Source organism: Hirundo rustica, chromosome 3 (genome assembly GCF_015227805.2).
Source record: "Hirundo rustica isolate bHirRus1 chromosome 3, bHirRus1.pri.v3, whole genome shotgun sequence".
Lineage (NCBI taxonomy): Eukaryota > Metazoa > Chordata > Aves > Passeriformes > Hirundinidae > Hirundo > Hirundo rustica.
The window spans coordinates 59,369,043-59,440,080 of NC_053452.1; the positions used below are offsets into that span (position 1 = coordinate 59,369,043).

A 71,038-nucleotide genomic window follows, 5' to 3' on the forward strand; every position below is an offset into this window, starting at 1 on the left:
TGAGCTCTGGACTATGTCTATGATTTGAGTTTTTTAAAGCCAGAGAAAAATATATTGGTATAAATCATTACCTCCCAATGAGTAAGAACATAACAGGAAGAGTATGACTTAGTGAGAAACCACAGGACTCAGAATGAAAAAACTCTTGTTCTCAGTTGTCATGAATTTTCTATATGGCATCAGACTATATTATTTCCTTACTAAATATTATCCATCCAATGTATCTGTAGTTTATTCAGTTGCAAAATGACACAAATGGCATTGCCTAAACATTGTGTTTATGAAATATATCTTACATTTATAAAGAACAGCTTTGCAAAACTGACTGCTGAATTGTAATTCTTTTGCTGCATAACAGTAATAACAATTATCTTTATATTTAAAGTTCCTGAATGATGGATCATTTTACTTTCTTGAAGCAGCTCTTGGTTTTTTTTCATCCAGTTCTCATTGTTCAGTAACTGGAATTCTGGCAAAGTTTCCCCTTGCGTATGGGTATCAATGTGTCAACATTAACCATAAAGGCTACTCCTGCTTTTCTGGATTGGTACCTTTTTTTTTTTTTTTTTTTTTTTTTTTTTTTTTTTTTTTTTTTTTTTTTTTTTTTTTTTAATAAATAGTAAGGTATTCTTTTGGGGTTTTTTTCTCCTTTTTTTTCTTGTCTTTTCTCTCCATTTCACTTTCTTTCTTTCATCCTCCCAGCTTTTCTCCTGCTGTTCCAAGCCAGCTATCTCATGAACATGTTCTGCAAATGGCAAACTATTAGTTCTGAGAGCTAATTTCAACAGAGATGAAGGCAAAGTAACTTAAACTGATATGTCAAGAAAATGCTCTCCATAGTCTGCTGAAAAGCTTTGTTTCTACATTTTAAAATAAATTAATTGGGAGACTTCCACTATCTTGTTTTTAAGAATCATAAAATCTACAGAGAAATAAGATGACCTTTTTTACCCCAACTGATAAAAGTGGTCTATGAAAACTGATTCAGAAAACTCTTCAACTCTTAATTAATTTCTATTGGCTTATCCCCAACTTCCGTGTCTCTCCACAGTCCCAAATTTGAGTTATTAGATCACTAGAAATATAGATAACAACTGGAGATTTTAGAAGAAATCCCCACATGAGCCTCACAGATTTTCCAGACAGATTATTCAGCAGTTTAATGTGACTATCTTATCTTCTTTTTCCAGCCTAATCACAATTCTAGTACTAAAGTATTGGCCTGATTTTGAAAGCAAGGAACTGAGATGATACCAGAAATGGTGATTTCTTGCCAACTGCACGTGGATAAAACCAACAAGGGAATCTCATGAGAGTGTTGCACTCATACCCCTTTTCTGTCTCCTGACCCTCTCCTGCTTTGAGCTTTTAAATGTTTCCAACTCCTGTTTCCCACTCCTGAAGGGTATGAACTTCTGCTCAGCCTCCCACAGCACAGCTATGAAGCCAGGGCTCTTACTCTTCAGAGCATCATTAATCCGTTGCCCATCTCAGCATTTTGGATTTGTTGCCTTCTGGCAATATTTCTCCCAGCTCCTTGGTTCCAGCAGGAATCCCTTCCTGCATAGCCATGAGAGGGGCAGAGCAGGTGCAGTCCTGTCCCTGGCAGGCTCCTGCCTCTGATCCAAGGGACACCTTGCTCCTGGAACAGCGCCCTAGCCAAGCGATTGTTTTGAGCATTGTGCACAGGCAAGGCAGTAACAGGAAAACAATGGAGAACTGAAAAGCATCAAAGCACACTTCCTTTTCTTCCTCCTTATCCCAGTCATGTCTGTTGTACTGGAGCTTTCCTTGTTTGCTTGACTGTTTATTTCTGGTGAGAAGTTGAGGGGGTTGTGGGACCAGGGCCCTGTGGCCACCAGAAAGGATTTCAGTCGCTGCATTTGACTCTATCCCTCTACAGCTGGCTTAACTGCAGAACCAGCGCAGGCTGTTTGCTTTCTCTCTCCGTTTGCTTTCATTGGCTACAATCAGCTTTTTAACAGATCCTTCATTTTCTGGGCTCCCAGTTAGCACCAGTAAACACCAATAACATGAATGCCTCAGATTTTTGCCACAGTTGTGATAAGACATTCTCACACAGGATGAGCTGTGGCTTTTCATTATGACTCTGCAGCCCATCCCTAATAATGACACCATGCAAACAGCAGATCTCAGGCTAAAATATTTCACATTTCCACTTACTGAGAACATTTTTCCCCAAAGACCATATTACACTGATAGAGTTTTTTACAGGCATAGGGTATAACTGAGGGAGCAAGTCAAAGCCCAGGAACCTTCCTGGCTCTTCAGCAGCATCCACAGCTCAGCATGGCAAGGGTACACTGCCCTTTGGACAGCCCAGACACAAGTCCACAGAATAAGGACATCTTCCTTCATATTTTCTCTGGCCATTATGGTTTGTACTGTGTCTGCTGGCTGCTTTACCCTCCGTGCAAGCTGGGTACATACCTTCTGAGGTTACCCCAGGGGGCAAAGTTAAACAATTGCTGCGTGTCAGCTGCTATAAATACCATGAAATAAAGACAGAACTAGAAAGAAAAAATGGATAACTTGACAGGATTTCTTAGTAAACAAAGAGGTAAACATTTCAAATAATTCTAGGCTCTGAAATTTGAGGGGACTGAACTCTACATGTAAACAGAGTTAAAAGAAATCATACTGTTTGTCTAAAATTACCTTTTTTTTTCCCATTAAAAAATAAATTCACTATTGTATTCATTTAACATTCATTTCATAAAATCTGTTCATCCTAAGATTTGAGAACTCAGTGTAAAGCAGTCTTTTCATTACTTACTCCTGGGGGTACTATGCTTCTTGTTCAGGGTAAGGTGCAGTTCCTGACAAGTTTTTAAATCCTCCTAAAGTCTGTATGTGCCAGCAGCTGTGTATAATCAGCATATTTAGTTGGAGGATGGCATTTAGTTTAGGGGGGGTTTTGAACAGTTGTGTTACATCTCTTAACTCCTGTAAAAATCAGTAACATGCTGTGGCTGATGAGTGATTCAGCAGGAGGAGGGAACCCCAAAGCATCCTCTAGGGCCTCACGTTTGGGAGCAAAACTTTCCTTCTTGTCAGGTTGCCACAGGCACCTTTGCAGTTCTCTGGCATGTCCAAGACCATTACATGTAAAGGCTCTTGGGATGTGTAGGAACAGCTGTGTGCCTGTGGAGTCAGCTGAGTTTTCAGAGAGCTTGCCCTGAGCTGAGCTGTGGGTTATATGAGGTGTGTGTTGTTAGAGGAGGTCGATTACACACCACATTATCACAGAGGAACATTATCACAGCTGAATTTGATCTATGAAAACATTTCCTTTCCTTCCCCAGCCTAAACAGCCTCTTTTTCTTTTTCCCCAAAAAATACAGCCTTACTTTTTGCACATATCCCATGAAGAAACAACACCTCTCTGGATGTGTCAAGAAATTGTTAACAGCGCCAACAGAGTCCTGTACCGACTGACAGGTGGACAGTTTACAAGGAAAGTATGTAGCATGTGAGAGCAGAGTTAGGCTGACTCATTTAACTGTGTAAAAGGCACTGCCAAAACCCAGACTCCCCAATGGAAGCCATGCCCTGTGGCACCCCTGGCGGTCCAGTTTCTGAAGCTGACAGTGAGGCTGCTGTCAGATGGAGCAGTTACAATGTCTTTTTGTCACATTTTTCTTGCTAAGCAAACATCGATAAAGGGTTTATCATGCCTGCCCTACATAAGGAAAACGTGTTTAGGAATCCTCCTATTTGGAAATACTGCAAAAGCTACCAGGTTTCCATGTTTACCCTTCCCCACCTTGCTACCTGCAGGCGTTAGTGTATTATGACAAAAACAAACAAGCAAGCAATCAGAGAGCACAAACAAGAAACCTGCAGCACTACCAGGTTATACAACAGTGATTCCCACTGGAGATAGCTTGGACAACTTGCCTGATGGAGGCAGCAGGTCTGCTGCTTGGGGGCTTTCCCACCAGGACCGGGACAGAGCAGGGCAGGCAGCCTCTGTAGGCAGCTCACCTGCACCCGCTGCAAACTTTCGCTCCCGCTGCCATCCAGCCTCTGGCCACTGCTGCCACAGAAGCGAGTAAGGATGGAGGGACTCCCAGCAGCGATTTTACTCAATATAGCTGCTACAGTCTCAGTTTTTTCTACAAATAATAGTCATGGAAAAGAGGGTGGTTTGCCCTGCATTTGCTTGTAAAATACCGTGTGCTCTTTGCCGTGTAAAGTCCTGGTTGCTGTTATCACAGGCTGCAAAGGGCTGCCATGGTTGTTTTCTTCTCCACTACTTCTCGCCATAACTTGCTCATAAGTTACAAGAACGAGGCGATGCTGCGTGTGTGTGCTCAGTGCCCTAACTTTAGCTGACCGAGCAAACACTTCAAACCCTCCCTTTCAGTGTGCCTTCTCCGCTAAAAACCTGGACGTAAGAACGACAGGGAGAGGAGGAAAAGAGAGACAGGGAAAAAGAGAGAGGGACCCCGCAAGTGAATGGGTAAGGAATGCGCATGGAGCTGTGCATAGATGTCTGATGTCTCAACTATTTGTTAAAAGGCAAAAGCAATACTTCCGACAGACGGCCCTCCCCTCGCCTGCAATAGGCTCCCCAGAATAGCAACAGCCCGTGTCACAGCAAAGGGCAAAGCCTTCTGAAATAGCAACAAAGTTGTTCACAAACCACTTTGTGGTTTGCATTTGGTTTCAGCCAGCTTCGGGAGCTCGTTGCCATGAGGAAAACAACCTGCCCTTTCCTGGCCGGCCGGGGAAGGGCCGCGGCCGTGTGAAGGAAGAGCTGCCGCCCAAGGTGCGAAGGGGGCAGTGATGGTACCTGGGCAGAGCCCGGGGCGCCTCAGCCGGCGGAGCCAGGCGATGAGAGCAGGGGAGGATGAGGAGCGCGGCCGCTCCCGGCTCCCGGCGGCCGCAGGTAAGGAGGCAGGAGCTGAGTGCCAGCTGTTGGCCAGCAGCAGCTGCCCGCAGGGCTCGGCTCGGGGCCGGGGGAGAACAAAGCCAAGGGACTCTCGGGACGTGCCTTCTCCATTTCTAAAACTGCAAGGGGGAACGTGGGTGAGGAAGGGGAATGCCAGCTTGAATTTTGAATGAAGGTTTGTGTGATACTTTCCCTAAAAGGCCTCGGTCCTACTGCTCGTGTAGGTGCTGTCTGCTGTGTAAATCCTTTTCCTTTATGAATATCAGCCCTCTGAAAGATAGGAGAACCTGCTGCCCTCTAACAACGGTGATCTGGTCCTTGCACACTCAGGGGCGGTTCAGCCCTTTTCACCGGAGCGAGTGGAGGGAGTCCAGGCAAGCACTGCACCTGCCCGTGCAGGGGAACAGTACAGGGTGAGGGAACAGTCTCCCTCCTCTTTTTACTTCCCTGGCATTTCGGGAAGAAACGGGGTTTCTGTGCTGATGCCCTCAAAAATCAGCTGTAACATTTATTCTGCAATAAGTCTTGAAGTGCAAAAACTGAATATCATAGCTCTTCATCTTTGGTGTCCTACTCAGGCAGTTTTTCTCAGTTGCAGCATGGTTTTGCATTTTCAAACTCTTTCCCAGATGATGAGATGAAGGGGATAATGCCCCACAATCACAATATTTCTCAGCCACAAGGCAGCTGTACCCAAACAGGAGAGCATGGTCATAACCCACAAATGACAATGTCCCAAGCAGATTTTGTTCACTTAGAGCTGAATGAACTGATTAACCCAGGAATTTTCAAAATTCATAATTTCAGAATATTCAGAAAACCATAGGCGCAAATGCTTTGTTGGAGTGTAACAGTGATCTGTCAAGCAGTGTCTCCTGATAGTGGAATCAGAGGTTAGCCAAGAACAGAAAGTCTGTAGGTGTGCAGACACATTTAACATTGCCTTAGGGACTGAGGAGAGCAGTGCAGATAGGATAGCAATAAACAGATAGCAAAGTTTCTGCAGCACATGGGTTAAGGTTAGTAGAGTATGTGCAAATTACACATCTGTCCCTACCCTCAAAAATTAAAGCAGTAACCTGAGGAATATGTATTTATATAGTTAGAATTAAAAGAACTTGTTGATTCTTACTAGAAATGAACAAAACCCAAATGCCATTTCTTGTAATGAGGGGATAGGCTGCATGTTGACATGATGAAATTACATAGCAGAGCAGTAGGAGATGACATGGCCAGGGTGGGTCTGTCCAGGATCTGCATTCCCTGTCTTTCCATCATTGTCAGGGGGCTTTTGTTCATGAAATTTGAATATTGTTTATAAGGTACATTAATTTGGCTTATGCTATACAAAGTATTCAGTGCTTCCCACCGCTGGAGGAGTTTAGATGAGTGGTACATTAGTTTCCTTCCACCTTCTCTTTTTGTTAAATTTACTAAGTATTTGGTTTGGGTTTACCTTTCACACTTGGGTGGGAGAAGTCCCATTTGTCAAATGATTGTGATCCCACATGGCTCTGACATTATTTTTGGTTAAGTTAATATTTTCTGAGACTTTCCAGCTCTGTTTGCAATGTAGCTTTGTCCCAAAGCTGCCATTTGTTTCATCCAGTAGGATCTTGAAGGGTAACAGTTTTAGACCCCATGCCAGACTCCTAGAGGGACAGCTAGATCAGATGTATCGTAGCTAATAGGAGAAATGCACCTATTGAACAGTTACTGTATCAAAAGGAACCTCAGGTGTTGGAATAGAGCAACAGGGTAACATATATCTCTTTATACCAGACAACTGGATGAGATAGAGAAGGTGACTGGGGCAGTGCAACAAAGACCATGATAACATGAAAATGAGAGAATTGGCTTTTATGAGAAGCGTAACCATGATTTAATTATGCAGCAATTCCCAACACATGCCATCAAACATTTATCCTTAAAAAAAAAGTAATCTTCATGCTGTACACTTCAGCAAAACCTTCTTTCATGACAATTTGGGAAATTTAAATACTTTATCCCTGGAAGACACACTTTTTTTATGTCAGAGAGCACTCAGATGGAGAAGAAATATGTTATTAGAGGTAGCCTAAAATTTTCAAATGCAGATACTGTAGTTTTAAAATTTATTGTAGATAAAAGTAGACATCTTGTTCTATTGAACAAAAAAAGATATTCCATGCTATGGATGTATATCTAGACAATGCGTTCAACTCATTTTGGTTTTCTAACCCGAGCTTATTAACCAATGGTTGTCAGAATTTAAATCACTTTCCAAATGCCTAAATAGATCAAAAAAATTGCAAGGATTTAAAGAACTTTCCTGACAGGAAAATACTTTCTTTCCCTTCCAAATGGAGACATTTCTCATCTCAGATTAAATCAAAGTAAACAGAAGAAAGTTCCATAGTGGAAGAGATTCTCGAGTCCCCTCCTATCAAAACAGATATATTTGCACAGGTTACATAAAGTAATCTCCCTCCCCCCATCCCAGTAGTTTTCTGTGTGCACACTGAATGATCTCTTGGGAGAAAGCAAAGAAAAACTACATCACAGAAATCTCGGTGTCTGGACTAACGTGGAGCATGGTACTGCCAAACTGAGTTGGAAGGGGCTCCTTTCCCGTATCTCTCCCTCCCACCAGGTAGGTGAAGAGCGGTGTTTCCCAGATCAGCCTGCTTGCGGATCTTCCCCGGCACTGATCATTTATCCATAATGGCCATAAAATACATGCACAGACCAGATACTGTGCCTTTGGAAGGACTGTATTTTCCCAAATATGTGCTAGAAAATAAGAAAAGGGGCACACCCTTAGTACTTGGCCCCGTCCAGCCTCATCGTCAGTACACAGTGCTTCCGTACTACAACTGCTGTTGGTCTCCTTTACAGGAACCAAGCATAAACACTTCCAACGAATGTTCTTAAAGATAGGTTTGTTTGCCAAATTGGGCTGCTTTTGACTTGAACAACAGTTGTGAGAAACCACTTTGTTTACATTGGAAACTAGAGAATAGACTTTCCAATCACGTCTCACATACCAGCCACACACTCATTAGCCATGGTGTTAGTGGCAGACAGGAGAAAGTTCTCTGGAAGCTATCGTTAAAATATTTTATTCCCCTGGGGCTGTACACTGCCATATGTTTTGCTGGCATCTCATAAAAATAAGAGAATATATATATATATATATATAAAGAAGCTTTTTGTAAAAAAAAAAAAAAAAATGGAATGCCTAAGAACTGGCAGCAGCATCATTAAAAGTGACACTTAAAAGGATTGTGAGTGCAACTACTGCAACATGCTTTATCTGGAAATGTTAAAGCAAAACACATGCTGAAGTCAGAGGGATTTTTGCCTAGAGGAAGGCCATGAAGGGAAACTGAGCAGAGATTTCAAGGTTTAACTCAGCAGGCAGTTGTGAGCAGGCAAATTTTGGGTACACCAGTTAAAATAAGACCTCATGGTGATATAACAATGTTTTTTCAGTGGATAGTGCCTGTGAGGGACAAGAGACACCAAGTTAACTACTGACTTTGCTGCCGCTAATGCAGAAGGACAGTGTGTCTCCCTCTGCCTCACGTCAGGATCTGCTTTCATTCGGGGATGCTCTAGTTACAGCCCTCCATTTCTGTACTAATGTGGGTCACTGGACACATGAAGAACAATACCACCTGACCCAGTAAAAACAAACATGAGGACGTTGATCAAGTTGCTCTACTTGGAGAAACAAGGAATATATGGATTTGAATGCTTCCCTAGGAATATCCAAGTGTCCAAGCTCTACATCCAGCTTGTACAGACTCTCAGACTGAAAATAAATAACCATCTCAGTTTCTCTGATCTAAGGACCACAGGCTGATGTGAGCACAGTCTGGATGGTAAAGAACAGTGCTGTTGGTGGTCTCTGTCAGGATATTTGACTCGACACTGCCATTCAGAAACTGAAACCTTACAAAAATGACACTCCAACATTTTAAGAATTAAGAACTGTGCAGGACACAGACTTCAAAGTATCAATAGGGTACACTGTCCATGCTGCTGTGTTTCTGCTGGAGAGCCTTAAACTCAGTTTTTGCCCCTCTGTTACTTAATGTTTTCTCTCAGTTTCTTGGAAGAAAATAATAACAGATTATTTAACAGGGTGGTAAAGGTGATGGGTGATCAATAAATGGGATATGTCACTGGCTGAATGCAATTTAGATGCCTTGGCCAGCTGACTGCAAGTGAATATGCTGTCTGGGGTTCCTCTCTGCTAACTTTAGACATCTGCATCTGAGCAAGCTGCACAGTTTCCTTTTATAGGCAATGGAGGGAAGTAGGCATCTGACCTAATTCAGATGTCTAGAAGTGCCTATTTTTCTCAAGTGGTTACAAGAGAAATATAGAGATGATGTTGATGTCTCAATTTACTGAAGAAGCTGATGGTCTGGAAAATGTTCAGAGAACAGAGGTTTGAATACTTAAGGGATTGGTAAACTTGTAAAGCCTCATAGGGAAAGTAGCTAAAAAGGAGAGGTCTGTGAGATGACTCAATGACAGGCTTTAAGTTTGTACTTGGTGAACACAATTGAGTGTGGGGAAATGGAGAATGGGGTCTGATGCCTGCAAGTTGAAGTTGCAGAAATTAAGTCTAGAAATAATTTACAGATAACTTACAGTGAAAGCAGTTAACCATTGGGATGACTTAATTCTTAAAGTCATTGATTTACAATCACTAGACATTTTTAAATCGAAGCTGAATGTTTTAAATCACCCGGTTCAGATAAAACGTAATTGAAGCATGCCTGAAGGATTATGTTGTGCTGTTTGTGAGTGTCAGACTGGATGAACAGAATACTCTCTACTCCATAATATATAAATTGAGGTAAAATCCTATGTTAAATATATGTGGCTCAATGATATAAAATACAGAGATATTCAAGAAAGCACAAACATCAGCACTGAACAGTAGTTTGGGCAGAGCACTGCAATCAAATTATCAATTTAGCTTCTGATATGCTCATTCCTTCAGCACAAAACTGTGTTGTTATCAGTCCAGATTTCCAGCCAGGATTCATTGGAAGTGAGTATTCTCCACATATAATGATATACAACAACCAGGCAACTCAAAAGTATAGATGGGAAGGCGAAATTATATTTTGCAATGATAAAACAAATATTGCATGTAGCTTTAGAAATATTAACAGATATGGACAACAACAATATAAAAAAGATTGTTCCATCACTGGAGCATTTTGAAAATTTGTTTCTGATATTTTCTTCAAGATGTCCCATCTCCATCCCAATAAATCTACCACCCTTCCCCACCTCCTGAAAGACTTTTCACAATAGTCCCATTCCCCCTGTGTCCTTATGGTCCACCGAGACAAAACCATGTGCTTCTCCCCTATCTCTTATCTCTCTCTGGTTTGCCAGCCACACCACTTCAGCGGCTGGGTAATTTGAGGTGCATTTGGTGCACTCAGTATCTCAGGGCTGCTGCTGTTTGGCTTCTGCTGTTTGGTTCAAAGTTAGGAGAGCTAATAGATATTTATCTTAATAGACTTAATGGGCTTACACATCTTCCCTGACCCCCAAAGCATTGCTTATATTCACAGTTATATTGTGCTATCCTCCAAAATAAGCTGTCTGCCTATGGAGTGGCTGCAGGGTGGGATGGTGGAATTGTTTGCTTCTGGGAGTTGTTTGGAGAATACAAGGTGGCTTGGGGTGCAAACATGCCAGGGATCCTGCCAGCAATTTAGTAGGGTATGTGGCCACATGCCAGGGTCTGGGCCTGAGCTCTGGCACTGTTTGCTTTAGCAGTGCAGATGTACTCCAAGGGCTGCTCTCATCTCTATTCATGATTTGCTTTTGAAATGTAATATCCTCTGCATAATGGGACTGATCCTCACCAATGTGCTCAAAATTATTGGCAGGGAACTCTGAGCTGTCAGCATGACCAAAGAGCCTTAACACCTTAGAAAAATTAGCTAAAAATAAACAAACTCTGTCTATCATTTCCAATTAGACTGTATCCTACTCATTCCAGAAGAATTAACTAAATACGGACTCTGTTATGCTGCAAAAGCCTTCTCTCCTCCGACATGTCCCATCTCTCTAACTAACTGCAAAATCAGAAGTTGATTTACTCTTTTCCTAGTTGTGTGGCAGCCAACATCATGATGTGCGGAAAATCATGCTGGGAGAAAGAACACGACCAACAATAACAAACTGATATATTCATCAAGGTTTAGGGTGCAAAAGGCTTCACAGTTAGTAGAATATGATCAGTCAAATCTATCTTGTAACAATAAACAATGAATCACAATTGTATAAAATGAGTTTGTTTTAAGTGGACAATCAAAGGCATATAATCTACATTGTTTTCATAATCTGTTTCTTATTCCTGACATTATGGCAGTCAAAAGTGATGCAAAATATTTGATCAAGATATTCAAAAGAATCTGAGTTTAGATATGAAAGTTCATGAGTTTACCTCAAAGATCAGTTTCCCTTGAATATTCCAGATATCTGCATCAGCCTGGTGCTCACTGAATATGCCTCCAATTTGGCAAAATGAAAACAATGGTACCAGCAGCATTCATGTCATCCTCAGGTGAAACAAAGGAAGTAAGTGGTGAGGGGAAACTTGTTACTTATTTGAGTCAAGGTTGAAGCAGTTTGGCTGAGAAATTTATGCTTTCTTTGCTCATGGTACTCTAATTGGGTGGATGAGACTTTCTCAGTTTAGGAAAAAAACTGAAAAATCTCATGGCAAAAATTGCTTTCTCACCATTTCTTTTTGCAATAATATTCTGAGGCAGAAGGTTTTATTGTTTAGGACCTGATCAAAACCTTACTGACTTTCGAATACAAGGGGCACAAAAGCATTAAAGCTAAAGATTTTGTATGCATGCCTTTTTTTTTTTTTTTTCTTCTTTTTTTTCTTTTCAGAAATAGCTTTTTATGTAAATAGCTTTTATATCACCACTGTTGCTGGATGTGTATAGTACCTAACTGCTTTGCCTAGAAGTTACAGAGAGATTTTTTAAACTGGTATATCAAATAAAATTATTATTAATTTTCAGAATATTGCAGAAATCACTCTTTCAAGTTTTTTTGTTTTGTCCTCTTATTTCAGGTTGTGGGACCTTCACCTTTCTGTCTTCTGCCATTGCTGCTATAAGTGGACTTCTGATGGGCTATGAGTTGGGCCTTATCTCCGGAGCTCTTCTTCAGATGAGCAGCATTTTAACACTCTCTTGCAAAGAGCAGGAAGTCATTGTAAGTTCCCTGCTTTTTGGGGCCTTATTTGCATCCCTTACTGGTGGATTTCTTATAGACAGATTTGGAAGGCGACTTGCTATTATTATTGCATCTTCTTTACTTGTGATGGGGAGTCTGCCCATTTTGCTGCCCTATGAATCATACAAGATACTCATTGTGGGCCGGATCGCCATAGGTGTTTCCATATCATTATCATCAATTGCAACGTGCGTGTATATCGCTGAGATTGCCCCACAGCACAGAAGAGGCCTCCTTGTATCATTAAATGAACTCATGATTGTGATAGGCATTCTCTTTGCCTATATTTCAAATTATGCATTTGCCAGCATATCTCATGGCTGGAAGTACATGTTTGGCCTCGTGATTCCATTAGGGGCTTTGCAAGCTATTGCCATGTATTTCCTTCCGCCAAGCCCTCGGTTTCTTGTGATGAAAAACAACGATGAAGCAGCAAGAAAAGTACTGGAGAGGCTACGAGAAGCATCAGATGCTACTAAAGAGCTTACTGTGATTAAGTCTTCCCTGAAAGATGAACATCAGTATAGTTTCTTGGACCTGTTTCGTTCAAAAAACAACATGAGGGCCCGAATGCTGGTAGGACTCACTCTAGTGTTCTTTGTGCAAACAACTGGGCAACCCAACATCTTGTTTTATGCATCAACTGTTTTGAAGTCAGTTGGGTTCCAGAGCAATGAAGCTGCCAGCCTGGCTTCTACTGGAGTTGGAGTGGTTAAAGTGGTCAGCACAGTCCCAGCCACGTTTTTTGTGGATCAAGTTGGAAGTAAAACTTTTCTGTGTATTGGCACTTCTGTTATGGCAATATCGTTGGTCACTATGGGTTTAGTGAACCATAACATACATGTGAATTTCACCAAGGTCTGTAGAAGCCAGTCTCCAGAGGATTTGTCTCTCCAGAGACCAGGAAACTTCACTGTCACCAATGGGAGTCTCAAGGACCTCTTTGCTAGCATGACGTCAACAGAAAGATTGTCATTTGATGTACAAAGCCCAGATGTTGCCAGGACAGGAGAACTGAACAGGACTGCCCTGGCAGGAGGCAAAAGCACAACAGGGTCTCACATGGAAAGTGGGGAGGTTCCTGTTGTCCTGAAATGGCTCTCACTGGCCAGCCTGCTTGTCTATGTTGCTGCATTTTCCATAGGTCTTGGACCAAGTAAGTGTTTAATTTTTCTAACTGTTTGTAACTTACATTATTAAGTGCTGGGATGGCATGCCCAGCTTGGCATTAGGTGGTTCCTAAGTTGGGCAAAGCAATGCTGTCTGCCAGTATGCACTGGTATTGTCACAGACCATCCTGGTAAGCCTGGCATGTACTTTTTAGGAAGAGGTCTTGCCCCTTAAGGTCAATGACCTGATCTCCCTTTCTTTTATTGTAATTAGTTGGTCCTTCTTCAGACAAGAACTGCTGTTAGCTTTGTATAGCAAAATTATGGAGCCCCTGCCTATCTTTTCTCTTTCTACTCTATTGTGTCCTTACACTGGGAAGGTTAAGATGTGGACATTTGCTGCTGCTAGCTCCTAAACCCAAGATAATGATAAGCTCTAGACCTCTGTATGGTCTGACACCATCAAATCCACAAAATACCAACCTGAGTCCCACCGAGGATCTGTCCCTCTGACTGTGTGCTAGTCTTCAGAAAACACATTCAAGGTATCGTAATTCATGAGCAAGCTGTAGTACCATTGCCACTGCTTGGGCAGTGCAACCCAAGTGGGAGGACACAAAGGCGTGTCACTGTACTGCTGCATATGCCATCACGCTTGCACAGGTCCTTAGTCTCTCCTGAGGAGAGCATGTCTGTCATTCCAAGGGACTGGTAATTATGTCTCTCCATTTTGTTTTGTTTTGTTTTGTTTCAATAGCACTTGCATGATGTTGTACTTTGAAGGGGTTGACTTTTTAAGCCACTCTGCAGAACCCACATGCCCAGTCCGTTATTTATTAACAGACTTTATGTGCTTTTGCACTCTGGCTCAAACTTGCCTTGCAAACAAACTGTACTCTCCTGTACTATTAGGATAAAAAGCTTGCCACAAGGATACAACCCAACAATTGCACTAACAACAACTCCCCAGCAGTATTTATTTATTTTAAAGATTACTCGCCGGGAGAGCAGTGTGAGATAAGCATTCATTGCCAGGGCTGCAACCTTGTCTGTGTTATTACAGCATTACTCCTTCCCTTGAAGATTGTCTTGGGGCTGGATTCTGCTTTCTATGACATAGGTTCAAAACCAGGGATGAAACCCTGAAAAGAGAACGTTACTTGAACTTTTATTTGGGTGTTTTAAACATATATTCAATCACCCTTAGAGTGGGGTCACACATTCAGTCTTGGCCTCCTGCTGCAAGCTGCTCCCCTGGTGACCTCGCTGTAAACGTGTTCTTAGTCATTTGAGTTGGCCTAATATACAGTTAATGAGAACAATGTCTATTTTCTTGAGGGCTACAAAAACTGACATGTTTTCCAGGCTGATCTGAGAAGTCTCTGAGGCCAGTGCTTGCTTCCTGACCTCTTTCCTGACTTGAGAGCTCAAATGCTTTCAAACAGAAAATGGGCTCTCAGCTCCATCATGGAGAAATCATGTATAAAGCCACTGTGAGGCAATTTATACTGACAGATGGATTTGCCTAGCAAGTGAAGACCAGGTCTAGCAGAGATACAGGTACTTCAAATTGCAACTAAGTCCTTTCAAGGCATTTTCCTGCCTTTGAAAATACACTGTTCACTTAAAATTTACAATGTATAGAAAATGCAAGGGTTGGAGAACCAAGAGATTGTTGGAATCCACAAAGGATGCTTAATTTATCTGGATTGGGATGCAAGGTTATAATTTGTGTATCATATACAGCCTACAACATCTCCTATTTGGAGCCCTAATCCCAAATATATTTTCAAAGCCTAACTTTCTTACCCTTGTGTAAAGAAAAAAAAAAAAAAAAATGAGCCCCTCTGCTTATGTAAAGTAAATAGTTTTAGCATGTTTATGTTATTCATCTCTAAATCTGGTCTGTGGTCTGGACCTGTTCTCCATTGTCTACTCACCAGTGGGAAGGAGGCATCGAGGCTGCACTTGCCGGCTGCTGTGTCCAGGCAATGCCTGGGGCACCTGGGGACAAAAGCACTGTAACCCCTGCACCACTGTACTTTCCATGGGAAACTCTCATGCTCCATGCAATGCCTGGCTCTATGCAATGGCTGGCTAAGGTGAAGGTGGTGTTGAGGACACCTCTCTTTGTAGATCAAATCGACATCTTTTGGACAAAGAGCAGAGAAGATCTTGCTCTTTTCCTTCCACACCACAAGGCCATTTCTGGAATGAACTCACCCACTTAATTTTGAGTCTATTCTGCACTATGTTCTTTGGGGATAAAGGAGACTTTATGTAGAACTATTAGGAGATGACACCCTTCACAGGACAGATCACACAACCTGAGCTCTAGCATTTTCTTTTTAACTACTTTGTATTTTTTTTTAACTTCTTTTTTTTTTTTTTTTTCTTTTTTTTTTTCCCCTTAATTTCGGTCAAAGAGATAGTTACAATCCAGATTAGTGTAGCAGATGTTTACAAATGTATTTTCCATGATTCCTCTTTTGTTGGCAAATTACATGAAGGAGACTGATTTTTTATTTTTTTTAAATGAATTAAGCATATGCTAAATGTATTTATTGCCCTTTATCAAAGCACCTAGGCAGCACAGTGATGAGCACTCGAAAGTAGGCAGTGAGAGATAAAAGTAATTTTTGCATTACAAAAGAATTCACAGACTAGCAAACATCTGCTTAGTCATTTTTTTTATTCTGGGGTGCTCTGTATCTATATCATCAGCCCTTACACAAGATAAAAGGGGTGTTTCTGCTGCTGTGTTTTCGTTTAATTATGTTTGATGAACTTCAACTGCTTGTTCACACTCAATTTCACACAATTATGAGGACATTTTGTAGATGCAACAAATCAGAGTTGCACCACACCACAAAACATCACATGCCATTTCTCTTGGGGTGTTTGCAGACGCATTTCAAGGTGTTCAGTCACTAGCTAAGGGGGCTTGCTTGGCCCCCATGTGTGTCTTGGGCTACCCTTTGTCGGTGTGTCAGAAAGGACAAACAAGGATCAGCTGTTCTCACGAGGGAATGACGCCTGCAGAGCCCTAAAGAAACCACTCCTGGCTGCCATGTGAAGGGTGAGGAGTGCAAGAGGGGCTCCTTGTTGTTTGCAGCACCTGCTTGTGAAGAGAAGCACTGGGACCTGCAGTACGCACACAGGGGAGGCACAGCAGAAGTCTGAGGCTGGCTGAAGCACTGCTATGCCTTTCACAGGGATCAGCGAGTGCAGGCTGATGAGACAAATGTGGTGTGAGGTAGGTCACCATTTCATCACCCAAGCTAAAATGTGGTCACTCAGTGTGACCCTGGAAATTAATTTAACGCAAGGGACACACAGAAATAATCTAGTCAGGGCTATGACCATGCATGACCACTTAGTAAATGACACAATTAACTGAAATGGTTTCAGAGCATCTCATTTTCCAATTGCTCTGTTCAAACCACTTGAGGGGCAAAAACTAGAGTCCTTTATGAGAAAGAGGTGTCACTTCCTTCACTCACCACTGTGTGTGATACAATATGTTGGGATGCCAGAACAAGGGAAGTCATGCTCCTGGGATATCAGACTTATTTTCCGAAATAAGGCTGTAAGTATGGGATTCCTATGTTTGGATGGAACATGTGGAGGACAGTTCTCTTGGTCAGCAACTGTAGTGCAGCTCTAGCCTCTCTGAAACAGAGTGGGTGTCCAGAGCTCTGCTGCTCTCCCCACAGACCTGATGAACAAAATCCAGATGTTAGATTGCACTCATTGCTAAAGATCTGCTTTTCTGCCTGGACCATTTCTTTTTGCACCGTTTATGATCAAATACTAAATAGGAACAACTTCCCCTCATATTTCCCTCCCCTGAGGGAGATGGTCCCATCAGTACGTAGCTGGAAGAAAATAGGAGCACCACACACAGGTGGTGCAATGCAATGTGGATTGCATATAGGAATGCAACGTGGTCTAGAGGCAATGCTCTTCATCAAAAAGAAGTCAGAGTGGCTCCAACAAATCCTAGGCTGAGAAGCAAGAAATGCAGACCGAGTCTGGACCAAACAGAGTGTCTGTTATCCCAGTCTGAGTTTATTCTTGCAAATTAAAGGCAAATGAGCAAACCAGGACTTGAGCAGTACCTCTTTACACATGTTGTGAGAGTGAAGTTCAAGGGAATCCATGAATGTCTCAGTGATTTTTTGGTGTGGAATGAGGAACACCTTTAATGAGAAGGGGATGTCAAATGTATGCATTTGGACTCCATGCATGGCATTGGTGCCTTGCACAAGAGCTTTTCCTCTGCGAGTCCTTTAAACATATTTCCGTGTAACTGCAAAAGCATTTAGGCAGATGGCCAATGAACTTTGGGATAATCTGCTGGAGTAAATCACATCAGCTCTGCTGGCTTCATGGCATTTCATGCTGAGCATGCAGATAAAATACACAAAAACACCTGCAAGTGGGACTGAGGGGCAATTTCATGACATGAATCATCCTCAAAACCTCAAAACTTAGCTGTACAAAGTCCAAAGGTACTTACGTCTCTGCCAACCTGTGACAAAGATGTTCTATTACTTCATGTCCAAGAGCACCCGTCAGCTTTGTGTGTCTCTTCAAAGCCAAGGGATAAACTCTAGAGCTCTTTTCTTGGAGACAAACTCCTCTTTCAGCTGACACCTCAGAGCTGCATGGATGCCCTAGAATCAAGCACTAGAACCTTCTTCACACGCAGGTTGCTGTGGCCGCAACACACACAAGGCAAGTCAGTCTCTGCAGCTGGAGAAGTGTTTCCTAGGTTTCAGGGTTTGGCACAAAGAAATACCACATTTACCTATCTGTGTATCCATTTATGTAGATATAAACCTCAAAATATATTTTTAACATATTTATGGTCAACATATGAAGTATATAACCAGGTCTTGGAAGAGGGGTTGAGAGCTTACTGCAAACCCTGATTTTCCACATTGCTGTTGCAGTCCCATTGAAGCATAGCTCCCATGAGTGGGTGTTTGTAGGGTTGGCAGTACTTTGGTATTGCTAAAAACTGGTTAAAGAGAGAAATTAAATATCCACAGGAAGCCTTCTCAGAGTGGGAAATAGTGGATGGCCTCTGTGGCCATCTGCTAGCCTCAGCCATCAGGTGAATATTGCTGATTGGAAAACTGGGAAAAAGCTACGTGTTCATCACTCTTTCTTCTTAGATCTTGAAGTGAGCACATTAGCTACAAAGCAGGAGACCAGCTGGCTGCTGGGAGCAGCCACAGCAGTGTCCAGGGCTGTGAGGTCCAGACCCTCAGTGGATGCAAAGCATGTCTGCACACCATGTACAAGGGGAGGGCGAGTACAGAACAAAATGAGGACATTGTTCTGGGGACAGCACTTCCCCCCCAGGATGGCTTTCTGATGGACTCTCACCCACTCACTCACAGCCACTTCAGAATAAAGCTCCTCCTGCATTTGTGGATCCCTAACATCTCCCTTCTCTCCTTGTGTGGATGCAGATTCAAAGCAGATCTCCTTACAGCGTGCTGATTCAAAGCTGTTGCAGCAGGCACAAGAGAGGATAAACACAGGTGAACAAACTAGGGGCTTGTGGTCACTGCAGTCACTGCAGTCACTTCCTTTATCCTAATGCAGGGAAGGGTGGCAAGCCACCAAGCCTGCCTTCATGCTTTACTAGATTCACACTGGTTAAATTCCTCCCACATGAAAGACCCAGGATTGTGGCTTTGTTCCCCCCAGGTTGGGTTCCCCCAGGAAGATACAGGGGCTGTGGTCTCCAGCAAGCCCTATTGTGATGCACCATCTTGTTGCTGTGGGAGCTCTCTGTGTGGATCATCAGCCCTGGGAGGAACAAAACCAAGGCAGAGAAGCTGGTAAAGACAAGCCCAAGTGAGGGTACACCTTAAGAGCAAATTTTTACTGATGAAAGCATAGTTTAGGATGATAGATGTCCATTTCTAGTTTAAACCTAGGCAGATTTGTCATATTGAGTATATCTGAGTTAAATTTATATCAGCTTGAATGAATACTTTAAAACTGAGATAATTTGTACCTAAAATGGAACAGATGTTTCAATGTGTTTGGGAATCTAACTGATGCAGGAGCCAGATTCCTCAGATTATCAACAAAGGTTAATATTGTCTCCACCAACCAGTGGCTTTCAGACCCCTGCTCTCTAACTCAGGGCATGGTGTGAATAAAACCAAGGTTACGGGTTCAATGCCCATTCAATCCCTGTATGAGCCACCCACTTAAAAGTCAGATTCAATGATCCTTGTGGGTCCCTTCCAACTCAGAATATTTTGTGAAACCTGTGAAATCTGTGGCCTTTCCTTTGGCACAATGCTCCCTTTCTTACTGGCTGTTAAAGGAACTTCAGGATGACTGGGAAACCAAATTAGACAGCATTCCACACACAGTATGCCTTAACTTTTGGTGAGCCATGAAGTGGTCATGCAGTTGGACTAGATGATCATTGTACATCCCTTTGTATTGAATGATTCTATTCTGTTCTGCTCTGTTCTATTGCCATGTAAAAACCCACTTGTTTTCTCTACATCTGATTGTGAGCTGTTGGAGTAGTTTAAATGCAGCTTTAAACCCATGTTTGGGAAAGTGGGGAAAGTGGGGAAGGAGAAACAGGCAAGAAAGATCGAGGAGGTTGGAAGAAAGCTCGAGGATTCACAAGAAAAGTGAAATCCATAGAGGTGAAGAAGGAAGTAAATCCATCCTCAATCCATCACTGTCTTTCTTATACAAACTTGTGTGGTTTGTGGTGGTCTCTCTCTGTGTTTCATTGGATTAATCAAGGTAAGACCCAGAGCTGGAACACTGCCCTAAAGCCCAGAGAACTATACTGGAGGCAAATTTAGGCCCTTTGACTTTAGTCCTATGATTGTTAGATTAATTGGCTACCTGAGTTAAAGCATGATTCACAGTTAAAGGCTGAACCTTTTAAGTGTCTTTCACCTCAGTCACTAAATGCATCTGTAACAAAACCCAGACCAGCTGGTTTGACACATGACGCTGTACAGCCCAGGGACCCAATCACAGAGGTCATATCTCTTGCCATCCTGGCAATCCAGAGTGCATAGGATGCTTTTTCGCTGCCCCTTAATGCTCTTGGGCTTAATCTTGGCCACCAAATGCTTGACCTGAAACTGGAAAATCTTGCCTGAATGAGAACCGTCAGTGTGGAAATTACGAACCTTCCATGGATTTAGTTAGCTGTTCCTGTGTTTTGAGATACTGTAGGCTTAACGGTTTTGCACTGTCTTGTAAAACACTGGTAAAAATCGGATACCTAGACTTCACCTCAATATCTCCTACATTAAAGCAGTATTTCAGGCTTTTAAAAGCATGTGGTTGTCGTATTAATTTATAGTGCACAGGAATCTGATATTAACAGACATTCATGCTCAACATTGCCTTGCATGACATTTGTTTACAATGTTTTATTTTTGAGTTTCTACATTTTTCACAGCAGCTATGGCCTGGCCTTAAAATTCTCAGAAATAAGAAGAGTAAATTTTATGGCTTTTTGTGATTTACTCTAGAAAATGGGATAGTGGCAGGGACTAAATTAAGTATTCAAAACCATTCAAGTGCTTAAATGCTATGTTGGCATTTAATCAAGATAATAAACCTTAGGAATATGCATGTTTCACTGAGAAACTGTACAGAAAGTCCTATTTCAGATAATTAAAAAAAAATTATCTTGGATTCTTCGTTTTATGACAAGATTCCTAGCACTGTTTATTTGTACTGAATCATCTTTTAATGCATGCATGCATGTGGTTTAAATATGACGCTCCCTGTGCTTTTCTAGTTCATTATTCCTGTGCTATTCAAATGCTGCCTCACATGGCCTTTATTTCACACTGTATCTGTACTACCAAGTGACAGGAGAAAGACAAGGCATACTAAAATGAAAAATAAAGCAAGGGTTGCAAATTGCCCACTTCTCTCTATTTCCTTGCCTCAACTAAAGTTTTCTGAAGCCTCTTTTTAACACATCAGCTGTCCCAGGAACAGGTTTGCCTTTTCAAAGGCTGATTGGTAGTAGTAAAGTGCAAGCCAATTTAACATATTTTTGGATAGCTGGATGTTAATTATAGGATTTCAAATTGCAGAAGGTGCTTTCTAAAATATCAGATGAATCGGTTTGTTTTACCTCACTTGATAAAACCTACAAATTTGGGGGGTTTTTGTAAGTGTCAAGAAGGTCATGAAAAGGAAAAATTGCTTTTGTGATAATGAGACATGGGAATGTCAGTGGGAACTTCTTAATTGTTTGATTATGTTACTATATTTCAGCCCCAAGGCTGAATTTAAACTGAATATTGAAGTGCACCTGAAATCAGAGGCATGATTTTCACTGACGTTTATGTTCCTGTTTGTAACTCTGATATGTCAATGAGGGAAAGTCTTGGTGGATCAGGCCGAAGGCTTTGCCTTCTGAGAGACAGAGGCCTGGCTGCTGTGAAAAGAGGGAGACACCGCACCATGCCCCAGACACTCTTCCTGTGTCTCCGCAGTGACTGTGGTCCAATCTGCTGTTGGAAAGGGAGGTGACTTCCTGTGGTTTGGCATCTTATGGCCCACCTAAAGAGGGATTTGCATCAGTATCCTGAGCTCAGTGCTCTGTGTATTGTAAATATCTCTTTACTAATAGTTCTGTGTTAGTAAACCCATTGACACAGAGAAATGGAGCCTGTGCTTAACATTATGCACAATTTTAAAGTTTAGCTCAAATTAGTTTCCTTAACCATGTTCTAGGAGACAAGACTATTGTGATACTGAAATCTATGAACAAGTTTGCAGGTCATCTGTCAAGCTTCATAAAATCCAGTTTCCTTCAGGAAAGAGGGCCAGGGAAGAATTTCTTATAGGCAAGCTGTACTTGGGCTAGCTTTGTGCAGAAACTAAAACTTGTCAGTAGGACTTCAAGTGCAAAGTCAGTATTTTATTTCACTTTTAAAGTTCATGAAACTAAAATATGTATTATTTGAGTATTATCATCATTATGTATTATCATATGAGGAAATAGTTATGCCGAAAAGGTAAAAATGTGTAATCAATCACACAACTTACTGGCACTGCTGAGGAAGGTGAGACTGTCAGCTGAAGCACAGAGAGAGTGGTAAGTCAGGGCATGGAGTCAGGAGACTGTTTCTCCCATGGCTTCCCAGTTCCTGTGCCACGCTGAGCTCTGGGAGGAGAGCCAGGAAGGTTTTCTCAAAGGGAAAGGGCACGCAGGAGGGCGCCCAGCTTCTGCTGCCTTTGAAAATCAACCCTAAGTGCAGAAAACGCTTATGGAAGAAACGGAACTAAAAGACACTTTGTGGTGGTTAAACACAGAGCCTTCACACCTTCCTCCTCACTGCCTTCCCCCAGCAGCAACCAAAGAAAAGCATGGGCAGCAGTTTCCAGTGAGGAACTTAAAAAAAACCCTGGATCACCACAGGCCTCTCTAAATAAGTCACTGTTGTAAAACCTTGCTTATCCTTTCTACTGGGACTTTTGTGAGGTATGTGCACAAATCTCTGTTCTTCAAGAGCAAAGGCCTGAATTGCCCCCAACTGCTGTGTCACAACAGGTTTTTTTCTGCTGTGCAATCCCTCAAGGACCACCGGTAGCCCTTGGGTACTGGAAAAACAGGTTCACTTATCTCACTCAACTGGGTAATTTCTCCCCTGCATACTTTGTAAAAGTGAAATATGTGATAAGCCGAACTAATTCACGTAGAACTTCCTTATGCATTAGGGCTTTTGGCTTCTGTAGTCATTCCTCTGCAAATGCCTCAAAGGATTATCCTGGATTCAATATTCTGAACAAATAAACACCTACAAACAGGAATACATATTTCAGGTTTTAATTAAAAGGCCTTTTTTTTGGATGGCAGTATGTGTTTTATTATAATAAGCACATTCTCCCTTGAAAGCTTGTTTACTTGGTTAAATTTTTCCTTTCTCTCTCTCTCTCTTTTTTTTTTTTTTCCTTTTTTTTTCCCCTTTCTGCTGCTCTGCATGTTATTCCGTCTTGATGGGAGAATTTGAGTGTCTACATAACAAAGGATGAGAGAAACGGTGACTGTGATATCCAATTGCAAACAGAATTGTCATCTTACACATCAGTTCAAAACAGTTTTTCTTGGGTTACCTGAAAAGAGGTACAGGATATTACATATCTGCCAGCAGTAAGGCCATGATGCATTCTTCTTTTTAACTCTAGCAGGCAACTAAGTACCTCACAGCTGCTTGCTCACTCTTTCTCCTGCCCCTTGCCCACTAGGGAAGAGAATTGGAAAAATAGAGAGCAGTTTAATAATTGAAATAAACAAAAAGAATAATTCTAATTCTAGTAATGATTATGACAATAAAACCAATAACTATGATGAAAAGGGAAGAGGCAGAGAGAGAGAGAAATAAAACCCAAGAGAAATGAGCGAAGCACAACACAATTGCTCACCTCCCACTGACTGATGGCTGGACTTTTCCTGAGCAGTGATCAGTGGTTCCTGGCCAACTCTTCCCAGTTTATAATCTGGGCATGGTGCTCTGTAGTATAGAATATCCCTTTGGCCAGTTCCTTTCAACTGTCCTGGCCATACTCCCTCTCACCTTCTTGTGCACCTGCTCACTGGGAGTAGAAAATTGGGCATGGGAAACTGAAAATTCTTTGATTTAGGGTAAGCACTACTTAGCAGCAACTAAAACATCAGCGTGTTATCAATATTTCTCTCATACTAAATCCAAAACACAGCACTGTACCAGCTACTCGGAAGAAAATGGACTCTGCCAGCTGAAACAGGACAATTCTACTGAAGGATTTTCTGCTGAGCACTTCTACTAAGCAAGTTGCTCTACAAATCACATTAACTAAGAAAATTCTACCACTTTTAAATCCTTATGTATCTATCACTACTTGCCCAGTAATTCTTCAGATCACCTCCTCTAAGAAAGCTCATTTGTGACTATTCTTTCCAGATGAAAATGGACAGTAATTTAGGACCACTGAAAACAGATTGAAGGATATATTGGACACCTTACATTTAAAAGGAAAGCCTATATGAGCCATAGCATTTATTTTGAGTTCATGGAGATGAAAATTTGAATAGTTAAAAAAAGAAAAAAAAGTATTAAAATGCAGGCCTACAGTGGTGAGAAGATTAAGGGGGAAGGATCTCAAGGAAAATCAGACGGGAATTGCATCTCACTGCCTTCCTTCTCAAGTGGCCCAGAGAACAGATGATGGAGGTAATGCTTTGGAATCAGCATCTTCACTCAAACCCCTCTTGCTGCTCTATCATAAACTCGAGGAGGCATGAGAGATTCCAATGATCCACTGCAAGTTTCCTTAAAAAAACACATGGGAGTGCTCAGCCTGTCTATTAGACAGTGATGCAAATAGTACAAGCAGTGAGCAACAATTTTTATGTACTCTGATACAACCTCAGAGATAAAAAGATTAAATACCACTTGTCCTGATAATGTTACTGCAAGGAGTCAGCCTAAAGGGTTAAGCACTAGAAACAGAATTGTGGTGCACCAGAAGAAAAGAAAAAGAATTTAGGCTTGCCACACCATGTCAACTTCTTCTGGATCATCAGTGGGATCAGGTGTCTTGCAACCAGTAGTCTGCTGCTTGGAGAGAAGCACCTCAGCAGACATAGAATTAAAGTACTTATTTATTGCCCTCATCTGCAGAGATCAGGATGCAGCCAGAGGCATGAGATTAGCTGAGGATTCTCCTGACTCCCCTGTCACTCAGCAATACAATCCTTTTAATGTGCACACACAGAGTAGGACTTGGCCCTGCTGGGCTGGCTCTCTGCTGGCAGCGTACATGCTCTCCAAAGCAATACAGCTGCTCGTTTGCTCTATATTTGCCAGTTATTAATTTTGAGCAGCCACTTTGGTCTCATATTATGGGGCTGAGCCAGAGAGAAAGATGTCTCTCATTAAGCAAAGTCATAGATTTTTAACACCAGTCACAATTGTCTACTTTGTCCTCTTGCAGAAAACTCTGGACAGAGTTAAGTCCACTTTTTGTGTGTCATATCTTCTTTATCTGCTTTGGAAAAGGACCAACTCCCTCCCACCCTCTCATTTTTCCAGTTTAAGCATCCCTCACTTTTGCCAGCCCCCCAGATTACTTTCACTTGATCTGCTGTGAAAGCCTTTGCCAGAGTTGCATTATGTGGGTGCTGGGAGCTGTGCTGGGACAGTGCTGGTGTGTGACAGCAGCACACATGCCCCCCAAGCCCAGCTCTGTCCCAGCTCTGCGTGTCCTCACAGGCACACACCTCACCACCACGCACACTCTGAAGGGCTGTGTCAGCCCCTTTGATGGCAATGTGCTCTTTGAGACCAAAACCAGCTACTGCTCAACCTGGCCTTTAGTGGGAAGTGCTTGGCTGCCTGTCTACTCTGGTAGTACCCAGCAAAGCCAGAAACCAGGAAAATGAAAAACCCCTTGGGTTTCATCATAATAAAAATCTGGAATAAAAATCTGGTCTTGGCAAAGCCAGTCTTTAGCCGAGTCCTGCTGTCTCATGGCAGCTTCACAGTGACTTGTTTGCATCCTTCCTCTGCTGGTCTCCTAACTGATCATTAGCTACACATTCTTACATGGTCTGTCTGCGTTACTTCATGGGATAATCCCTTCCTTATCTTCCCTTGGACCTTGTTTCATTAACAACCCAGTCCTCCTTTTCAAAATCTAAAATAACTTCTGCCCACTTCCCTCCTAACCTGTAAGTCCAATTAATTGCTTTCCAGAGTTTATACCTCAGAAGCTTGAAGTCTTTCAAGTATTGCAATGGCCATTTTCTGAATCTCACCATAAAAAATTTGATCTCACACAGTACAGGTACAGGAAAAAAATGCTAAGCAACAAATGAATACCAGGGGAATCTAATATTTCATTAATAAGAGCTGCTGAGCAGCTTCCAATTTGCTTCTCCCTCAAGGCAGAAAAAGGTCAAAACAAGGACGTTTTTCATTCATGTACCTCACTTGAATGTTGAGCACCCTCAAGCTCATGGTATTTCTCAGTTATTCTCAGATTTTTCTGCTTCTCTGATTTGAGTATGTTAATTTCTTTTTAAAAAAGTTATTTACAGCATAGTAATAAAGTAAGGAAGTAAGGCAGTAGGGGAGGAAGGAAGTAAGTAAGGCAGTAGGGAAGGAAGGAAGGAAGGAAGGAAGGAAGGAAGGAAGGAAGGAAGGAAGGAAGGAAGGAAGGAAGGAAGGAAGGAAGGAAGGAAGGAAGGAAGGAAGGAAGGAAGGAAGGAAGGAAGGAAGGAAGGAAGGAAGGAAGGAAGGAAGGAAGGAAGGAAGGAAGGAAGGAAGGAAGGAAGACATCACATAAAGTTTGAGACGTCTCTTTGCTTACAGCGCAGGTAGTAAAGTTCATTATTTTGGCCATATTGGCTCAAACAAAAAGTCCAGTTAATCAGTGTGTTACCCTGCCTCCAGCCAATAACAAGTGCTGAGAGACAATGCAGAAGAAGAGGCCCATGCAACATGCACAGTTGTCCTTCTGCCTATCTAGTTTAGAAAACTTCAACAAAAAATATTAAGGAATTATTTTTACTGTTGTGAACAATAGTTCTGGATGGATTTTTTCCACACTTGGAGAAATGATGTTTTGACACCCAGCATTTAATCATTTAACTGACCAATACTTTTCATATTGGAAGTATCTTGTGAAAGTGAATTCCATGGCTGAAATACACATTGTGTGGAAAAGCGTAAGTTTCTGCCTCACCTAACAGCTGTACCTGATAATTTCACTTGGGTTCTCTTGGTTTTTATCTTTTTGAATGTGACTTAACCCACTGCTCTTCTATCCCACAACACTTGACCAAAGCTCTTTGAAACTGAAAAGCACAGTTGCTCATTCATTTCTAACCCTGTGTTCTTAAACTCTTTCAAAATGACATGGTTTTCCTTAGGACTCTTCTTCAAGACACTGTAAACGTGCCCTTTCCCAGCTGATATTATTCAACTTTATCCTGGTTCCAGGTAGGAGCTTGGTACAGTCTAGCAGATCCCTTCCTGTATCCCAGTGGAATGTTTTCTTTAACACTGGGATGTCAGTGTCTCTGCCCCTGGCCTCTCATCCTCTCAGCCAGCACACTCAAAACCCTTGGCTGCCTGATGATGATATGGCAAGTAACATTTCAGTAATCATACTGCGTTTTCTTTGTCTGGGCACAATGTACACCTTTCCTAAAGGCATTTTCCTGTTTCTAACAATTTTCTTAATTCAGTTGATCCGTGCTGAGCTATTTCTCATTTATTTGGTTGTATGTATATTTTAAGCCTCCAACCATGTAGTTTAAACATTCTCTGGAGCACTGCTAAAGCCCTTACCCTGATCTTTATAGAAAGTATGCTTATGTTAATATTGTCCTCCTTTCAAAACAAAATGTGGTAGGCTCTTGGCTTTTCCCTTTCTACAAGAATATTGAATTTTAAATGTTATAACTAGTGTAACAGAGCATCTTGGTCATGGTTGCAACTTGAACTACCCAGGCTCAGCACTGAAGCACAATTTGCCTTTTTTTCTCTCATTAAATATCCAACAAAGTGCTAAAAGGAACCTCATCTCTGATATGCAAAATGTAGTCCCAGCACTGTGCTCAATTATGCTATTTATTCAGTCTTAATGGGACTAGCTGAAATCTTCCATTACTATTTTTTCCCTGCTTGTACAGTCCATGTGACTTTGTTTAGAGGTGGATGTCATTATCCTGGTCATGAGGCTTTTATTTATAAAATAAATGGGTTTTTTATATTTGAATTCTCTGCTCTTTCCACTTGGGCAAGGAATATCAGGCCATCTAGTTTCTGTGATATTTCATGAAACAGTTAAGCTTCCTGGTCCAATGCAGTATTTCTGTCTGCATTTGCAGCATGTGTTCTTTTCTCTATATTGTACCGTAATAAAGGACCATTAAACTGCACAATTTTTCTTAAGTGCTGTCAACACACGACACACTGTGGGCCAGCAAAGGTGAGTTATTGCCTGCAGCAACAAATCCCGCAGTTGTTGTATCGAGCGCAGAGAATCATGCTGTCCAGCCCTTAGCCCCATCTCTTACCTACAGCTGACCTGGGAATCACCAGCTCTTTTCCATCCATTCCACTAACACCAGCCAGGGGTGGCTGGAGCAGACACTGAAACCCACAGGGTGTGCGCAGTGTGGTTACTATCGCAGCCTCCTTTGGAAATACTGCTGGATTGCACGCAGATGGAGGGGTGCTGGGGTGGAGGCTGGTATTTGGATCCTCTTTTCAAGGACAGGCTCATTTCCCCCCTGCAGAATGCCACTGCTCAGGCTGGTGAAGGCAGAGCACATGGGTGTCTTGGCAGCGGCTTTGGGAGCGTGAAGGTTAAATTTCTGCAGTGTTGTGTGCGCAGCGCAGAAGGTGGCAGCAGTCATTGTGAATGGGAGCCTGAACCTAGCTGCTGGCTTCCCCAGAGCAAGTCACATCCCTGCCATACCTACAGCAGCTGCTGCTTTCTGGCAAAGGTACCAACAGTAAACACGATCCCAGAGAGGTGCTAAAGGCAAAGAATCGATGGTTATTGCTGCTTCAGCTTGGGGAAAGGAGTAAACAGACTGCAGTGTCAGATTTCTACAACTGCTCTTTCTCCCCGGGGGAATGAGCCTATCCACTCCTTGCCAGCTAAGCAGAGGTCAGGGCCATGCCAGCGGGTGTAGCTACCATTAGCCGACATGAAGAACAGTCCTGGTGTTTTTGTGGCATCTGTCTAAACTAAATAAGTGGTTGCAATAAAAGCAGTTAACCACTATTCCAGCTGGTGCAGATCCTCAAGTGTTTTGGTTTCTTAACAGGAAAACAACACAATTCAAACCTCCAGAGAAATTATCAGGCTGGAAGGGCCAGTCTATCATGGAAAACTGCATGGTATTAGAGTTGCCACAGCGCCACACATTTCAGTTGCAGCACGAGCCTTCCTCCAATGCCCAGAACACTGCTTTGTTCCTGGAGGTGGGTTTATGCCCAGCAGAAAGTGGGTTTGGATTCTTTCAACCTTTATTTTAATTCTAATGTGACGGTAAATATCTCTTTTGCCGATTTTTGATGTGTAACATTTTTTGCAGCTGAGGTGCAGGGCTAGCTGGCTTGGCAGGGAAAAACACCTGCTTGAGAAGCCACTTTGCTTCTTCTTTGCTCCCGCCTTGTCTGTAGGCACACCACAGAACGCTCTGAGGGTGCTTCTTTACAGCAACGTTTGTCTCGTCAGCAGCAAGTGTGTGAAAGCTTGACGTGATCCAAATCATTAAAAAAAAAAAAAAAAAAAAAGCCCCTCTATGACTGCTGTTAGATGTGGTGGCTGTGTTATGGCCACTTGACTATGCCCAGCAGGGTTAGGCCATTTTGAAGTGTGGTCTTGATTCTCTGTAATAAAATTATCGCTCTTCTGGGTCACTCCCATAGTGATAATGAAGCTTTTGTTATATTTCTTTAAGAAATATAAAAATCTAGGCCAGGTCCACAAAAAAAATTTAAATTCAAATCTATGATATAAAGAAATGTAGAATTTGCTCAGATCTGCTCTGTTGACTCTAAAATCGGGGGGGGGGGGGGGGGGGTCGGGGGGTCCCATTTCAACTGGTCCTTTATAGTTTCCTCCTGGAGCACCTTTTTTTTCCTACCTTTACCAGTGCTGTCACACAGGAATCCTACAAGCATACAAAGGAATAGTACAGTGTGAAACACACTTGGACATACAGGAGCTTACTTTTGAAATGTATCATTTAGACTGCCCAGTGCAAGTGTTCTGGGTAAACTCCCACCTGTCATTTTGCAGAAATAACAGCACAGATGCACAATTTATAATGGCCGTGTTGAAGTGTCTGAAGACACGGCTCATCCATGTGTATGTACCCCGCTGCTCTTGTGCCAGTCATCTGCTAACCCACAACCTCTCCACACGGCAACCTCTTGCTAATGCATCTTGTTTGGATGGAGCAGGCTTTTGGCTGGGCTGTATATATATATATATTTATTTATTTATTTATTTATTGTGTGTGTGTGTGTGTCTGTGTGTGTGTGTGTGTGTTTGTTCATTTGTTTTCTGATAATCAGGAACTTTACAAAAATGTGGGTGTTTTTTTTTTTTTTTTTCTCTTGCTATCAAGGTGATTACACAGCCAGCTCTTCAAGTCTGAATTTGCTTTTGTGAGCTAGCAACACCAGCATTTAGATCACCTGTGGTGTGGTGTGGCGTGATATGAAGGAGTCAAAAATCAGTCCCTCTCTCTTCATTTATACCTCAGCAATCTCGTTTGTGTGGAGCAGAGAGCTGGAATAGCAAGCATACTTCATTGTGGCAGGTTGATTTATAAGGTGGCATAAACACACAGTGCCCCTCTGAGGCTGAAGATTGCTTTGGTTTGCTGCCCCACTTCCATTAGTGTTATGTCACTCGAGAGTTATTTAGTCTGAACTCACTTTCATACCCAGATGTGCAGACAGAGCTCACCTCCCCAGTCCAGTGCCACCAGACACTGGCTCAGGCACCCACCGGGCAGGGATGAAGGGATGGTGACCTGTGGTGATGCTGATTGCTGCACATGCTGCCTGCAGAGCGTGGGCCCTCACAAACCTAACCCCCTGAAAATCAACTTACTCTTTCAGGTGGCCTCAAATCCATGGATTCACCTGAATCCATGGATTACCTAGATTTACAGCAAGGAGAGTCGTCCTTCCAAAGAAACATTTTTTTTCCTTGTATTTCAGTGTCCTGGTTGGTCCTGAGTGAAATTTTCCCTGGTGGGATCAGAGGACGGGCCATGGCTTTGACATCTAGCATGAACTGGGGTATAAATCTCCTCATCTCCTTGACGTTTTTGACTGTAACTGGTAAGATTTCTCCATGTCCTTCCAAGTTGATATTCTCCTAGTGAGCACAGTAGGTCTCTCTTTTACAAAAGCATTGCTATAATTGCAGCAGTGAAAGCCCAGTGGACGAGATCTCTGTTTAGGTGTCGGTGTAACTTCACCATTCCCACCACATCTTTCTTTGTGCTGGCAGCCTCAGCCTCACAGTGCTGGCTGTCAGACCACCTTGCATATCAGCTCCACAGGCTGTGAAGCTCAGGTCTTAAAAACACCATTGCCTTGGTAGGCTGAAAATACATGATGTTCAGGATTAAGTCCTACATCTACTGAAATCAGTGCAAGTTCTGTTCCAGATCAGACCACAGCTTTTTAATTTTTAAACACAATCCCATTTAATTCATTCCTTTTCACTGGAATGTCTCAGCTTTCAGAAAATTTGCTTTAGAAAAAAATGTCTTCGTGAGGTAAAAGTCTTTCACGTTTGAATGTGAGAAAGCAGACTACCATATATGACTTCTAATGGGATGGTAATCAAAGGGGAAGGTTAAATGCTGATGCTAAAATTTATTGATTAGCAAATTTAATTTTCTAATTTTATATTATATGAGGCTTTGCAAATTTTAGTTTTCAGTCTTATTGAGAGAAAATTTTTGCTGAAAATCAAAATATATTAGAGAGCAGAAATTCCAGGTTTCTCTTAGGTCTACATTACTCTCCACCAGAGGCAGACAATCAACTCACAAAAAGTAAAGGTAGTTTTTACCCCATTAGATGTTTTTTGAGACAGATTTGAAGGTGAGTGTGATCTGTTACTAAAATGGATTTTGCATTTGTGTCTTCTTTCCAAAAGGAAAAAAAAAAATAAATGAGAGAGACAGAGAGCGAGAGAGAAAGTAAAATAACCACATCCTCCATCCTGAGTATTATCTTAATTAAAACTAGGAAAAATATGACAGGTGAAGTTCACTGTGCTCACATTCTCACTTTAATTGGATCAAGGGTCTTCTTCAAAAGGAAACCATCCACTTACTCCCACTCACTGCCCATCAATTTGCATCACAGATCTGCACTCCTGAACTGCACAAGCTTTTGGACAAAACCAAATGAAAAAATGCGTATTGTAGGCAGTCTGGCTGCCAACACTTGCTCAGTCCTTGGACCAGACTTGATTTATTCTTAAGGAAATGTCCTCAAAACCAACCAGGGCAGACTTCAGGTGCTCAGTGTCAGCTGTTTCACCGGGAGGTCCCCTCTTGTCATGCAATGTTACATGCTGATGTACATCTCGCTGTTACCCCAGTCTCAGTTTCAAAGACTGAAGAGCGGCAGTAACTCCCTTGGCTTAACTGGATTTATGGAAGTGTAAATACAAGAAAATGTGCATTCCTCGTCTGTGGCAGAAAGGCAGGATTGGGAATTCTGTTGTCAAATGAATACACAGGGAGGTCACAGTGGCCAGCAGCATCTGCCCTTAGGTGCTGATGCAGAGATACCAGCTGGATTAGAAGCTTCAACTGCAATTTTCAGCTCATGACACAACTGACAAATGTCTCAACTGTCGAGGTTTATCTTAGCAGGGAAGAGGGCTAAGGGGGCTGCAGCAGACTGTTGGGTTTGTATACACCTTACTTTCCAGGGGCTGCAGAGTGCATCCCTCGGCCCAAGCACCTACCTGCTCCTGGATGGTAGGCTCAGAAAACTGCTAGTTCTTGGATGGCCCCTGTAGGAGTTCACTCTTGGATCACTTTCTGGCATAACACCCATGACTCGCAGTGGAAAGGCTGGGCACTGACAGGTGGGGAGGATTAACTGGAGACAACTGTAATAGTGTGAAAAATGCTTGGATTTGCTCCAAGAAAGAATGTGCACCAAAACCAGACACAGGCAAAAATTTATGGCACTCATGATCCCCACTGCCCTCCCACAAACCAGTAACAATAGCTACTAACTGTTTTCATCCAGAGGGATTGCAAATAAAATAAACCAATAGGTTCATGCTAAGTGGGCCAATATGAACTCATTAATTTTCTTTCATAAGTAGTATTAGAAAAAACAAAGCCACTCTTCTTTTTCAATATATGTGAGCTAAGAGTAGCAGCCTAGCTTCTTTCTAGCTTCTCCTGTTCATTAGGGGCTGTATCCTATAAAATACAGCAACAGGAAGAAAAATTGCAGTATTTGAAAATTAAGTAAGACATGTTTTCTTCCTTTGTAGAGCTCATTGGCTTGTCCTGGGTGTGCTTCATTTACACAATAATGAGCCTAGCATCACTGGCTTTTGTTATCATGTATATACCAGAGACGAAAGGATGCTCTTTGGAGCAAATATCCATGGAACTAGCTAAACAGTAAGTACCAAGCACGTGACTGCATCCCCCAAGTGTCTGAAGACCTTGCATTTAGGACTGTGTGTTTTGGGTTGCATGCAGAAAATGGGAAGGAGAGATCCTGTATTTCAGGATGTCCTAAATGTCACTTCAAGGCTCCATGTGAATTTTGATAGCTGTTGTAGGTGAGTTTTCCTTGTGTCTTTACTGAGTGGTGTAGATAGGTGGGGGTCAGTCTCTTCTCCCAAGCGACAAGTTACAGGACAAGAAAAAATGGTCTCAAATTGCATCAGGGGAGGCTTAGACTGGATATTAGGAAAAATTTCTTTACTGGAAGGGTGGTAAAATGTTGGAAGCGGCTCCCTGGGAAATGGTGGGATCAGGACCCCCAGAGATGTTCAAAAATTATCTAGATCTGGTACTTGGGGACATGGTCTCATGATGAAGATAGCAGTGTTAGGTTAACAGCTGGACTTGATGATTTTAGAGGCCTTTTTCGACCTATACTAATCCATGAGTCTAGGTACTTTATTTTGGCAGTAAAAATAATTAATGTGTGAACGTCTTAGCGTCATCCTGTATTTGTACTTTTTAGATTACGGGACAATTCTTGCAACTCAGCCAGGCTTGAAGGAGCTTGTTTAGAGACTAATTAGTTTACGGACTAACCACAGCGCTGCCTCTGGCCCTCGGGCTGTCCCTTCCCCTCCTCTGAGAGAAAAGCATCCATCCCTGCCGGAGCTGCAGCCGCAGCCGGAGCGTGCGGCGGGGCCGCCCCCGCGCGGGGAGCCGGGGAAGAGCCGGCGGCCGCCGGGGCATCCCGGGCTATCCCGGAGCATCCCGGCGTGACAGCCCGCCGCATCCCGGGCTCCGGGCCGGCTCTCCGGGGTGCGCTCCGCCGTCCTGCCGGGCCCCCGGCGCCGCTCTCGGCGGCAGGCGTGCTCCGCAGGGAGAGCGCTCCGCCGGCTGCGTGCAGTGGCCAACGCGTGCGGGGTTTTGTGCTTCTGCAGGAAATACGTGAGGACGCCCTTGTGCGGGGTGAGCCAGCGCAGAGAGAAACTGGTGCCGGTGGAACTTGCCAAGAGAGAGAAAGAGCAGCTCTACTAGAGGCGGGGCGAGCAAAGCAGCCTTCACCACAAGACTGATAAAAAAAAGAAAAAAAAAAAAAATGCTCTGTGATGCTCACACTCTTATGGGACACGCGGTATTGTTACTATACACAAGATACTCTCTCTTTTATTTCTTGGCAGAACTCCTTTCAGCGGCAGTTTACAGCCAACATTAAAGGTTGTTATAGTTTGTAACTAACTGGAAATCTAGGCTCTGTCTCTTTCAAACCAGCATCCCTCAGATCCCCCGAGGTTACTCACCTCCTGCATACAGGAGGTGAATGGAAACTGTAACATTGCACACAATTCTTCTAGTCCTATTCAATGAGAGTTCAGTCTGGAAGAAGTGCAAAGAAGAATCAGGGTGCCAGGGAGAAGGAAGAGTCTCACAGGAGGAGCCTACCAAAGACAGGTCTGTTTAGGCTGGCAAAAATGGGGCTGAAAAGGGCTAACAACCCTGTTGGTAAGTCAGGGAAAACAATGCTGTGGAACAAAAAATGGACAACTATGGAATGCAAAGGATGACATTAGTGCCGAACTACTGGATATAAACTTTTTATAAATTAATTTAGAATTCAGCTTAACAAGATTTGAAAAAGGATCTCATTCAGCTAAACTTAATTATTTATAACGCAGAGCACAGTCAAGTTGTAAGGGGAATTTTACATACATTTTCTCAGTAGGGCCAGAATTCAGTGAGCTAGGAGCTACTTCTCAGAAAACATTGTCAGATTCTTTAATGTGGGACATTAAATGCATCACTCTCTACAACTACCTGAATAGACATTGTAGCCAGGTGGGGGTAGGCCTCTTCTCCCAAGCAATCAGTGACAGCATGAGAAGAAACAGCCTCAAGTTGCAGCAAGGGAGGTTCAGGCTGGGTATCTGGAAGAATTTTTTCACTGTAAGGACAGTTAAGCATTGGAATGTCAATTGCCCAGGGAGGTGGTGGAGTCATCATCTCTGGAAGTGTTCAAGAAACCACTGGATGTGGCACTTTGTGCTATGGTTTAGTTGGCGTGGTGGTGTTTAGTCAAAGACTGGACTCAATGACATTGGAGCTAATTTCCAACCTTATTGATTCCATGATTTGCATAACCAATTAATCTTAACTGATGATGGCCTTACAGAAGCAGAGAGAGGACTTCTTTGGCCTCTCATTTCCATGAAAGTTGGAAACTGAAGATACCAGAGTCGATGCCAAAACACATTTATTTCTCAACACAGGGCACAAGTAGACTTTGACTTTTGGACTCAGAAAGTGATAATTGTGTGGTACATGGCACTGCACAGGGAGTTCAGGAACCCTAATAACTGCAGATCATAAATTATGTCCAGTTCTTGGTTATTGCTTAGCAAGCGTATCCTGAAGTACTCAACAAGCCTCTACAAAAGGTTATCCATATGGCTCCCATAAAAGAACGTTTTTTTTCTTCTTAGTAGGTTAAAAGATAGTTAGTTATCAGTAGATAAATATTTATTAGCAGATAAATAAATGGTTCTTTGTTTAAAGAAACCAATGCATGCTTTAAAAGCATGTTGACTCTCTCTAGCCACAAAGTGGCATTTCTTCCAGCATTTCATCGAGGCAGCAAGACTGACAGAGTCAGCTGGAGGGCAGATACTAGTTTGAACTAAGCACGTGATCCCACTTTATTTGCTGTCTCATAGCATTAAAACCACCTGACTGTTCTGCACTGAAAGAAAAGTGACTTACTGACCCAGATAAAGTTTTACTTCTGAGCAAAGCAGATCAGTTCTGATCAGATTCTCACATGGTTGCACTTCTAGATACTGACTTTACAAATTTATATGAGCAAGTCTAGTCAAGACAGTGAGGTCATGCTCAAAACCTGAAAACAAACTATTGAAGCCAAGGCCATTATTTGCCTGAAGTCACTGAAAATTTAGCTACCTCAGGATGAGAGCCTTAATTTTATAGCACTGATATCTATGAAAATCTCTTCACCTGCTTCATGTTTATGCCAGAGGATGGTTATCAGTATCATGCATTCTACTGAATTAGCTTCAGAATGAAAAATATTAAGGTGACTCTGGGTAGTCTTCCAAATATGCTGTCGACATAATTCTTATACTAACAAGTGCCTGGGATTAATTCTAGTAATATTTAGTATGACTGTATTTTAAGACTATGTCACAGGAAATTAATCCATTTCCTGATCCTGGACTTTACCAGGTAGTGGACTATTTGCATTTCCTTTTGTGTTCCCATTTTCTCTGGCTGGTGCTGTTTTTCGATAGCTGCCTCTAGATAGCAGATGTTTGCACGTACAATCCAAGCCTGTACTTGGATTTTTTAAAATTTCTATTACATTGTATTTAGTGAAAAGGGCCTCTGCAAAATCTTTACAACATTGCAGCTTCCCAAACCAACCTCTGCTGTAATAAATTTTCTTAATGTTCTTTTAAAAAATAAATTTAACTTAGAACACACCATAAAAATTGTCTCCCCGGGTTACAGTTTTTGGAATCATTGCAAGCTCTTCTAAACTTTTCCTATGCACACCTATTTAGTGCAGAAACAAATAAATAAAAATGCCATATTCCTGAAGAAGGGATAGTTTCAATACTGGTTTTACTGATGAGACAGTGATAGACCTTCAGATAACTCCTAAAAATGATGATGCTGTAGTCAAGGATTTTTAAAATCATTATAGCTACAGTCTCAATTGTAGTCCTACAGACTTAGCCTTATATGCCTATATAAATGTAGCCATACTTGTACAGTCTTTTGTAACAAAGCCTGCACATCTGATGACACAGAGCTGGCACCCACCATCTCATCAACTATAAAAACACAAGGGAAAAAAGGGATACCTTTTTATAAATCACATCCTTGGATCTCTGAAGCACTCCCCAAAGAAATTTGTCCCAGATCTAAAATTATTCAGTATCTTCATCAATGGACTGGATGACAGAACAGAATATGCTTCTTAAATACGCAGGCAACGCTAAGCTGGGAAAAACTAGGTTGGAATTCATAACTTCGGAAATCCATGGAAAAAGCAGGATATGATTCTGAAAATGTTAGCACAAATTTCTCTGCTAACACTAACTGCAAGTCAGAGAATGATAAAATGGTGCTAGAAACTGCAGGAAAAGTTCCAGTAGCTGTGACAACCCACAAGCCAGCAATGAGTCAGAGTTATCAATCTACTGCCCTTAGTAGGGTGTATAAATAGAACCAACCCTTGTCTCTAAAGAATGTGAAATGAACTTTTTACAGCACTGCCAGTGCTACAGCTGAGCACTGTGGGGAGTTTCGCACAAGATCCACATGGAGAAACTAGGGAGAGATGAACAGTGCTCTAGGAAACATGGTCACCGAGGAAGAGTGACTCAGGTAAGTTTATCCAAAGCACTGCTCCCCACACTGGAGGTGAGAACCATCACACTTGGACACACTGTCTGGCCTGGATCTCCTCCTGAGGATGCAGGACTTGGTAGCGAGAGCCTGGGTGGAGGCAGCACAACACAGCAAAGGAACAAACGCCAGCTGATGACGATGGGAAAGGGGGGCTGTGTGTGCACACAATAGAAAACATCAGCAGCAAGCCCTATTCCAAACTGAGGTGGGGACCTACCTATTCAGAGGAACAGGGAAAGAAGTGATATCCCTGATAATAAGCATACACCACCAGAAGCCCTTCATCATCAGAGGTTTTAAAATGTAGTTTTCACAGCTTGACACTCCCTTAGAGCTAGGACAGGTGGGCACACATTTCAAAGGATCTTTTATTTGCTATTATTCTCTTCAATACTACACTGCAAGTTTGGTAGTGTGCTTTTTGGCTCTGGTATGGATTGTTACAAAGGCTTCAAACTGCTAGCATGGATTTAGGCAGGACTTCAAAAGAACCAGTGCCCATTTTAATACATTGCAGCTCATTATTAGCTTTCATTTTTGTTCTAAGAGACAGATTTCACACTACGTGACAGTGCTAACAAAGCCAAATGTTCCTCTTTCTCCACAGATAAATTTAGGAGACACATATGCTTCAGAAAAACTCCAGATATTCACTGGTAGCACTCAAGAGTTTTGTAATTTGATTCGAAGAGGCAAGCCTAATCTACAACAGCTATTTAAATGGTGATGGCCAAATCCTCACTCACCAGTTTGGGACTACACTTTGTCCCTCAAAACCCATTTCAATTTTGTTCATTGCTCAAATACCTTCTGCTTTTCCTTTTTCAAAATTGTAATAATAACAACTAGTGTTCCCTAATGGTGGTTTGTTCATTGTTCTTTGACTATGCACAAAATCATTATTTATGTCAGCAGTGCCAAGGTCCGTATTATTTGATACAAATTGGAAATTTAGGTATAGGAAGCTTTGCTACATATAGTGTGCTGTATTCCCTGAGAATTCAATTCAACTTCATAATTCCATGGTTATAAGCCCTGTTATAAGCTCAAGAAATGGACTCATGTGAATCTCATGTGGTTTAACAAGGCCAAGTGCAGGGTGCTGCACATGGGTCCAGGAAACTGCCGGTGTCAACACAGGCTGGGAATGAACAGACTGAGAGCAGCCGTGCCCAGGACTTGGGAGTTCTGGTGGATGAGAGGCTGGACATGACCCAGGAATGTGCACCTGGATCCCAGAGAGCCAATTGTATCCTGGGCTGCATCCAAAGCAGCGTGGCCAGCAGGGAGGGGAGGGGATTCTGTCTCTCTACTCTGGTGGGACCCTACCTGCAGTGCTGCATCCAGCTCTGGGGTCCCAGCACAGGAAGGACAGGGACCTGCTGGAGTGAGCCCAGAGGAGGCCACCAAGATGATTAGAGGGATGGAACACCTGTCCTATGAGGAAAGGCTGAGACAATTGGAATTGTTCTTCTGGAAAAGACCTAATTGGGGCTTGCCACGACCTGAAGGTAACATATCAGAAAGATGGAGAGGGACTTTTTACAAGGGCATGTCGTGACAGGACAAGGAAAAGTAGCTTTAAATCAAAAGAGGGTAAGTTTAGATTAGGTATAAGGAAAAAATACTTTACTGTGAGGATGGTGAGGCACTGGAACGGGTTGCCCAGAGCTGTGGATGTCCCATCCTTGGATGTGTTCAAGGCCAAGTTGGATGGGGCTCTTAGCAACCTGCTGTAGTGGAAGGTGTCCCTGCTCATGGCAGGGGCGTTGGAACTAGATGATCTTGAACGTCCCTTTCAACCCAAACCATTCTCTGACACCCACACAGAGTTCCAAAAGGCTTTTATGAACATACCACTTACAACTTATGGCAAAGTTTTGTTTCTTTTTGTTCTGAGGGATTTGGTGAAGCGTTTCCCAATCGACTGCTCTTGCATGCAGTGTTACATTTCTCTTCAGCGAGATAGGGAAAAAAGACATACATACATTTATACATATTTATTGTATCTTTTTAAAAGTAGCATTTGCAGTTACTTTCAAGCATTCACCTCTCTTCTGCTTCAAATGTGCACTTATTGAGAGAAACATCTACTGGCTTCCAAGTCCAAGATTAATACCAATAATAATACATGCCAGAATCAAGCTTCATTGCTTGTTGGCAGCTCCTGTCATCAAAACAGTATACAGTAAGAAGAGTGTAGAAAAGGTCTGTGTAAATCATTCAGCAATAGGCTGGGGCTGGATTAGAGCGACCACAACATCTTCTCCAGTTGAAGCACAACGATTTTCCTGAAGTTCACATTTAATTTTTTTTCTTTTGCATTGAGTAGGTGGACAAGGCAGTTTTTTCTACAGTAGATTCATAAACTGATAATGTAATTGAGCTATCAGAAAGCGTCCAAGGGAGGGCCACAAGGATGGTGAAAGGTCTGGAGGGGAAGCCTTATGAGGAGGGGCTGAGGTCACTTGGTTTGTTCAGTCTGGAGAAGAAAAAACTGAGGGGAGACCTCATTGTGTTCTTCAGCATCCTCACGAGGGGAAGCAGAAGGGCAGGTACCGATCTCTTCACTCTTGTGACCAGTGAGAGGACTGGAGGAACCAGCGTGAAGCTGAGTCAGAGGAGGTTTAGTATAGGTATCAGGAAGAAGTTTTTCACTCAGAGGGTGTTTGGGCACTAGAACAGGTTCCCCAGGGAAGTGGCGACAGCACCAAGCCTGACAGAGTTCAAGAGGCAATTGGACAAAGCTCTCAGTCATAGGGTGTGATTCTTGGGGTGTCCTGTGCAGAGGCAGGAGCTGGACTCGGTGATCCTGATGGCTCCCTTCCAACTCAGCATATTCTACGATTTATCTACAGGAAAACATTTGCTGTAGACCTTTATATTTAGAAATGTATTCTCTTCATGTAACAACAAGAAAATACTTGAAGTCTGGCATGTAGTTAAGAGAACTGGGAACAAACCAAATTTCATCCTCAGGTAAACATATGTAACTACTATAGATTTCAATCTAACCCACGCACAAAGTTTTACACATACTACAAACAGAAACAGAAGGTATCAGCAAAAGACTATTCTTACATTGTTTCAAATTAATTTGCAACTATACATTTTTAATTGTAATATAAAAAGGGAAGGAATATAACAGAACAGCTATGAAGAGAATTATTTTCCAAACTTTTATTTGTGCACATTCATCAGGTGAAAAAGATAACTTTTACAGCTTCTTTGGTGCCCAATATTCAGCATACAAAAATGTAAAAGACTATTCACAAATAAAACACAAGCTCAAGCTAAAAAAAAAAAAAAAAGGTCTTAAAAGTAGTGCACATCGTGACAGCTTTGCTTATGAATACACAGAAATTACTGCAAAAATAAATAGAATGTCTTTTTAAAAGCAGCAATTTCATATCTTGTAAACTTCCGTTTTTACAATACAGCACTGTTAAGAGTAAAATCCAAAAGAACTGGAGTCTATACTGTGGCCATGAGCAAGTAAAAGAGTCTGTATTCCTCTGCTATGGTTGGTCCAGTTTTCCTTTTTGCTTTTAGTCCAATGTGCAGCAGTCTTTGAAGGTGCTCGGTTAGGGAACCTAACCATCAAGTGGTGAATTACAAAATTTATTTCCTGCTTTCAAACACGAATGGATAAATCTGTTCCACAGCACTGGCAACAGCCTTTACGTTTGGCCCTGAGACAAAATTAAAAAAAAAAAAAAAGGCAGTAGGAAAGAGAAAACTCAAGGAATCAGAAATTAAAACAACAACAGTACCTTTAAAAAAACCTTTATATTATTAGCAATCACAACTTCATACCACAGACAGTAAGTTCTCCCCCCATTTCTCCTAACTTAACACAGGTTTTATCTGATCACTTTTCACGTGAAAGTCTTTTCTTGTGAGTAAACCTGCAAGATGTTCTATATTTGTCAATGGATAGATTATAATTAAACAATACCGTAATTTAATTTCATAACAACTTGTCTGATTTTCAATTTACTGGCTTAAACAGCCCAGAGAAGAGGTTGAGTGGCAGAGGTAAAATAAGTTCTTTTACTTATGTCAATCTTCTAGGAATTTGTATCTCTTCAAGCCTAGCCACTTTTAGCTCTTGCTTTAAAAACCTACCAACAAAAGCTACTGTTAAATAATGCTGGATTTAACTGAAGTACATTTCAAGTAAGGTTATTTTAGATTTGAGAATTGCAGACTACTACTTTCTATCCCAGGTTTTGCAAATAGCTTCATCATTGACCTCAGGAAAAAAACAGCAAGCCAGGGAATGGTTTTGTCATCTCAGGATGGAGCATATGAAGGTTATCTAACATGATCTATGAGTATCCAGGTAAAGAAAAGGAAAAGTGACCTAGCAATGCTTTCTGGTGGTACCAGACCACTTCACACAATGAAAAATTAAGATTGCAAATAAGTGAGTACTAACATCACAGAAGATATTAATTCTGGATAGAAGCTTGGTGATGCAGATAAAGGAGAACAGCAATTTCTCACATGCCTTGAATGAGTAGGAACTCAGGGATTTTGTAACCCCACTTTAGACTTCAAAAGTTTCTTCCAAGTATAGAGAACTGTTCAAAATTAAGTAATTGTTGTTTTACATGCTCAGTCAGAAAGCAAATGGACAAGAATAGGATTCTTCCTATATTTTCAAACTGGTCAAACAAGCACTCAGCTAAAACAAGCCTGGTGAAAGATACTTGTCTTCTGGGTAGATACTGCACCCTTCTTAAATTTGGCTGCTATTAGAAAGAAAAGTTCTCAGGAAAGGAAAAACCTTCAAAAAGTGAGAATATGAGTAGGCAAATAGTTCCACCAAAACCATACTAGTCTCTCTAAGGCTGAAGAGATGTAAAAACTGGATGATCATTCTACGGCATATAAGAGAATGAAAAAACAAAACAACACAACCCCCCTAAACAACCCCCTCATTTCTCAGTTAGGAGTCAAAGAAACAATACTTCTTTATATTACATGCTAGTGATTTTTATTATCTTTTATGAAAGTAAGAAAATCGTTTTATACTTGTCCCATAGAAAGAACCCACCTTCCTGGGTTTTTTGTAACATTTCTAATTATGTATCTCAAATAAAATTCTCCGAGTCAAAGGTATTACAAGTACTAGTACTACAGAAACATGAATCTTTAAAAGAAACTTCATCTGAATGCACTTGAGAAGGAGTGCACTAAGGCTGAAAAGTAATTTAAAACATTTTTAGGATAAGAAGTGTAAGACTGGATATTTTTTTTCCTCTAGAAGAGAGACAAAGCAGAAGCCTACAAAATCAACAGAGGTCTGAGGTAATTTTTCAAACTCACTGCAACAATTAAACTAGAAGGATGCAAAACTTCTATGTTTGCCATATTTACCTTCATATTTGAAAGGAAAATTCTGAAAATATAAAAGTGATTTTGTAAGCAATGAAGTAGTAAGAAACTTACAGAGAAACTGAATCTCATTAGGAGTCTGACAAGGCATGCTGAGAGCTTTTTATTACTGTAGTGATACTAAGACTTCTTATTTATTTTAAATTTAGTTCCTAGTTTTGGCTAGACCAGTTGCACTGTTCCAAACATATACTGCAATCTTGAAATACTTTTTAGCCCTTCATTTTTAGATTACTGAATCTGACGGAAGTTTGTCTTCTTTAGAAAACACTGCTTCCAATATCTTGTGGGAAATGTTTGGCATAAACATAGGCATTTGTTATGGAATGTGAAGATGTGAAAATAAAAAAATCCTTACCCAGCTTCTGAACCAGCAGCTGAGCTCTAACAACTGCAAGACATAATTCCTGCTAAAGTGATATACAATTATTTTTTTTAGTTCTGTAGCATTTAAACATGTACTCTCTGAAAAACCTGACTTCTTGTACCTGGACACTGGTGGTGGACATCTCACAAGCAAACAGAAAAGAGAATGAAGAATGAAAATGATGAAGAAAGAGGAAAAAAGTGGGACGGCCTCTTCAAGACCGAGGACAATCATGTCTCTGATTACATGGGAAAAATCAATGATGCCAGTGATTCAGTGGTGGTTCTCTTAGTTGAGCTTTTACAGAAGAGAGCACAAGTCTGAAGAACTGTAAATATTGATCAGCTTCATCTATGACAAAATTCTATACTTTCCTATGAGTTTCAATAAATCTGCAGTTTGGAAATATGTATTTATGAAAGGGATGTTAATGCTAAATGCAGTGTAGTTAACATCTCTACAAATGGAAGAAAAAAGGAAGAAAATTCAAATATTTAAAGGTACAGTAATTACCTGCATTCTTAAGTGCTGTCTCACTTTTGGTTCCATTAAAAAAAACCAGACTGTGTACATTCAGTCTAACTTATTTTTTGAACCTACCAATAACAACACTTTCTCTACAACTCTCCTGGCACTTTCACTCAAAAACAAACTAGGTGCTAGCATAGAGAATCTAAATTCTTGGAACATTATCTTTTGACTGTTTTAAACATCTTGCTTTCCCAAACCTACTGGATCTAAAGTTAAACATTCCCAACAAGTTAAATATTTATTTTTTGACATTAAAATACCTGTAACTGTGATACTGCCTGTGGAAAAAATCTGTAAGGTAGCTCTGAGAGATTTTATTCTGTAACACACAGCGGGATGAAGTTCTGGTTCATAACTAGAAAACAAAATGAGAAGTAAAAAAGAGAGATACAGAACTGAAAAATAAAGGCTTAAGAAGTACACCAGAACTAAAATTCTTTAAAATTCTACATACCTCGCATGAGGTCTGTTATTCTTCGTAAATTCTGGCAATCTGATCTCAAAGGGCATGTTGCACACTGCTAAAACATTCACAACTTTAAAATCTGTGAAAATTACCTTTTCAAAAGAAAGGGAAAAAGAAGACATTAGAAATTTACTTTACAGCAAGTCAGACGCATGGGTTGCAAAAAAAGGAAAAGACAAGGATAGTACTTAAAATATTTTGATGAGTCAAAATTAGAACATTGAGACTGATACCTTTCTAATAAGCATCTAAAGAACACTTAAGGGACTCAGATAATTTACATTATCCTTCTGTGGCAGAGTAACTGCTGAATTCGATACCTCACAGTTGTATCATGGTCACTAGAACAGTATGGTTATAGTACAGTTTAAGGATGAGACATTGGAAAGAAACTAAATTTAACAGCTCACAGAACATCAAAGTAAGCAGAGGAAAAGTGATATATTGTTGAGAGCTTCTTTAATGCCTTGTTGCCATAAACCATTTGTACTGAAGCTAAGAATAAGAAAAAAGGTACCAACTGTTTTGCTTTAAATTTCCAGTGGCCAGTAGAGCAAACTGGTTTTCTACCCTGTAACTTTCTGAAACCCAACTCAAACTATTTGAATAACTTTCAGTTATTCTTTACCACAGACACTTCAGACGACAAGAAAACAGCCAATAGACAACTGCTATACAAATAAAACTGCTGCTGAGAGGTCAGTGTTGGCAGTTGTCACTGGGGAAACTTTTGCTCATTTTCTGAGAATGCCTAAACTTTAAATGGCCGTTCTTCAAGCTATACTTTTTAGAAAGATAGTTAGAAAGAAGCAGTTTAATCTTCAAAATATAAACTGCTCACTGTATGACAAAACTTGGTATGTCCACCCTAGAAGTACTGTGCACCTCACTGAATTAACATTCCATTCCAGCTTTAAAGGGCTGGGTCCAAAGTACACATTTGTGACAGTAGGAGTGTCACACTTTGCTGGGGTCTGATGCAGCATTATCAGCATAGGCTGCCACCACTGCCTTCATGTACTATAATCAAAAGTAGTCTCTCCTTGAAAATGACAGCTACTGTGTCTATTTAATTGCCTGTCCCTAAACAGAACCTGTGTGTAAACAGCACAACAGACTATCAGGAAGTTTTTGAGCACCAAATTGTGTCATTTTAAGTAGCTCATGTTGCTGTTTTTCAACCCTGACTATGAAATGCAAGTGTTGTTCCTGACTGGTTATGTTAACCCAAACCCAGATAAAAGAGGGTGTTTCCTGTCCTAAGTATTTTATTTGGCTTATTTCCAGCTGTGCAACATGACAGTGCAGGAGCACTTTTTTTTCCTTCCTATTTAATTTAAAAGGCTCGAAGTTGCCCTTACTAAGATGTAAATGTATCTGCTATTCCATCAGAAACGAATGAGAATTATGTTCAAATTACAGTAAAGTTTCAGCATTTTCCAAATAAATCTTTTGAGATACTGTAAATTTTATCTAAGACGCATCCGTGGGTGGTTCATACATTAAACAAATTTTGTTGTTCATTATCCAGTGAAGAAGCACTGCTCTGAGCTGCCAAACAAAACTCAAATCTACAAAACAAAACAGCTTCTCTTTAGGCAGCATCTGGAAAATGTATTCCGACACAAAAGGGGCATCTGAGTGAAAACACAATAACCGCTAAATCATTATGCTCCCTCTTTGTTTCTTTCTAAAAAATGAACTACCAGCAATTGCTTGAGTCATGCAAGTCCTTTTTCATCAGAATTACCTGAAAACCCAGTTTCTGTAGACTACGAGCTAGTCGTCTGGCACCAAATTTAGCTTCTTCTTCACTATAAAGGAGAAAGAAAAGGGTCTAGCATTAACAAAAACAGAGTAAATAGTTGTGCACATACACAGCACAATAGCTACTCAGACTACAAAATGAACCATTACATAATGTAGCACATCAACCATGTCTCATGGAGAGCCTTTACTTCATCCTACTGTAAGTATTACATTTTAACTAGATAGACATTCCAATGGAGTTCTTCGTGCCCTGTTTGAATAATATCTTGGCACTTGGCTCCAGCTGAAGTGAGAGACATGTTTTAATCATACATGATTTTAAGTACCCTTAACAGATTAATAACATCATGAGTAGTCTGGAGTTAACATCCTGAACAATCTTCTTTAATTTTGGAACAGAGATCATACACAGATGCAAATTCCCTATTTTGCCTTACTTTATCCTCACTTTGAAATGACATATCTTAAAGGAATCCAGCTCTTTAAGAGTTTAGTGAGTGTCAGATGTATCTGAACTGAGACTCTGCTTTTGCTTCTTTCCCTCAGCACTGCAAAACTTGATTAAATTCAGGTGGGGTTTTATGAAAAAATAAGCGATATCCTCAGGAAAGGTCATGGCTTCCCAAATTTCAACTTTCTAAACACACAGAATTCTTAAAAGCTTCTCAAATCTCTTTAGGATTTTCTTAATAAGGTGGTTTTCCCTGCTGCTCTCCCAAGAAGGTTAAACTGATGTTGTTAAGATTTCAACACTGTCTGAGCCAAACACTTCACATAGAAAACTTCCTCCCAAATACATAGCTTGACAAGGATCTACATGTGATCCAGTGTGAGCCAATCTAAGCACCAGCAAGTACCACCTCTTCTTCATCTACAATGTTGTATTTTAAAATACACAAGGATTTAGAGCTAGAGAAAGAATCTCCATGAACTCACCTTGTGGCTCCTGTGCAAATAACTTTTCCTGAGGACCAAATTGTGGCCGTAATCCTAGGTTTCCTAAGCTTCATTAAAACCTTCTAAACAAGAAAAGTAGAAAAATTGGAAATAAGCAGTAATTCAATTTCATACTGAAAAAAAAAAAAAACTGTTACCCCAATCAACTAAAGTTACACTAAAACTCCCTTCAGTTTTGATAGGCTTGAACTGTTCCTTCATCTCTTTCAGTAAATAAAACACCCTAGCTCCTGAGAAGAGCAAAATAAGCATGAAATAGCCAATGATTCAGTGTACACAAAATAGATTAAACGAAGGTATTTTTCACTGAATAAAAACCTGCAACTACAAGCATCATGTTGACTTTTTTCTTATTACAGCGATTTGACATTGCTGACTCCTTATCAAGATATATTTTCTTGACACAGCCATCAAATTTTGTGAGGCAAAACAGACCCTGAGGTGTAAGAGGCCTCATCACATACCTTGTACATAATATTCACCTCACCAAGTGCTGTCTCCTGAGACAGCATTTCATCACTCCCATTACCATACAAGTAGTGTATTAGTGACTAAATACCTACGGCAGAGAAATAGAGAAAGAAAATTCTACTTTTCTCTATCCACCATACACAGGTATTAGGCAGAAGAATGTTAAACTTAAGGAACACTTCTAAAACCAGATAATTGAGGTATGCTGAATCTCTTACCCCAACATCACGCTTGTATATCACATTTGCTCCCTCTAATGCAATCTTCCTCAAGTTTAAATGGCATCTTGTTCTAAAAACACACACTACATTTGTGATTAAAATGTCCAGTGCAACATCACTGTCCGCATCCATTGGGGTGATTTACAACTCAATTTTCCCACCAGCTCACCACGAAGATCACATCCTGAGAAGCAAAAATGATAAAATTAAACATACCAATAAAAAATTGTCTATTAATGCCATTGTATACATTCGTCCCTAAAAAGAGACAAGAAGCAGAAGTTACTACACTCTGACTCATTTAGCAGTGTGAAGGGAGGGGGAAGTCTGCACCCTTCGTCTCAGAAAATAGGAGGTAACTTGTTCAAAGCCAAGTTGCCAGACTTAACAGAAATGAAGTGCATATACACACACATATATATGAGTATTTTAAATTGCCAGTTAAATATGTTACAATTCTTACTAAGTATATTAAGACATTATAAAGATTACTGAAACTTCTTCCATAGCTCCAGTGGATAATCTTTGCTCAGCTCGTTTGAGGATGTCATTAGACACCTCAGGAAAATACACTTCTCTGACTGCTGAAGTTGATAATTCTGAATAGTTTGACATTTGTGTTGGAATGGATGAGCCTATGAATAACTTTGAACTAACACCGGTTACACAAACTGTAGTCTGTAGACAGCCTGCTTCCACAGCTTTCTCATCTTCATCCAGCACTCTTGGCCTATCTCTTCCAGTAATAGCCTAAAGCAAACTGTACAAAGTGTCCTGGTGGCAGCACCAGCCTGGGCTGACCCTCTGCACTGCCCACAGGAAAGCTTGGTACGGGCAGAGTGAGATGGAATGTTTCTGAGAAAAAGCATGGGTAACCGTGGAGGCACAGGATGGCCGCCCAGTGCAGGCACTGCAAACCTAAGGCACCCAGGAAGCATCCAGGCTGCTCATGCACATCAAAGGTGATCCTCCTCACACACACCTCAGCTGGGAAAGACAATCCTAACACCAGCAGCTGGGCTACCACTCATCCCAGCCCAAGAAGGCCGGACATCTGTTACGTAACCATACAAAAGCAAGACAGCAGGCATCTCAAATAGATCTCAGGCGAAGAAATGAGAGGGGACAAGAGCAGGATCAATTGGTATAGAGTGAAAAGGACTCATATAAACAAGTTAGCAGTATTTAATCCAAAATAAACAAGAAGGAAAGCAAAGAACAAAATCAAAGAAAAACTGTCACATATGTGAAATGCTCCACGTGGTCATTGCCATGGAAGAAGCAGGACACTATGCATCAAGAACAATAACTTATCTAACAGACTGTGATGTATTTATATAACTTTAAATGTTTTGGTCTTATGTTCTATATTGGAAATCTTCAAGATACATTAATGTTGTTATCAGTATTTTCATCTGACTATGCTTTCCTAAACGTCATGCCATAGTCTGTAATCGAGAACTCAAGGTGCATCTTTGACTACTGCTCACTGACAACACAGAAGAAACAAACTACACGGCAGATGTGCACAACGTACTGGGTCAGCTGCTGTGGTGGTTACTGCTTACACTCTGCAGCTTGTTCCCTGCTGGAAGAATTATTCTGTCATTGTTGGCTTGTCCAATATAAGAAAAGGCAAGATGGATGATAATACAGAAAAGAGATGAAGAAACAGCAAGAGAAAAACAGAAAAAACAAAGGTTACGTGTGGGGGTGGAGGGAATGCAGGCAAAGAAGAGAACAAACAGTAACTAATTAGTACTCCCGGATCCCTTTTTAAATCTTTTTTATTGAACCAAAAATTACACAAATCCTCAAAGTTAGAAATTACTTATCCCATCTGGTTTTGATGGACTACTACAGATTGGGCAAGTAATTTATGGCACCAGATCCAAAGATAGCACATGTACAGATTTTGAATGGCATGCAGGCAGGGCCAGCACAGAGCTGGAACCCGTGGCATCTTCAGAGAGGCACTTGTTTTCACCCTGGCCCTAACTCCTGGCTCTTGCTGAGTTAATATACTGGAATCCAGGAAAGATTGTCAACAAGATACCTCCAATCAGCAGCGTTCCCAATTATGGGCGAGCATTGGTGGCACACTCAGCCTCTACATTCTGAAAGAGCATCAGCATAACATCATTGAAAGGTTGCTAACATCTAGCCAAACCATGGTATTATATGATAATGTCCCCATAAAACATGGCTTATCTTAAAAAGATCCAGGGAGAAGAGTCACATGCTCATTCAGAACAAAAGAAAAAGTGGTTGAAAAGAGAGGAAAATTACAATTTAAAAGGAAAGATGTATTATTAAGGCAAAAGGGCTGCTATGGAGCTGTCAGTAAGGCTGTTTTCAGCAATTACAATGTATCTTACTTAGAAGTACAATCTACTTGCATGGATATTAAGAGAAAAATTACACAGATTACAGTGGTGTGCCCCCATTTTAATTAGCCATGTTCTGAAAGCTCAAGACAACAGACACTAAGGGAGAGGCTTTTCAATTTGAAATTGTATATATTATGTCAAAGATTTTGAACACACCAATTCCTATTAAGAATACAAAGTTAAAACTTTTCCAAGGAATGGTTTGGAAAGACTGGGTAACCAAAATGTTTCTAGGCTTGGATACTTGTGATCAAGCGGTAAGAAAGTATTAGCATATCACAGTCTTTGATTTAAGCATTCATTTTAATGCTTCACACCTTACTTACAACAAAGGAAAAAATAATCTACAGAGAAGATGTCCTGTTATCTTTCTTTTGGAAACCTTAAATAACTTCAAATTCAGAGGAACCGTGAGAATAAAAGCATCTTAAACTTTCTTAAAAAAAAAAAAAAACAAACAAACAAACAAAAAAAAAACCACAAAAAACACCATGGCCTACATTAAAAAAAAAAAAAAAAAATCTGAAGAACATGTTTACAAAAAAGGTCTAGCAATGTCCAAGAAAGAAAGATGCTGCTCTTATTTACACATATCTCCAGCAAGCATGACCAGCTGGAACATTCTGATCCTCCTCTTTCCCAGCTGTCTCTTGTATTCTCTGCTATTCATACACAGTACCGTAGCTGTGACTGGTATTTCCCAAAACCTGAATTTCTCCATTTCCATATCTTTTCTGCAAAATGGGGAAAATACTGCTCCTTGCATATAAGCCTATTTATATTTCATACTTATGGAGTTACACTTGCAGAACAGAGAGGCTGAGTAGAAACCAAACATCTGTTTTTTTCCAGTTCTGGATTTGCAAATGCTTAAGTTGATTTTATTGAGCTCAGCTTAGGTTTTGTTGATTAATTTTGCCCTTTGAAGGTTCTCTCATCTGAACGGTAAAATTTTGGCAGTTTAAATCTCATTTCTAAAATGATGCTTTGCCAGCTAATGCTAATTTAATAATAGATTAAATTTGAAAATGATTTGTCTACATGTACAGCATTTCTTTTAAATTATGTACTTCATTTGACTTTCTCCCCCACAAAAAACCAGCTAACTTTGATTTCAAGTTGTTTCCCACCAGCTTAACACATCTACCCCGAAAGAGGAAACATGTTTAAATACAACTCTGCAGAAGTTTGCATTGTTTTATCAGGGAAATTTTAGAAGACTGCTCTTTCTTTTCAACATAGATTTCAGGGATACATCTGGAATATTACCCTAAGTGGGGGGGTGGGGGGAAGGGAAAGGAAGGACAAAATTGTAGATAGATTAAGCATGATAATTAACACAAAAATAAAAACAACAACAAAAGCTAATGCAAGGATATTTGACACTGTAAGGTATCCTGCACTGAAACCAGAGAAGCTCCACAGAATAAGAAATACTTTGGAGTGAGGAGTGAACACTCAAATTCTTAAAGTATTATCTCTACATCCACTGTTAGAATCACAGACATACTATTTTAGATACTCTATAAACACACGCAAAGACAAAACACCCTGCACGGAAACCTTACAATCCTAAAAAAGCCAGCACACTGTCTTCAGAAAGTTCCAAACCAACCACAGCACCACCATCAAAGAAAAAGGAAAGGCACTTGGGATGGGGTATATAAACATAGTATTATTTTAAGCTCTTGACTACCTTTGATCCAATAAACTCGGAGCTATAAAGGTAGATGAGGGATATCTAACAATGGTTACGTTAATGTCAGAACAGTTTAATAAACACCTTTTTCACTAGCAGTCTAAGTATAAGCAACTTTTACTGCTTCTTTTTAACTTTCTCCAAAGCAGTTCACAAACTGACCAACTCCACAAACGATTCCAACAGCCCAGCTGAAGGGATATTGGTCACTACTGTGTCAGTAGACATTTGTCAAACTAATGCCTGAAAGGCATCTTTGAAGAAGTTAACATGAACCTCTACAGGACGTTCCCATATGAGAATGGAGAATAAACAAAGCCTGTCAGGAATGGAGAGAGATGATTACATCCTTCCACTAAAGATGTATTTTTAAAAGATTTGTGTTCAGCCCCTCAGGAAACAAGTCCATATGAAACCCTGGAGGTGACAGACCTCTGAAATTTGCTTGAACCCTTAAACACAGTATGGTCACAGTGGCTGGTGAATGACTGCCTGAAACCAAGAGCAACATAGCTACTTACTGTCCGTGCAGAACATCCTCTGTTCCAAACAACTTTCTTAGTTCCAGCCACTGAGCTAGTGGGGCATGCATTGCAACTTTCTGTTGCAATGGCAAGTTAAACTGTGCCTAAAGCTAAAGGCCATCTTGAAGCTACTATTCTCACCTTTCAGGATTTGCAGAGTCATGACTATTTATATTTTGCGGGAGAAAACGTTCAAATATGTGCAAAGCCAGTATCAAAGCAAGGATTTGCTCAATTAGATCTAGGCACAGAGTGATAATATCAGCTATATCATAAGCAAGTAGGACTTCAATCCCGCTCTTGGATAAGCCTACTGCATCTCCATGGGGTCGTCCAACACAAATCCATTTGGAAGAATAAAAACAGTGTATAGGGCAAGACAAGGAAGCATACTTTAAATAATTCATAACATGCCATTTTCCTCAAATCTTTCTCTCATCAAAACATGAATTCACATTCAAAGCAAGATACACTTGAACTCAAGTTTGTGCCATCTTTCCCTGAGAACATCCAGGAATACCTGAATGCCAAACATTAAAAAGAATCCTTTTGGTCTTCATAACACGTCGAAAATCATCGTTAGCACGACAAAAGTCTGAACCAACAACTTTGGTGGCCATTCCAAAATGATAAAACGTCTAAGAAAAGTAAAAATGTTTAGCCGTAACAACATGTTTTAAGGCAACGGGTAAGCCTCTCACCACCACTCAGTCAAACATTTTTACCATTTGCACGTCCCAGCTGAGGAAGCGCGAGCACCCTTCCCATTCCCGCTGCCGCGAATCTCACTCAAAGCCCTACATGCACCAGCGTCACAACGCTCAGGTCAGTAACTATCTCTTCTCCCCCCTCAACCCCGGCCCGAAACTTCTGCGACCGGCACGGCACGAACAAAGCGCAGGCAGCAAGACGGCCTGGCCACGCCGAGCTCCGCCGCTCGGCAGCGCCGGCTTGTGCGGGCATCGGCCGCCGCAGGGCACGGGGCCGACACAAAGCCCTCGGGGCCGGGCGCGGGCCGGAGAACGGGCTGTTCCCCCGCAGGATGCCCTGCCCCTTCCTCCCCGTCCCTGCCCCGGCCACGCACACCCTCTCGCCCCGGGCGCGATCGGCACCGCGGCGGGAGGCACCGGCCGGGCCGCGGCGAGGCGGGGGAGGCCCCGCGTCGCCCCTCTCACCTCGGCCGGGCAGAGCGGCGGCGGAGAGGGGCGGAACGCGGGGGCTCAACGGCGGCGGCGGCTCCTGCCGGGCCGGGCCCGCGGACCCGAGACGGCGGCGAGGGGGAGGAGGAGGAGGAGCGCGGCCCGTCGGCGGGCGGCGGCCGTTACCGTGCGGGTGGGCGGCCGGGCGGCGGTCGGGGCAGGGCAGGGCAGGGCAGGGCGCAGCGCGGTGCCGGTCGGTGGGTGCCGGTCGCCCGGCGGCGTTCTGGGTGCTGGGCCGACTCCCTGCGACAATAAACATCCCCCAGCGCCGCGGGCATAGACGCGGCGCGGCTAGAGCGGCCGCCGGAAGTCACGGCGGCGAGAGGGAGGGAGGGAGGAGGGGAGGGGAGGGGGCCGCGCTTGCAGCGTTTCCGCTGTCGTTCACCGCCCCCAGAGCCGCCGTGCGCCCCGGCATGGGCCCGCCGTGCGCCCCGGCATGGGCCCGCCGTGCGCCCCGGCATGGGCCCGCCGTGCGCCCCGGCATGGGCCCGCCGTGCGCCCCGGCATGGGCCCGCCGTGCGCCCCGGCATGGGCCCGCCGTGCGCCCCGGCATGGGCCCGCCGTGCGCCCCGGCATGGGCCCGCCGTGCGCCCCGGCATGGGCCCGCCGTGCGCCCCGGCATGGGCCCGCCGTGCGCCCCGGCATGGGCCCGCCGTGCGCGGCTCCGCACGGAATCACGGAGCGGGGCGCGTCGGAAGGGACCGCAGCGGCTCATCTGGTCCGACCTCCCTGCTCAAGCAGGGTCGTCCCAGAGCACACGGCACAGGATTGCGTCCAGACGGTTCTTGAGTATCTCCAGTGAGGGAGACTCCACAACCTCTCTGGACAACCTACTTCAGTGCCTTATTACCCGCACAGTAAAGTTCTTCCTCATGTTCAGCTGGAATTTCCTGTGCATCAGTTTCTGCCATTGTCTCGTGTCCTAAAGCTTGTAAAACTGATAACCGGCTTCGGCTCCCCCACGTCCAAGGCAGCACCTTTGCCAGTGAAGCCGCTGGAGAGCTGATGCAGTGTTCGGGCGTTGTGAACACTCGTTCCCACTGGTGAATGACTGCCTGAAACAAAGAGCAGCATAGCTACTAGTGTCTGTGCAGAGCATCCTCTGCGCCAAACAACTTCCTTAGTTCCAGCCACTGAGCTAGTGGGCCGTGCATTGCAACTCTCTGCTGCAGCACACACACAGCCTTTCTGTGGCGCGCTGGCCTTGGCACCCCTTTAGCTTGCTGCAGCCTCCTCGGTCTCTGGCCTGGCCGCTCCACACGCACTCTCTGACTGAACTGAGCGGTCAGCGTTGGTCTGACAGGAGCCAGCAGGCGTTAGTGCTTGCCGCAATAGCACACTGCCAGTATTGCTGCTCCATACATGCATGTTGCATTGCAGCAGGACTCTGGTCACTGTCTCTTGTATTAAAAAATATTTTAATTTTAGGCTTTTTAAAATTATTATTTTTATTTGAAGTGATTTTAATTTGGTATTGAAGGGATGGTCCACAGCAGTAATCTGTGGGAGCATGGTGTAGGAGCAGACTGCTCACCCCAAGTGAAACAAAGATGTGAACAGGTGACTGAGAAGTCTCAAATATGCCTGAGTCCCATGAGTTCTGCATGGCTCTCAGAACTTTTTTTGGTGATTCTGATGTTAAAATGACTGAAGTAAGACTGCTGCTTTGCTCTCTTTCAATGTGCAGATTGTTTCATCCTTGCAAAGTGAGCACATGGTGCACGCTTAGAGGGCAGACAGAGTGGGACATGTGGACACAGTGCCTGGATGGCGCTGGTTCACTTTGTCCAGGACATTCCTCTAAATCTGGCACTATCTCACCTGTGCTGTCTGTCGGGAGTAGAGCCTGTGGTGAGCTACCTTTCAGCTACATTTACATTTTCTCTTGGAAAAGCTCTTGTGCTTCACACGGGAGCCCAGGAATGTGCCTGCAGTTTGGCCCATTAAGGACTCATCACCCAGAGTGATGGATGAAACAGATGTCAAGTTGACTTCAGATTTATAAAGAATATTGGTCTTTACGTAAATATATATATATATATATATATATATATATATATATGGGTTTACTGCAGAGTATTCACTGAATTGACAAATTTCTGAAACTGGGAGTCTGGGAGTATGCACTTCGCTAATGTGACGTGGTAGCAAAAGAGCTTTAATTAGGATAGAAGGAACAGTATCAAATTCAAATTTTGAAATCTTCATAGTTGGCGTGTTTTCTTGTGCTAGATTCAGTTTAATCCTTGAAATGCCTGGCTAGGTTCGCTTGTCAAAAATAAGCATTTCAAGTTCTCACTTCAAATCGGCTGTGAGAGCACGGTTTCGCTCTCCTGTTCGCCGGCTGGCTGCACTCCGGCGTGCGGCAGCGCTGCCACCCTGTGGCTTCCTGCGGACACGGATCCGCGCCGGCCCTCCGCCTCCGCGTGATGTTACACGGGCGAGCAAAGCAAGGTTTTGGATACCAGGATTCTGAATTTACCGTAGTAACTCTGCACGGTATCTCCGGCAATTTTACAGAGTGCCTTAAGGCTGGTTTTGTTCTTTATGAGCTTCGGGCTCTGAGTCACTACAATTATACAGCCATGGGGTAGAGTGCTGTGATGTCCTCACTCTGACAGTTCTTTCACGTTCTGGATGGCTGTATCACAACAGGTGCTGATTTTTTTTTTTTTTTTTTTTCCTGAATAGCTGATCACATCAGCAAGTTATGAAGGAAATCTTTATACTGATTTTGCTTGAATTTTGACAAAGCTTATATTTTTTTTTCAGTATGACCTTAAAGATCTACAGAAATTCAAAACAAAATGTCTGCAAGCACACACTACCAGTGTCTGTCTCCACCCTTCCTCTTTTCAGGGTATAACTTTTTCTAACACATATTCCTCAGAATAGGAAGTCATTCCTGGATGATAAGAAAATTAATTTTGGTGATGAAGAGATGAAACCTTATCATTTCAAAGTTTTGACTGCTTTGTCAGCCTGATCTTTTCCTGTTTAGACTAGGTCATGTTCTGAAGATTTCATCTTTAGATATATATTTGGAAAAATGTCCAAATGTAAGAAAGTAGCTATGATCCCATTAACATGGAATGCAAATAAGGTGATTTGGCACCTACCTCATTTGACTTGAAGGCTTATCAGTTGTGCTGGAATTTTACTCTATACCTATATAGTTTACAAAACTGGTTGTCCTCTCCTTGCCGTCTCCTCTTCCTGGTCTCCATTCCTCCACGAACTATAACTTGGCTCCGTGGCTTCCTCCACTAGTATGACTGAGATGCCACGGATCTGGATCTTCACGAGGTTCTAACTTACCAGATGCTGTATGACATCAGACAGAGAAGGCTCAGAGGCCACTTCTGATGCTGCCACTTCCTTGCTACATGATTTCATTCTCCTATGCCTTTATTTTGCAATCCCTTGTTTGGGAAGTAAAGAGGAGGTGGAGATGTGGGGAGAGTGTTTCCTGTGCTTGGATATCCTGCATCATGGAATCGTGGGCTGCTTGGGACTATCAGAAACAAGGTAACTGAACTTTAGGACACTGCACATGTTCTTTGTTCAGTAACTACAGCAGTGAGACTGATGAAGATGTAATTTCATTATGTTTTTACTGAACAGTACCTGCAGGTTTCTGTAAAAGGAAATCACTCATCAGACTGAAGCAAATGCTTGGTTATCTGTATTTTTCTATTTTTACAGGATTAACTTTCAATCAGATGAGATCCTGTGCAAAGTAGACTATGGGAAATTGTAGAGGGGAGAGAAGAAAGCTGGATGGCCCCCTGAGGCAGCCCACGATGAAGGCTGGCTGGAGAGTTTTATGCGGCTGTATTGTAAATACTGTAGTGTCTGAGTGGAAGACTGCATTAAAGTATTTGTGTTTGAAGAGGAAGTACCCAGGAGCAACCAGTGTTGTGGACATTCCATGGAAATGACCTTGTGTGAAATGGTCATCAGCTGCAAACATAATACTGCAGGTTAATTATGAGACATCTCCCAAGCTGGCAGCCATCAGGGAATGAGCAAGAAGTCAGTCAGGGGGGGAATCCTTTGCTCCAGGACTTAGTTTATCAGGTGAAACAGTAAACTCAGCAGTGTCTTCTCACACCTCTCTGATGATGTACGGTGTAACTCATGTCACTGCTGTTGATCAGTTACCTCCCTGCTGTAAGTGGCACTTATACCGGCCCCACCATATTCAAACACTGTTTAATTTTATAATATGTATTATTTTATATGTTTGTTTATAGAAAAGATAAATATAGTTACTACATAGTATGTAAATATTTATGTCATTTTTATATGGTATGTATATATATTGCATCGTGTGTATATCTGTATATTGCATAATATATATTTCTAGGTATACTGTTTAATATAAAATAAGCATATTAGGAAAATGGCAGTGAAGTACCTCAACATAAAAGTCAAACCATCAGAATGAGACTTCTCTTTAGTAAACTTTACAATAATTTAATACATATCTGTAGTTTCAGTCTCTATGACTGAATGGTATTTACAGATTATGCATGCTGATTTCTGTTGGCAGTAAAAGAGAAGCATGGTGAAAGTAGAATCAGATGACTGAGTGTGGGGGAAATGAGGAAGAAAAAATTGGTTCGTCAGCAGCTTCCTTGCAGTGCTGTGTGTATCTGTAGCCAAACTGGGGGTGCTGGCCTCTGCTCCCCCTGTCCAGCTTGCCTCCTACCCCAGCAGAACAATGTTAAGCATGCACAGGCAGCACCTACTGGATGTCTGAATTCTTCCCATGGATTTAAGTAGAGGAATAATCTCAATTCCAGATTTTGGGATGAGGTTAATGATGTTAATTGGCAATGGTGAGGAGAGGTACTGCGAGGGCATATGTCAAATACTGGTGTCAGGCAACTCACAACTCAGGTAGAAAAGGTACTGCAGAGTTAAGTAACAAATGAACAAAAGTTTTCAATGTCATAATTTAGGGTATAATGTTGTTTAAACTCATGTTATGTTTGTTCATGAACTTGGCCTCTTGCTCCTGGTGACCTCTAGATTTCATACATATTAGTTATGAGATACAAGCAGCAAAGAGAGTCCCCACTAAGAATTTTGGGCCCATAAAAGAAGAAAGCAGTTTGATCTAGGAAACAAGTGAGAAGGGCATGAGACTGAGGTGAGGCAAAGGCATCAAGTATCTCTTGCTGTAGCTTCTAAGGCTGCAGTGACACTGATAAATAAAACAAGGCTGAGGGTTATCTTTCTTTGTGCATGGGTTTTAGCAGGATCCTTGCTATGCCTTTGGCCTGCCTGACTTTCTTCCCAGAAAGTATCTAAGCACGGTTTTGGAGCAGCATATGCCAGGGACTGTTCTTAACCTTTGGAGAGTAGAATAAAACTCAGATCTGTATGGACGTGTCCCCAGCCACAGCACTGACAGTTGGAGGCAGAGCATGATCCATAGCCTGGTTTATCTATTCTGGTAAGTGTAGATGTATAGATATCCAGCCTGAGAGGATCACTCCCCACATCTTACTGATTCCTATCTTTGTATTGAGTTCAAAGAGCAAACATCATTGGTGATTTCAGCGTGCCTAGGAGAACTCCCTACAGATTTGTGCACTAGAAAAGCTGGTGCCCTAAGCTTATTCCAAAGGTACGTGTGAACCTTCAGCCAGTCATTTGCCATCTCTTTTTCTTCCCATCTGTATAATGATAGTGGCCGCCTGTAGAAAAACATTTGGTCATGCGGGGACAGCCAAATGCTGCGAGGTGACTCCTGTCTTCTGCATACTTTGTGTATTGACTCTGAGATGCCAAGAGTGTAAAAGTCCCTATGTAAGAAAAAAACAACATGTTATCAGCGAGGAAGAACTGTTCCCGTTCTGGTCACCTCAGCCATCAAAAAGCATCACAGGAAACAGGATGCTGTAGCGAGAGGCTATGCTGACACTTCAACTGCTTGTCCCACATGATGGTTTTTGCCTCCTCCCTGACAGGGGAGGGAAGTGCTGCTGCAGCAGCCTGGGAAACCATCCAGGGACAGTTATCTGTGTGAGCACATCCCTGGGAATGCTCTTTGCCTGTGCCCACTCCTCCTCCCCTGCTGCTGCTGTGCAGGCTTTCACAGATGTTCCTCCCAGGAAAAGGCAGCTGCAGCTCTCAGCCTCCTGGTTTCCATCTCCCCGGTGGTCTGGCTCCACCCGTCTGTGATGGAGCTGCTGATAGTTCCTCCCTTCCCAAACCCATCCTGCCACAAGGACTGAGCTGGAGTAATCAGAGGAAGAGGAATTATTCTATGCCTTTTTCTCCCTTTCTTCTTGTCTCCTGGCTGTGTAGCTATACCCTTGCTTTCTTTCCCTAGTGTTTCTGAGCCTTGTTTTTTAAACAACTTGTAAACAACCAAGAGAAAACTCAAGACTGTAGATAATCCATATTTACAGTTGGATATGTTCTAATAGTTTACACAACAGCCTGAGGTCTAAATAAGGACTGTTTTTTTTTCTTTGCTCAAGGAGAAGGACCTCTTAAAATTTAAAGTGAAGGAAGGATTTACAGTTTTTTATTTTCTTGCTTTTGTTATGATCTTTTTTTTCCCGTGCAAGGAGGTTTTGAGGATGGTGTAACTGAGTGCACGCATGCGCATTGGCTTGAAAATGCGTTTCATCTGTTTACAAGTTTCAGTTTAAGGGCAAAACCCTAAGGCAAGAAAATGCGTCATCCGTGGACTGTTGTGACCCTAGGGTATGTCCGTGCCGCATTTGGAAAATGGGATGACTTACATGCCTGGGCCTACTCAAAATCAGTTTTATACTCAGTGACACCAGTGTCTGAAGAGAAACCTGTTACTTGCAGAACTTTGCTGGTTTTGCAGTCTGCTGGCAACAGTCCTCATAAAGGTAACACTTGGGTTTTCCCCATCCTTCCTGGAGCATAACTTTTAGGTCAGACCTATGGCATCTCAGAACTGCAGAAATTTCTCAAGTCATAACAAATCAGTAGCTTTGCAACACTAGCTTCAAAAAAGAGCCATCATTACTGGTTGTGCCACTTCCCATCCATGAACTGTGCTGGGCTGAAGAGCATGAAGCAATCTGTGGCTGAAGAGTGAGCAGAAGATGGTATTTACCCTGTGGGCCTGCCTTTGATAGCACAGCCTTAATACGGGAATAGTCAGCACTACATGGACCTGGACAATGAACGCAAACAATCGGAATCCGACTGTTGGGAGAAATTCTGTATGGAGGATTTTCCAGGTGTATATATACATGGCAATTACAGAATGCTTGGTTGTTTTCTGCTACAAATTTCAGTTTCGTTGAAATTGAAATTCCTGTCATGTAATTGAAATTTTTTCTGTTTTCTTGTCCCTTTTGGGAGACTGAGTGCTAATCTGCATTCAGATATCCAGACAAAAATTAAAATACTCAACAATTTTATCAGATTTTTGCGCTCTACTTGTACACCAGATATGTGTAAGTTTTGTTCTCTTTTAGAAAGTTTATAACCTGCAATTAGAATTTTTTTTTTTTTTTACTACATATTATAATGAGAGGAAATGACAACATGCTTTTGGAAAAAATTGCCTTTTGAAAAATGTATGTAATTTGTTAAAAGGAAGCAAGTTTTTTCCAGGCAGATACAACTGAGGGGTTACAAATATAAATATGTCAAGCAAATATATGTACTTGTGATCTTATCATTATTTCCAGTATTCAAACCAGCTTCCCTACAGAAGAAACAACACAGATTTTCTGTGTCTTTTATTTTCGGAGGTGAGTTGGGAAGTTTTACCTCGGAGGCACTTTAAGGAATAAGCTATCTTGCACATGTTCCCTTATTCATCTTGAATTTTGAGGGCACGACCCGCACTGTGGCTTCACTGCCCCAGTCAGTGCCTGGAGCAGCACTGCATTTTACAGGTGCCTCCAAAGTGGGTTTCTTGCTATGCCAATGCTTCAGGCTGGCAGTTTTCCATCCCAGTGAGAGGATAAGATAAATTTAAAAGGTATTTTCTGTAAGACCTTACAGACTGTGAAAGCTTCATCGAAGGAGCACAATGTCAGCACCAAACCCGGGAGCCTGAGCACTGAGTCAGCGCTGCAAATAAAAGATTTGCTAGTCTCTAGCTGAATTGAGAAATGGTAGTGAAGTAGCTGGTTCGAAACTGGTTTCTTTACAAAGAAAGAAAGAAAGAAACAAAAATTACTAGTATTAAAATCAAATGGAACTAAGCTACTTTTATAGAGTTCTTATCTTAAAACATGTCGGTCCGTAAGCAAGTTTTCTATGAACTTAGGTCCTGTGACTGAAGCAGTGTTTGGAGCTTTGTCTACAGCTGACGCTCTGCTCTATATGCTCTTGTATCCAATAAAGGCTGAACTCATGTTGAAAACCTTCCTTCAGTTGCAAAATCTATAGACTTTTTCTTTACTCAGCTGCCTGTTTTCACACACACACACAAATATTAAAAATTACAGTAATTTAGTTATCTTTGAGACCTCTGTCAAATCTAGCTGAAATCAGGCAATGAGTTCAAACATTACTAGGAGGGAATATATACAGACACTCACACAGCTGCATCTACACCCATGTAGATACAGAAAGATAAACCAAGTCAACTTTTTTTTCCACATGAAAAAGGGGTATAGGTATATTTTGGTAAATATTAAAATGCATCACTTTGTACAGAAAAGCAAGAAAGCAAACAAAATATTTTCTTTAAAGTCATCGACATCAATATTTAAACCTCTTCTATCTTTTCCTTTGCACATTTGCAAGTTCCTTTAAAAAGTATAAATTGCTTCAGTCAGACTAAACATACATTTTCTCTTTGCAAATATTTTGCAGTAAAATAGCACTCAGCAGCAGGGTAGAATAATTTCATTCATTGTTCTCCTGAAGTGTGTAGCAGAACTTTTAATTCATCTAAGAAACTTGGGCTGTTGAAGCCGGCTGCCAGCACTGTGCCATTGCTGTCGGGTCTGTGCCCTTAACACAGGAGGACAGAGTAGCAGGAGTTCCCAACCACATAAATGCCTCTGGAAAATATGTTCATTGTCTTCAAAATAGAGATAAAGCCACTAATTGTTTTACAATCAAAGTAAAGTCATTATTTACCTTTCTGTGTACTGCTGGTTGCTTTTGTTTATTTCTTGTTGCTTTTTGTTTCTTTGTTGCTGAACTGTTGCTCAGAGGCAAGGACTGAGGAAGGTGCAGGATGCTTGAGGAATAATTTAGTCTCCCAGAGACTTGCAATGTAGACTGCTACATAAAGAGAACAGCAGTACGAGAAGCAGCGGTGTCTACTGCTGGTGTTTGCACAGTAAGCGTCTTCAACACTTACTGTTCCTGCAGCTTTTGACACATGGTTACAGCTGTGTTCCTCACATTTCACGGGGTACCACTGTATTCCTCCCTTCCCTTTCTTCAGTGTTGTGTTTCAGGTGGCAAATGAGCACTGCATACGGTAAATTAGGTGGGAAGATGCTGAGTGCAGTTAGCAAGCATTGCAAGACAGGGTGGCAAAGTATTGTGTTAGAATATTCAGAATTTAACTCACTTTTATGCATATCCCAGATGCGTATCAATTTCTGCTTTCTAGAAGGAAATCAGCACCTTGTTGTGAGTCTTGACCACACATTAGTTAGTATGGATTTGAGATTTTGAGTGGTTAAATCCAATGGTTAGTTTCAATTCAGTGAGTAAATTTAGAGGTTAAAATGTGCTTTTGCTGTATCAGTCACCTGCACACAACTTAAGGCCTGTGTGCGGGCCCCTGTTCTGTCTCCCTTTAACAGACCAGCAATTCCCACTGAATTTCCCAGTGCCTATGGCAAAGAAATCAGCAAATCAGCCAGTTCAGCTGTGGTTACCAGAGCCGCTTGTCTCTTCAGCGGCTGTCCTGGGTCTGTGTGTGGCCACAAAGTCAGTCAAGCCCCTGTGTGCAAGAGCACATCTCACCTGGCGCAGTCCCGTCCACAACAGTGAAGGCCAGGCACAGAGGTCTGCTCTTAATTGTGTGGTGTGGAGATAAAGCTGCGCAAAAGTGAAATTAAACAGCTCTCCCCTTCACAGCCATTAGGATAATACAGCAGGCCCTTTTCATAATGAGGGCCGAGATGTTTGCACAGCCCTCAGTTCACAGCGAGCTGCTTTAATTAAACCTAACCTAGCCCACGCATGAACCCGACTGGTGAATTTGGGTCGCCTGGAGGACGCGCCACCTCGTCCAGTTATCTCGGAGGAAAGTGGGGGATGAGAATTAACACAATCCAGGCTGCACGGGTGCCCGGGGCAGCTCAACACTGGCCTGCGGGGGATATTCCGGGGGAGGGAGCCCCCGGGAGGGTCTGCGGCCCCCGCGCTGCCTGTAACCGCGCCTCGGGCCCTGCAGCCGGCCCCCGCAACGGGGCGGACGGAGGGCTTGGTCCGGGGGACGGTCCTGCATCTCCCGCTGCCCCTCTCCTGCTTTCGGCAAGAAAGTACCCAGGTATCAAACGGAACCGAGGGATGGTATTGAAAGAGCAAGTGAGGCGGAAATTTAAAGCCCCTCTGCTAATAATAACAGTATAAATAACCGAAGACATCTTGTAAACAGTGCGGTCATAACCCTGAAACATTAAACAGCGCGGTGGGATCTGGCGCATCAGCTGCCGGCGGCCGCTGCCGGTGCAGGGGGAGCGCCCCGCACTCCTGTTTATCTCAGCCTCATCTCCCACGGGCGCGCTGATCGATAGAGAGGAGATGTTTAAGTTAAAAATTCCCGGTGCTGAGGACCGACTGTACTTCATCAATAGATCACCGCTCCTGTCCCCGCGGAGCGAAGCGGCCGGAGCGGCGGGGTTTGCTCCCGCAGCGCCCGGGCGCCGGGCTGCGGAGCCGGGCCGGGCTCCCGCGGCGAGCTGCGGACCCAGTCATCCCTCCCCCAGGGGTTTGCTCCAGGTCTATAGCTCCGGAGAAGCAGACCTCCTGTGTCCCGGGGCGGAGAGGTGGGATCCCCGCAGCGCGGCCGCTTCGTGGGGCGGCGGGGCTGGAGGAGGAGGCTCAGTCCTTCCCCCGCCGAGCCCGAGAGTCTCGAACGAACACTTAACACCGCTCAGTGTTCAGTAGAAAGGAAGGTTTATTTACAGAAATAGAGCAGAATCTGCTTGAAGAAAATATATCTATATATCTTTAGGGCGAATTACTTCATAGAGATGACTGTCAAAGTCAGTTTTTCTAGGCATCTACATATTTCACAGGTCTCAGACAAAAGATACACGCGGGGTAGGTTTTGTTTGATCTCTGTCTTTTCTCTAGTAGCTCTTGAACCAGCAAGGCTGTGGTTGCGGGACACTCGACTGTACACGCATTTAATAAAGTTAAATAGAGTCAGGATCTCTCGGGGTGGACGGAGTCTTTGCTAGGGCACGTTTGTTCTCCTCTGCGCCGGGAGAGCGGCTCTCCCCGTGGCTCTGGCCGGGGCCCGGGGCAGCGGCGGGGCCGCGGCGGGTCCGTGCCCGCCCCGCCGCCCGCTGCACGGCCGCGCCGGGACGGACGCTGCTGGCCGGGCCGCGGGGCTCAGGATGCCGTCGGGCCGCACAAGCGGTTTGTGTTCACCACTTCTTTCAGGTCACTCTCGGGTTTGCCGGCTACCATAAAAGGCCAAGTCTGTAGCCAGGAAAAGACACGAGTGGGAAGGGGGTTACATACGGAGAAATGCACATTGCAACTCCCATATCGCCAGCGGGTCCGGCTCGGGAGCGCCCGGGGGGACCGAGCCCGGCATTCTCCACCTGAGTCCCCTTCGGGCAGCGCTCAGCGGGGCTGAGTTGCCCCTGGCTTCAGCAAGGACCATTTTGCCTCTCGCCGGCAGCTGATGCCGCCTCTCCTCACGGCCCCGGCCGTCCCCACCGGGCGTCCTCGGGGCGGCGAAGCCCGTCTGATACGCGGCAGAAGGGAGGGAGAAAGGAGCCGCCTGGCTCCGGAACATTCGCATACCCCCGGCATGATCACCGCGGGCCCCCCGCCGCAGCCGTGCCTCCCCCCGGCGTGGGGACTCCGAGCCGCGGGAGCCGCCTCACGCCTCGCCGCGCTACCCCGGGCGCGGGAGCTGCTCGGAGCCCCGGCAGCCCCCGGCCGCTCTCCCTGGCCTCCCGGGGAAAATGTTTTGGTGTGCCTCTGTGCGGAGGAGGAGGGAGGTTATATCTATATTTGATGCTGGTTTTGTTTTACTTATTTTTTTCCCCTATGTTGTTGCACTGAGGATTTTGTTTTTAATCAAAAAATTATCTCCCAGGCCCTTAGCAGCTGACACAGCGGGTAACGTACTTTCCCCCTGAGCCCAGAGCTCAGAAGGCAGAGCCTGACCTCAGTGAAACGTCCCCAGCTCCCCTCTGTGATCCATTTATGAGTCAGGGTCTGCACGTGTGGGCAGTGTAAAGGCTGAATGTCTAAAAAGAGCCCAGGCAGATCTTGCTTACCCCCAGTTTACATCATTTGTACATATTTTTAGAACTGGAAACTGGATATTTCTGGCGGCTGGGTATGGTCGAGAGATCCAGAGCTGCTCAGGAAAACTTTATGTGGTGGGAGCAGCAGGAGGGACACCACACAACCCAGGGAGAGGCATTGTGGAGTGTGTCTGGGGCAGACACCTCCTCTGGGGAGTCTGCACTGGTATTCATTTCTCCTGTGCCAGTTTACAGAGACAGGAGAAATGTCCTGGACACAGCAAACCTGAGCGGATGAGCACAGAACCCCTAGAGTCCTGTATTTAAAAACTAGGGCTTGGGGACAGTATTGTCAAGAAACATTAGGATAGAGGCACAGGATAAGAATAAATCCTTGGTCCTTCCTCAAGCACACCCTTTTCTACCCAAATTTCTATACCTGCCCGCTTGCAGGTAGAAAGCTGCCAACAACCCTCTGTGGTTTCTCAACTGTTTCTGGGGCAGTTAAGCGTAAAGCCTGCCCCTGCTCCTTTGTGGCCAGCGTGGCTGCCTGTCTTCTGGAAGGGGTTGCTAGGAGCAGCAGAGGGGGCCTAGGAGGCTTGGCACTCAGGGCACAGGGCAGCAGGGCAGCTGGTAGCCCGTCCCTTTGTGCAGTACTGCTTTCCACCCCACTGGCACCAGGCTCTCTGTGAGAAGCACAGCAGTTTTGTCCCCACACATGCCCCATGCCAGCTCCTCGCCCGCCTCTCCCCATGCACACGCACGGAGCGCCTGTCCCCGGCGGACTCTGACTTACCAAGTTCACTGGGTGGATGTAGCCGTTCTCATACTTGTCATTGGCCAGGATCTGCCTCAGGTGAGCAATGTAGCTGGAGGCCAACCTCAAGGTGTCCAGTTTGGAAAGTTTGGTGTCTGGGGGCACCCAGGGTAGGGTGGTCTTAAGCCTGGAGAAGGCTTTGCTAAGGACCCTCATCCTCGCCCTTTCCCTGGCGTTGGCAGCATTTCTCTGTACCTGCTTTCCCTCCTGGCTCACTCCATTTAAAGGGCTCTTCTTGGGGGGAGCTTTTTTCCTCTTGCCCGAGGCCCCTCTCCCCTTCTGAGGGGAGCCATTCTCGCCATTGGATCCCTCCTCGTTGCTCTCGGTGGACGCCCCAAACTCTTTGTTAGTATCCATTTTCAGGCCATCGCACTCCAGCATCTCCACCTCCTGCAGATCTTCCACATCACTGAGGGACCCAGTGGACATGGTCTGGAGGATGCCAAACGACCAGCAGGAAAGGGGGGAGGGGGGGAAGAAGGGCAGCTCCTCAAATCTCTTTCAAGGCGGCGTAGGAGAGAAGGGGCGCCAGTATTTTCCTCCCCTTCCCTCCCCGCCCAGGACTAAGGCACAATACCAGTCCAGAGAGGATCCCCGCCCTCCCGCCCCCCAACCCTGCTTTGCCTGTGTTTGAGGGAGGGAGTGAGATTGTGTGAGAGAGGGAGAGAGAGAGCCGAGGAATTTAGTGAGGACACTAGTAATTTATCTGGGGGATAAGAGAGGCGGATCCAGCCCAGGGGAGGGGCCCTGCCCACTGAGCACACCACGTCCCCAATCACAGACCTTTGCACAAGACAGGGAATGAGGTATCCCAGCAAGCCTTCGCCGAGAGCTCGGAACTGGGATTCAAATCTTCACAACTGGACTTAAACATTTCACTTACTCTCTCTCCCCCTGCTCTGTCTTTCTATCCTCCCCATTCCTCCTCCTCCTTCTCCTCCTTCTCTTCTCCTTCCCCACTTCCCTTTACAGCCCAGGGCTGCTCTCCCCCTCTCTGCCTCCTAGATGACCCAGGCAGCTGGTGTCATGATTCCTGATGAAAGCCAAAATGGGTCATGAGCAGAGAGAGCAGCAGATCTACCAGCCAAGCCTTCCAGGGAGCTTTGTAATGCGTGCCGTCGAAACGCTGTCCTGTAACCTAATCTGGGGGAGATTTGTGGATGATTATATTTGTGAACACATCCTGTCCAGCTAATAGCGTATTCCAGGAAGGGAGTGCTCCGCTGCCTGGCCAGCAGCGTGGACCTTGCCGTCACAGCCCAGGGGCTGGAGGCAGGAGGATCTGACTTCTTCCAGCCTTCCGGGGTGACGTCCGACAAGTCCCGGTCCCCCTCGGTCGCTGAGTCTTCCCAGCTGTGAATGCTGCGGAGGCTTCCTGGTCCACAGGTGTGCCAAGTGGCCAAGATCCCAGCAGTCTGTGAGCCCCACTGAGCCGAGGGAGAGTGCTATTCTGCTGCGGAGGGTCCGTGTGGCTGTGGATAGGGTGGCAAGGGTGTGCATGAAATGAAGAAAATGGGGAGGGGGGCGTTATTGGATCTTAGAGTTCCCACAGAAAAGAAACCTTTACTTGGTGTGCAGAGCAGATGTCAGCGGTTCATTCCGCCGTACCCGTGGACTGTTTTGTCTGCTGATTCGTGTGTGCTCAAAACTGGGGGTTTTGCCTGAATAAAGAAGTAAGATAAGGGATAAGGCCCCTCCTGTGGGAGCTGAGGGCATTAGGCCAGGCTGTACAAACCCTGAGGCCAAACACTCCCAGTAGTTTTACACAAGTGTGAGCGAGCGGGTTGCTGTGTAGTTTGAATGAGCAGACTTATGCTGCTGTTACAAACTTATCCACGTGTGTATTCAGTCTCAGCAGAGTAGGCTCTTGAAAGCAGTTAACCTTGTGCTACCACTTCTTCCCCTCCATGTAAAATAGTCTCCTAAATCCACATTTGGAGCCCAAAGAGGCCAGTGAATCAGGAACTTGCTCCCATAGCTCCTTCCCTACTCACACTCCTTCTGAAACCTCACAGGTTGTCCCACAGTCTGGGTTTTGAACACACAGGACTAAAGAACTGCCCACAGGGACTGCTCTTATTGCAGGAGCAATTCCACTTATTTGGCTGCTTATCTGAGGATTCACATAGCTCCAGAAAAAAATGTGTAGCCTGAGATGTCACCAGTGGCTTCATAGTTAATCCAAAGTCACTGGAGCCACAGGAAAAGTCTCTTGCTGATCTGTGTTAGAATCACATAGGGTTTTCTGAATGCACTAAAAAAAATTAAACAAAAACTGTGGAGGGCCAAGCTGGTATGTCTGCTGAGTGCTATGTACTGTCTGCAGACTAAATTTTCAGTAAGAGGCAGTGTCATTTTTGGTAGCCAGCAAGGAAGTCTTGCCTATCTCTTGATCCATCTTTCTTCCTTAGCTCATGTAAGCCTGAAGAAAATACAGTAGATCTAAACTTTAAACCACCTCTTTATCATTTGTCTGGAAGATAACACCTTCCCACTCACAATAGGATAAGTACATTAAGATATCGTATCTCCAAGCCCTGGGCTCTTGGGAATTCACTAACTTCTAAATTCATGTTGTGTTAACTGTGCCCTGTTTGTGGGTTTTTTTTCTGTATATAACCTAAACAGATTATCAGCGCATCAGTCCTAATTAATTAATTACTTTTTATTAAAAAAAATTGTTATTGCAAATCCAAAATATTAATAATCACCAGTGTGGAGATTTATGAGTCTCCTTATTTTCTATGCCTGATTGTTGTTTGTGCAGGTGGAGATTTAAGTGGCCATATCCATTGCAGAGATTTATAGTCCAAGTGATTGATGTCACAGTTGAGCTAAAAGTCTCTTACTGGATCAAGGATGACAAAAAACCAAGCTGAAGTTGCTTGTGTCTCTAAGCATGAGTGACCAGAGAGTACAAAATTCCATCAAAATTTCAGCATCAGAAATACCCAGAAGACAAAGGAGCTAAAACAATATATACTCTTAGCCTTGCCATCACTTATTTGTAATTTTATATTAGTACTTTCTAAACTTTTGTTGTAAAAAGCAGAAGGAATGATCTGGATTTTTAAAAATGCCTTTAGTTTTCTGCTACATATGCATTCTGAATATCAAGATATGCATACATGTGTGCTATGAGCCTTTAGAATTTCCACATATTTGTAGTTTTTACTTCATTTTAAATACTCAGGGTCATTAAAATTGACCTGATAAAGGCCACAGACATTTGAAGAGATACAGGGCACATTTTTGTATTCATTTTGGAGAGATTACTGCATGTATGTGATGTATGCTCACATACATATTATACATACGTGTATATTGTACATAGAGTATAATATACTTTGAGTTCTTTATGCATACAGTTATACATTCTTAACACATTTATCCATTATTCCCTCTCCAAGGGGGGCAGCATGGGCAGACTTAATAAAACAACGTATCTTCTAATCTACTTCCTCATTTGTTTGTTACATGACTTGAACTTCTGCTTTTCCAACCCTCCTGCTCCTTATGTCTCACCTGGCAAGCCCAGGGATTGTACCCCTAATCTGACTCCCAGTTTCAAGCCTTTTCCCCCCATCTTTTGCTCAGTTCTCCTGACTTTCTGAACAGCACCTGATTTGGAGTAGAGACTGACAGGGTGGAAACCAACACAGCCCTGTGGAAAGGCTAAAACTGGGGTGGCTGCATCCACCCAGGTAATGGTGGAACCATTTGCTTTTCCAGTTAGATGACTGACACTACAGTCCACTGGGCCAGTGGGTTAATAAGTGGCTGGGAAAGACAGATGGAACTAAAGTCCTTT

General features: G+C 43.0%; 3 protein-coding genes across 5 annotated transcripts; 1 reads left to right on the forward strand and 2 right to left on the reverse strand.

The window, feature by feature from the left end:
- Nucleotides 1-4,644: 4,644 nt before the first annotated feature.
- Nucleotides 4,645-37,050, forward strand: SLC2A12 (solute carrier family 2 member 12). The gene is made up of 5 exons (XM_040060221.2): nt 4,645-4,915; nt 12,030-13,349; nt 31,071-31,193; nt 33,388-33,520; nt 34,510-37,050. Exons 1-5 carry the CDS (start codon nt 4,813-4,815, stop codon nt 34,604-34,606), a joined length of 1,776 nt encoding a protein of 591 aa, XP_039916155.1. The 5' UTR covers nt 4,645-4,812; the 3' UTR covers nt 34,607-37,050.
- Nucleotides 37,051-39,823: 2,773 nt separating this feature from the next.
- TBPL1 (TATA-box binding protein like 1) lies at nt 39,824-54,285 on the reverse strand. 3 transcript variants are annotated; one of them, XM_040058751.2, is made up of 7 exons: nt 54,121-54,285; nt 48,180-48,366; nt 47,470-47,552; nt 46,514-46,577; nt 44,752-44,855; nt 44,558-44,652; nt 39,824-41,688 (listed from the first exon to the last, which is right to left on the reverse strand). In XM_040058751.2, exons 2-7 carry the CDS (start codon nt 48,312-48,314, stop codon nt 41,618-41,620), a joined length of 552 nt encoding a protein of 183 aa, XP_039914685.1. In that variant the 5' UTR covers nt 48,315-48,366; nt 54,121-54,285; the 3' UTR covers nt 39,824-41,617. The 3 variants fall into 3 exon arrangements, with proteins under 3 accessions (XP_039914685.1, XP_039914684.1, XP_039914686.1); XM_040058750.2 differs by lacking the exon at nt 54,121-54,285 and adding an exon at nt 53,971-54,048; XM_040058752.2 differs by lacking the exon at nt 54,121-54,285 and adding an exon at nt 53,521-53,649.
- Nucleotides 54,286-65,030: 10,745 nt separating this feature from the next.
- TCF21 (transcription factor 21) lies at nt 65,031-68,116 on the reverse strand. Its single transcript, XM_040059058.2, has 2 exons — nt 67,207-68,116; nt 65,031-65,628 (listed from the first exon to the last, which is right to left on the reverse strand). The coding sequence occupies exons 1-2, from the start codon at nt 67,654-67,656 to the stop codon at nt 65,539-65,541; spliced, it is 540 nt and encodes a 179-aa protein (XP_039914992.1). The 5' UTR covers nt 67,657-68,116; the 3' UTR covers nt 65,031-65,538.
- Between the last annotated feature and the right edge of the window lie 2,922 nt (nt 68,117-71,038).

What these genes read in the sequence shown, in the direction of transcription:
- SLC2A12 (XM_040060221.2), top strand. Translation starts at nt 4,813, where the DNA reads ATGGTACCTGGGCAGAGCCCGGGGCGCCTCAGCCGGCGGAGCCAGGCG. An exon ending in TTCCATAGGTCTTGGACCAA is followed by an intron (nt 13,350 to 31,070) that starts GTAAGTGTTTAA and finishes CTTGTATTTCAG; the next exon opens with TGTCCTGGTTGGTCCTGAGT. An exon ending in GACGTTTTTGACTGTAACTG is followed by an intron (nt 31,194 to 33,387) that starts GTAAGATTTCTC and finishes CTTCCTTTGTAG; the next exon opens with AGCTCATTGGCTTGTCCTGG.
- TBPL1 (XM_040058751.2), bottom strand. Translation starts at nt 48,314, where the DNA reads ATGGATGCGGACAGTGATGTTGCACTGGACATTTTAATCACAAATGTA. An exon ending in TATACAAGCGTGATGTTGGG is followed by an intron (nt 47,553 to 48,179) that starts GTAAGAGATTCA and finishes TTTCTTGTTTAG; the next exon opens with AAGGTTTTAATGAAGCTTAG. An exon ending in AGGCAGTATCACAGTTACAG is followed by an intron (nt 41,689 to 44,557) that starts GTATTTTAATGT and finishes ATTTTGTCTCAG; the next exon opens with GGCCAAACGTAAAGGCTGTT.
- TCF21 (XM_040059058.2), bottom strand. Translation starts at nt 67,656, where the DNA reads ATGTCCACTGGGTCCCTCAGTGATGTGGAAGATCTGCAGGAGGTGGAG. An exon ending in ACATCCACCCAGTGAACTTG is followed by an intron (nt 65,629 to 67,206) that starts GTAAGTCAGAGT and finishes TCCTGGCTACAG; the next exon opens with ACTTGGCCTTTTATGGTAGC.